Raw genomic sequence first — 72,089 nt, forward strand, 5'->3', positions numbered from 1 at the left:
CTTTCTTAAATTGTATTTATGTTGTTTTAACCTATGCTTTATTAAATTGTATTCATGTTGTTTTAATTATGCTTTACTAAATTATATTCATGTTGTTTTATCTTATGCTTTATTAAATTGTATTTATGTTGTTTTAACATATGCTTTATTAAATTGTATTTATGTTGTTTTGTCCTATGCTTTATTAAATTGTATTTATGTTGTTTATCCTATGTTTCATTAAATTGTATTTATGTTGTTTTATCCTATGCTTTATTAAATTGTATTTATGTTGTTTTGTCCTATGCTTTATTAAATTGTATTTATGTTGTTTATCCTATGTTTCATTAAATTGTATTTATGTTGTTTTATCCTATGCTTTATTAAATTGTATTTATGTTGTTTTATCCTATGCTTTATTAAATTGTATTTATGTTGTTTTATCCTATGCTTTATTAAATTGTATTTATGTTGTTTTAACTTATGCTTTATTAAATTTTATTTATGTTGTTTTATCCTATGCTTTATTAAATTGTATTTATGTTGTTTTATCCTATGCTTTATTAAATTGTATTTATGTTGTTTTAACCTATGCTTTATTAAATTGTATTTATGTTGTTTTATCCTATGCTTTATTAAATTGTAATTATGTAGTTTTAGCCTATGCTTTATTAAATTGTATTTATGTTGTTTTATCCTATGCTTTATTAAATTGTATTTATGTTGTTTTAACCTATGCTTTATTAAATTTTATTTATGTTGTTTTATCCTATGCTTTATTAAATTGTATTTATGTTGTTTTATCCTATGCTTTATTAAATTGTATTTATGTTGTTTTAACCTATGCTTTATTAAATTGTATTTATGTTGTTTTATCCTATGCTTTATTAAATTGTATTTATGTAGTTTTAGCCTATGCTTTATTAAGTTGTATTTATGTTGTTTTATCCTATGCTTTATTAAATTGTATTTATGTTGTTTTATCCTATGCTTTATTAAATTGTATTTATGTTGTTTTATCCTATGCTTTATAAATTGTATTTATGTTGTTTTATCCTATGCTTTATTAAATTGTATTTATTTTGTTTTGTCCGATGCTTTATTAAATTGTATTTATGTTGTTTTAACCTATGCTTTATTAAATTTTATTTATGTTATTTTATCCTATGCTTTATTAAATTGTATTTATGTTGTTTTATCCTATGCTTTATTAAATTGTATTTATGTTGTTTTAACCTATGCTTTATTAAATTGTATTTAATTTGTTTTATCCTATGCTTTATTAAATTGTATTTATGTAGTTTTAGCCTATGCTTTATTAAATTGTATTTATGTTATTTTATCCTATGCTTTATTAAATTGTATTCATGTTATTTTATCCTATGCGTTATTAAATTGTATTTATGTTGTTTTATCCTATGCTTTATAAATTGTATTTATGTTGTTTTATCCTATGCTTCATTAAATTGTATTTATGTTGTTTTGTCCGATGGTTTATTAAATTGTATTTATGTTGTTTTAACCTATGCTTTATTAAATTGCATTTATGTTGTTTTATCCTATGCTTTATTAATATGTATTTATGTAGTTTTGTCCTATGCTTTCTTAAATTGTATTTATGTTGTTTTAACCTATGCTTTATTAAATTGTATTCATGTTGTTTTAATTATGCTTTACTAAATTATATTCATGTTGTTTTATCTTATGCTTTATTAAATTGTATTTATGTTGTTTTAACATATGCTTTATTAAATTGTATTTATGTTGTTTTGTCCTATGCTTTATTAAATTGTATTTATGTTGTTTATCCTATGTTTCATTAAATTGTATTTATGTTGTTTTATCCTATGCTTTATTAAATTGTATTTATGTTGTTTTGTCCTATGCTTTATTAAATTGTATTTATGTTGTTTATCCTATGTTTCATTAAATTGTATTTATGTTGTTTTATCCTATGCTTTATTAAATTGTATGTATGTTGTTTTATCCTATGCTTTATTAAATTGTATTTATGTTGTTTTATCCTATGCTTTATTAAATTGTATTTATGTTGTTTTAACTTATGCTTTATTAAATTTTATTTATGTTGTTTTATCCTATGCTTTATTAAATTGTATTTATGTTGTTTATCCTATGCTTTATTAAATTGTATTTATGTTGTTTTATCCTATGCTTTATTAAATTGTATTTATGTTGTTTTAACCTATGCTTTATTAAATTGTATTTATGTTGTTTTATCCTATGCTTTATTAAATTGTATTTATGTAGTTTTAGCCTATGCTTTATTAAGTTGTATTTATGTTGTTTTATCCTATGCTTTATTAAATTGTATTTATGTTGTTTTATCCTATGCTTTATTAAATTGTATTTATGTTGTTTTATCCTATGCTTTATACATTGTATTTATGTTGTTTTATCCTATGCTTTATTAAATTGTATTTATTTTGTTTTGTCCGATGCTTTATTAAATTGTATTTATGTTGTTTTAACCTATGCTTTATTAAATTTTATTTATGTTGTTTTATCCTATGCTTTATTAAATTGTATTTATGTTGTTTTATCCTATGCTTTATTAAATTGTATTTATGTTGTTTTAACCTATGCTTTATTAAATTGTATTTAATTTGTTTTATCCTATGCTTTATTAAATTGTATTTATGTTGTTTTAGCCTATGCTTTATTAAATTGTATTTATGTTATTTTATCCTATGCTTTATTAAATTGTATTCATGTTATTTTATCCTATGCGTTATTAAATTGTATTTATGTTGTTTTATCCTATGCTTTATAAATTGTATTTATGTTGTTTTATCCTATGCTTCATTAAATTGTATTTATGTTGTTTTGTCCGATGGTTTATTAAATTGTATTTATGTTGTTTTAAAATATGCTTTATTAAATTGCATTTATGTTGTTTTATCCTATGCTTTATTAAAATGTATTTATGTAGTTTTGTCCTATGCTTTCTTAAATTGTATTTATGTTGTTTTAACCTATGCTTTATTAAATTGTATTCATGTTGTTTTAATTATGCTTTACTAAATTATATTCATGTTGTTTTATCTTATGCTTTATTAAATTGTATTTATGTTGTTTTAACATATGCTTTATTAAATTGTATTTATGTTGTTTTGTCCTATGCTTTATTAAATTGTATTTATGTTGTTTATCCTATGTTTCATTAAATTGTTTTTATGTTGTTTTATCCTATGCTTTATTAAATTGTATTTATGTTGTTTTGTCCTATGCTTTATTAAATTGTATTTATGTTGTTTATCCTATGTTTCATTAAATTGTATTTATGTTGTTTTATCCTATGCTTTATAAATTGTATTTATGTTGTTTTCTCCTATGCTTTATTAAATTGTATTTATGTTGTTTTGTCCGATGCTTTATTAAATTGTATTTATGTTGTTTTAACCTATGCTTTATTAAAATGTATTTATGTAGTTTTATCCTATGCTTTCTTAAATTGTATTTATGTTGTTTTAACCTATGCTTTATTAAATTGTATTCATGTTGTTTTAATTATGCTTTACTAAATTATATTCATGTTGTTTTATCTTATGCTTTATTAAATTGTATTTATGTTGTTTTAACATATGCTTTATTAAATTGTATTCATGTTGTTTTGTCCTATGCTTTATTAAATTGTATTTATGTTTGTTTATCCTATGTTTCATTAAATTGTATTTATGTTGTTTTATCCTATGCTTTATTAAATTGTATTTATGTTGTTTTGTCCTATGCTTTATTAAATTGTATTTATGTTGTTTATCCTGTTTCATTAAATTGTATTTATGTTGTTTTTACCTATGCTTTATTAAATTGTATTTATGTTGTTTTGTCATATGCATTATTAAATTGTATTTATGTTGTTTTATCCTATGCTTTATTAAATTGTATTTATGTTGTTTTAAACTATGCTTTATTAAATTGTATTTATGTTGTTTTAAACTATGCTTTATTAAATTGTATTTATGTTGTTTTAAACTATGCTTTATTAAATTGTATTTATGTTGTTTTAACATATGCTTTATTAAATTGTATTTATGTTGTTTTGTCCTATGCTTTATTAAATTGTATTTATGTTGTTTATCCTATGTTTCATTAAATTGTATTTATGTTGTTTTATCCTATGCTTTAATAAATTGTATTTATGTTGTTTTGTCTTATGCTTTATTAAATTGTATTTATGTTGTTTTATCCTATGCTTTATTAAATTTTATTTCTGTGGTTTTATCCTATGCTGTATTAAATTGTATTCATGTTGTTTTAAACTATGCATTATTAAATTGTATTTATGTTGTTTTGTCCTATGCTTTATTAAATTGTATTTATGTTGTTTTATCCTATGCTTTATTAAATTGTATTCATGTTGTTTTATCTTATGCTTTACTAAATTATATTTATGTTGTTTTATCCTATGCTTTATTAAATTGTATTTATGTTGTTTTATCCTATGCTTTATTAAATTGTATTTATGCTGTTTTATCCTATGCTTTATTAAATTGTATTTATGTCGTTTTAACATATGTTTTATTAAATTGTATTTATGTTGTTTTGTCCTATGCTTTATTAAATTGTATTTATGTTGTTTATCATATGTTTCATTAAATTGTATTTATGTTGTTTTATCCTATGCTTTAATAAATTGTATTTATGTTGTTTTGTCCTATGCTTTATTAAATTGTATTTATGTTGTTTTATCCTATGCTTTATTAAATTTTATTTCTGTGGTTTTATCCTATGCTTTATTAAATTGTATTCATGTTGTTTTAAACTATGCTTTATTAAATTGTATTTATGTTGTTTTGTCCTATGCTTTATTTAATTTTATTTATGTTGTTTTAACCTATGCTTTATTAAATTTTATTTATGTTGTTTTATCCTATGCTTTATTAAATTGTATTTATGTTGTTTTATCCTATGCTTTATTAAATTGTATTTATGTTGTTTTATCCTATGCTTTATTAAATTGTATTTATGTTGTTTTATCCTATGCTTAATTAAATTGTATTCATGTTGTTTTATCCTATGCTTTATTAAATTGTATTTATGTTGTTTTATCCTATGCTTTATTAAATTTTATTTGTGTTGTTTTATCCTATGCTTTATTAAATTATATTTATGTTGTTTTATCCTATGCTTTATTAAATTGTATTTATGTTGTTTTAACCTATGCTTTATTAAATTGTATTGATGTTGTTTTATCCTATGCTTTATTAAATTGTATTTATGTTGTTTTATCCTATGCTTTATTAAATTTTATTTATGTTGTTTTATCCTATGCTTTATTAAATTGTATTTACGTTGTTTTATCCTATGCTTTATTAAATTTTATTTTTGTTGTTTTTATCCTATGCTTTATTAAATTTTATTTATGTTGTTTTATCCTGTGCTTTATTAAATTGGATTTATGTTGTTTTATCCTATGCTTTATTAAATTGAATTTATGTTGTTTTGTCCTATGCTTTATTAAATTGTATTTATGTTGTTTATCCTATGTTTCATTAAATTGTATTTATGTTGTTTTATCCTATGCTTTATTAAATTGTATGTATGTTGTTTTATCCTATGCTTTATTAAATTGTATTTATGTTGTTTTATCCTATGCTTTATTAAATTGTATTTATGTTGTTTTAACTTATGCTTTATTAAATTTTATTTATGTTGTTTTATCCTATGCTTTATTAAATTGTATTTATGTTGTTTATCCTATGCTTTATTAAATTGTATTTATGTTGTTTTATCCTATGCTTTATTAAATTGTATTTATGTTGTTTTAACCTATGCTTTATTAAATTGTATTTATGTTGTTTTATCCTATGCTTTATTAAATTGTATTTATGTAGTTTTAGCCTATGCTTTATTAAGTTGTATTTATGTTGTTTTATCCTATGCTTTATTAAATTGTATTTATGTTGTTTTATCCTATGCTTTATTAAATTGTATTTATGTTGTTTTATCCTATGCTTTATACATTGTATTTATGTTGTTTTATCCTATGCTTTATTAAATTGTATTTATTTTGTTTTGTCCGATGCTTTATTAAATTGTATTTATGTTGTTTTAACCTATGCTTTATTAAATTTTATTTATGTTGTTTTATCCTATGCTTTATTAAATTGTATTTATGTTGTTTTATCCTATGCTTTATTAAATTGTATTTATGTTGTTTTAACCTATGCTTTATTAAATTGTATTTAATTTGTTTTATCCTATGCTTTATTAAATTGTATTTATGTTGTTTTAGCCTATGCTTTATTAAATTGTATTTATGTTATTTTATCCTATGCTTTATTAAATTGTATTCATGTTATTTTATCCTATGCGTTATTAAATTGTATTTATGTTGTTTTATCCTATGCTTTATAAATTGTATTTATGTTGTTTTATCCTATGCTTCATTAAATTGTATTTATGTTGTTTTGTCCGATGGTTTATTAAATTGTATTTATGTTGTTTTAAAATATGCTTTATTAAATTGCATTTATGTTGTTTTATCCTATGCTTTATTAAAATGTATTTATGTAGTTTTGTCCTATGCTTTCTTAAATTGTATTTATGTTGTTTTAACCTATGCTTTATTAAATTGTATTCATGTTGTTTTAATTATGCTTTACTAAATTATATTCATGTTGTTTTATCTTATGCTTTATTAAATTGTATTTATGTTGTTTTAACATATGCTTTATTAAATTGTATTTATGTTGTTTTGTCCTATGCTTTATTAAATTGTATTTATGTTGTTTATCCTATGTTTCATTAAATTGTTTTTATGTTGTTTTATCCTATGCTTTATTAAATTGTATTTATGTTGTTTTGTCCTATGCTTTATTAAATTGTATTTATGTTGTTTATCCTATGTTTCATTAAATTGTATTTATGTTGTTTTATCCTATGCTTTATAAATTGTATTTATGTTGTTTTCTCCTATGCTTTATTAAATTGTATTTATGTTGTTTTGTCCGATGCTTTATTAAATTGTATTTATGTTGTTTTAACCTATGCTTTATTAAAATGTATTTATGTAGTTTTATCCTATGCTTTCTTAAATTGTATTTATGTTGTTTTAACCTATGCTTTATTAAATTGTATTCATGTTGTTTTAATTATGCTTTACTAAATTATATTCATGTTGTTTTATCTTATGCTTTATTAAATTGTATTTATGTTGTTTTAACATATGCTTTATTAAATTGTATTCATGTTGTTTTGTCCTATGCTTTATTAAATTGTATTTATGTTTGTTTATCCTATGTTTCATTAAATTGTATTTATGTTGTTTTATCCTATGCTTTATTAAATTGTATTTATGTTGTTTTGTCCTATGCTTTATTAAATTGTATTTATGTTGTTTATCCTGTTTCATTAAATTGTATTTATGTTGTTTTTACCTATGCTTTATTAAATTGTATTTATGTTGTTTTGTCATATGCATTATTAAATTGTATTTATGTTGTTTTATCCTATGCTTTATTAAATTGTATTTATGTTGTTTTAAACTATGCTTTATTAAATTGTATTTATGTTGTTTTAAACTATGCTTTATTAAATTGTATTTATGTTGTTTTAAACTATGCTTTATTAAATTGTATTTATGTTGTTTTAACATATGCTTTATTAAATTGTATTTATGTTGTTTTGTCCTATGCTTTATTAAATTGTATTTATGTTGTTTATCCTATGTTTCATTAAATTGTATTTATGTTGTTTTATCCTATGCTTTAATAAATTGTATTTATGTTGTTTTGTCTTATGCTTTATTAAATTGTATTTATGTTGTTTTATCCTATGCTTTATTAAATTTTATTTCTGTGGTTTTATCCTATGCTGTATTAAATTGTATTCATGTTGTTTTAAACTATGCATTATTAAATTGTATTTATGTTGTTTTGTCCTATGCTTTATTAAATTGTATTTATGTTGTTTTATCCTATGCTTTATTAAATTGTATTCATGTTGTTTTATCTTATGCTTTACTAAATTATATTTATGTTGTTTTATCCTATGCTTTATTAAATTGTATTTATGTTGTTTTATCCTATGCTTTATTAAATTGTATTTATGCTGTTTTATCCTATGCTTTATTAAATTGTATTTATGTCGTTTTAACATATGTTTTATTAAATTGTATTTATGTTGTTTTGTCCTATGCTTTATTAAATTGTATTTATGTTGTTTATCATATGTTTCATTAAATTGTATTTATGTTGTTTTATCCTATGCTTTAATAAATTGTATTTATGTTGTTTTGTCCTATGCTTTATTAAATTGTATTTATGTTGTTTTATCCTATGCTTTATTAAATTTTATTTCTGTGGTTTTATCCTATGCTTTATTAAATTGTATTCATGTTGTTTTAAACTATGCTTTATTAAATTGTATTTATGTTGTTTTGTCCTATGCTTTATTTAATTTTATTTATGTTGTTTTAACCTATGCTTTATTAAATTTTATTTATGTTGTTTTATCCTATGCTTTATTAAATTGTATTTATGTTGTTTTATCCTATGCTTTATTAAATTGTATTTATGTTGTTTTATCCTATGCTTTATTAAATTGTATTTATGTTGTTTTATCCTATGCTTAATTAAATTGTATTCATGTTGTTTTATCCTATGCTTTATTAAATTGTATTTATGTTGTTTTATCCTATGCTTTATTAAATTTTATTTGTGTTGTTTTATCCTATGCTTTATTAAATTATATTTATGTTGTTTTATCCTATGCTTTATTAAATTGTATTTATGTTGTTTTAACCTATGCTTTATTAAATTGTATTGATGTTGTTTTATCCTATGCTTTATTAAATTGTATTTATGTTGTTTTATCCTATGCTTTATTAAATTTTATTTATGTTGTTTTATCCTATGCTTTATTAAATTGTATTTACGTTGTTTTATCCTATGCTTTATTAAATTTTATTTTTGTTGTTTTTATCCTATGCTTTATTAAATTTTATTTATGTTGTTTTATCCTGTGCTTTATTAAATTGGATTTATGTTGTTTTATCCTATGCTTTATTAAATTGAATTTATGTTGTTTTATCCTATGCTTTATTAAATTGTATTTATGTTGTTTTGTCCTATGCTTTATTAAATTGTATTTATGTTGTTTTATCCTATGCTTTATTAAATTGTATTTCTGTGGTTTTATCCTATGCTTTATTAAAATGTATTTATGTAGTTTTATCCTATGCTTTCTTAAATTGTATTTATGTTGTTTTAACCTATGCTTTATTAAATTGTATTCATGTTGTTTTATCCTATGCTTTATTAAATTGTATTTATGTTGTTTTGTCCTATGCTTTATTAAATTGTATTTATGTTGTTTTGTCCTATGCTTTATTAAATTGTATTTATGTTGTTTTAACCTATGCTTTATTAAATTGTATTTAATTTGTTTTATCCTATGCTTTATTAAATTGTATTTATGTTGTTTTAGCCTATGCTTTATTAAATTGTATTTATGTTATTTTATCCTATGCTTTATTAAATTGTATTCATGTTATTTTATCCTATGCGTTATTAAATTGTATTTATGTTGTTTTATCCTATGCTTTATAAATTGTATTTATGTTGTTTTATCCTATGCTTCATTAAATTGTATTTATGTTGTTTTGTCCGATGGTTTATTAAATTGTATTTATGTTGTTTTAACCTATGCTTTATTAAATTGCATTTATGTTGTTTTATCCTATGCTTTATTAAAATGTATTTATGTAGTTTTGTCCTATGCTTTCTTAAATTGTATTTATGTTGTTTTAACCTATGCTTTATTAAATTGTATTCATGTTGTTTTAATTATGCTTTACTAAATTATATTCATGTTGTTTTATCTTATGCTTTATTAAATTGTATTTATGTTGTTTTAACATATGCTTTATTAAATTGTATTTATGTTGTTTTGTCCTATGCTTTATTAAATTGTATTTATGTTGTTTATCCTATGTTTCATTAAATTGTATTTATGTTGTTTTATCCTATGCTTTATTAAATTGTATTTATGTTGTTTTGTCCTATGCTTTATTAAATTGTATTTATGTTGTTTATCCTATGTTTCATTAAATTGTATTTATGTTGTTTTATCCTATGCTTTATAATTTGTATTTATGTTGTTTTGTCCGATGCTTTATTAAATTGTATTTATGTTGTTTTAACCTATGCTTTATTAAAATGTATTTATGTAGTTTTATCCTATGCTTTCTTAAATTGTATTTATGTTGTTTTAACCTATGCTTTATTAAATTGTATTCATGTTGTTTTAATTATGCTTTACTAAATTATATTCATGTTGTTTTATCTTATGCTTTATTAAATTGTATTTATGTTGTTTTAACATATGCTTTATTAAATTGTATTCATGTTGTTTTGTCCTATGCTTTATTAAATTGTATTTATGTTTGTTTATCCTATGTTTCATTAAATTGTATTTATGTTGTTTTATCCTATGCTTTATTAAATTGTATTTATGTTGTTTTGTCCTATGCTTTATTAAATTGTATTTATGTTGTTTATCCTGTTTCATTAAATTGTATTTATGTTGTTTTTACCTATGCTTTATTAAATTGTATTTATGTTGTTTTGTCATATGCATTATTAAATTGTATTTATGTTGTTTTATCCTATGCTTTATTAAATTGTATTTATGTTGTTTTAAACTATGCTTTATTAAATTGTATTTATGTTGTTTTAAACTATGCTTTATTAAATTGTATTTATGTTGTTTTAAACTATGCTTTATTAAATTGTATTTATGTTGTTTTAACATATGCTTTATTAAATTGTATTTATGTTGTTTTGTCCTATGCTTTATTAAATTGTATTTATGTTGTTTATCCTATGTTTCATTAAATTGTATTTATGTTGTTTTATCCTATGCTTTAATAAATTGTATTTATGTTGTTTTGTCTTATGCTTTATTAAATTGTATTTATGTTGTTTTATCCTATGCTTTATTAAATTTTATTTCTGTGGTTTTATCCTATGCTGTATTAAATTGTATTCATGTTGTTTTAAACTATGCTTTATTAAATTGTATTTATGTTGTTTTGTCCTATGCTTTATTAAATTGTATTTATGTTGTTTTATCCTATGCTTTATTAAATTGTATTCATGTTGTTTTATCCTATGCTTTATTAAATTGTATTTATGTTGTTTTATCCTATGCTTTATTAAATTTTATTTGTGTTGTTTTATCCTATGCTTTATTAAATTGTATTTATGTCGTTTTAACATATGTTTTATTAAATTGTATTTATGTTGTTTTAACCTATGCTTTATTAAATTGTATTGATGTTGTTTTATCCTATGCTTTATTAAATTGTATTTATGTTGTTTTATCCTATGCTTTATTAAATTTTATTTATGTTGTTTTATCCTATGCTTTATTAAATTGTATTTACGTTGTTTTATCCTATGCTTTATTAAATTTTATTTTTGTTGTTTTTATCCTATGCTTTATTAAATTTTATTTATGTTGTTTTATCCTGTGCTTTATTAAATTGGATTTATGTTGTTTTATCCTATGCTTTATTAAATTGAATTTATGTTGTTTTATCCTATGCTTTATTAAATTTTATTTATGTTGTTTTAACCTATGCTTTATTAAATTTTATTTATGTTGTTTTATCCTATGCTTTATTAAATTGTATTTATGTTGTTTTATCCTATGCTTTATTAAATTGTATTTATGTTGTTTTATCCTATGCTTTATTAAATTGTATTTATGTTGTTTTATCCTATGCTTTATTAAATTGTATTCATGTTGTTTTATCCTATGCTTTATTAAATTGTATTTATGTTGTTTTATCCTATGCTTTATTAAATTGTATTCATGTTGTTTTATCCTATGCTTTATTAAATTGTATTTATGTTGTTTTATCCTATGCTTTATTAAATTGTATTTATGTTGTTTTATCCTATGCTTTATTAAATTGTATTTATGTTGTTTTAACCTATGCTTTATTAAATTTTATTTATGTTGTTTTATCCTATGCTTTATTAAATTGTATTTATGTTGTTTTATCCTATGCTTTATTAAATTGTATTTATGTTGTTTTAACCTATGCTTTATTAAATTGTATTTATGTTGTTTTATCCTATGCTTTATTAAATTGTATTTATGTAGTTTTAGCCTATGCTTTATTAAGTTGTATTTATGTTGTTTTATCCTATGCTTTATTAAATTGTATTTATGTTGTTTTATCCTATGCTTTATTAAATTGTATTTATGTTGTTTTATCCTATGCTTTATAAATTGTATTTATGTTGTTTTATCCTATGCTTAATTAAATTGTATTTATTTTGTTTTGTCCGATGCTTTATTAAATTGTATTTATGTTGTTTTAACCTATGCTTTATTAAATTTTATTTATGTTGTTTTATCCTATGCTTTATTAAATTGTATTTATGTTGTTTTATCCTATGCTTTATTAAATTGTATTTATGTTGTTTTAACCTATGCTTTATTAAATTGTATTTAATTTGTTTTATCCTATGCTTTATTAAATTGTATTTATGTAGTTTTAGCCTATGCTTTATTAAATTGTATTTATGTTATTTTATCCTATGCTTTATTAATTTGTATTCATGTTATTTTATCCTAAGCGTTATTAAATTGTATTTATGTTGTTTTATCCTATGCTTTATAAATTGTATTTATGTTGTTTTATCCTATGCTTCATTAAATTGTATTTATGTTGTTTTGTCCGATGGTTTATTAAATTGTATTTATGTTGTTTTAACCTATGCTTTATTAAATTGCATTTATGTTGTTTTATCCTATGCTTTATTAAAATGTATTTATGTAGTTTTGTCCTATGCTTTCTTAAATTGTATTTATGTTGTTTTAACCTATGCTTTATTAAATTGTATTCATGTTGTTTTAATTATGCTTTACTAAATTATATTCATATTGTTTTATCTTATGCTTTATTAAATTGTATTTATGTTGTTTTAACATATGCTTTATTAAATTGTATTTATGTAGTTTTGTCCTATGCTTTATTAAATTGTATTTATGTTGTTTATCCTATGTTTCATTAAATTGTATTTATGTTGTTTTATCCTATGCTTTATTAAATTGTATTTATGTTGTTTTGTCCTATGCTTTATTAAATTGTATTTATGTTGTTTTATCCTATGCTTTATTAAATTGTATTTCTGTGGTTTTATCCTATGCTTTATTAAAATGTATTTATGTAGTTTTATCCTATGCTTTCTTAAATTGTATTTATGTTGTTTTAACCTATGCTTTATTAAATTGTATTCATGTTGTTTTATCCTATGCTTTATTAAATTGTATTTATGTGGTTTTATCCTATGCTTTATTAAAATGTATTTATGTAGTTTTATCCTATGCTTTCTTAAATTGTATTTATGTTGTTTTAACCTATGCTTTATTAAATTGTATTCATGTTGTTTTATCTTATGCTTTACTAAATTATACTCATGTTGTTTTATCTTATGCTTTATTAAATTGTATTTATGTTGTTTTAACATATGCTTTATTCAATTGTATTTATGTTGTTTTGTCCTATGCTTTATTAAATTGTATTTATGTTGTTTATCCTATGTTTCATTAAATTGTATTTATGTTGTTTTATCCTATGCTTTATTAAATTGTATTTATGTTTTTTTGTCCTATGCATTATTAAATTGTATTTATGTTGTTTATCCTATGTTTCATTAAATTGTATTTATGTTGTATTATCCTATGCTTTATTAAATTGTATTTATGTTGTTTTGTCCTATGCTTTATTAAATTGTATTTATGTTGTTTATCCTATGTTTCATTAAATTGTATTTATGTTGTTTTATCCTATGCGTTATTACATTGTATTTATGTTGTTTTGTCCTATGCTTTATTAAATTGTATTTATGTTGTTTTATCCTATGCTTTATTAAATTGTATTTCTGTGGTTTTATCCTATGCTTTATTAAATTGTATTTATGTTGTTTTAAACTATGCTTTATTAAATTGTATTTATGTTGTTTTGTCCTATGCTTTATTAAATTGTATTTATGTTCTTTTAACCTATGCTTTATTCAATTTTATTTATGTTGTTTTATCCTATGCTTTATTAAATTGTATTTATGTTGTTTTATCCTATGCTTTATTAAATTGTATTTATGTTGTTTTATCCTATGCTTTATTAAATTGTATTTATGTTGTTTTATCCTATGCTTTATTAAATTGTATTTATGTTGTTTTATCCTATGCTTTATTAAATTGTATTTATGTTGTTTTATCCTATGCTTTATTAAATTGTATTTATGTTGTTTTATCCTATGCTTTATTAAATTTTATTTATATTGTTTTATCCTATGCTTTATTAAATTGTATTTATGTTGTTTTATCCTATGCTTTATTAAATTGCATTTATGTTGTTTTAACCTATGCTTTATTAAATTGTATTTATGTTGTTTTATCCTATGCTTTATTAAATTGTATTTATGTTGTTTTATCCTATGCTTTATTAAATTTTATTTATGTTGTTTTATCCTATGCTTTATTAAATTGTATTTACGTTGTTTTATCCTATGCTTTATTAAATTTTATTTATGTTGTTTTATCCTATGCTTTATTAAATTGTATTTATGTTGTTTTATCCTATGCTTTATTAAATTGAATTTATGTTGTTTTATCCTATGCTTTATTAAATTGTATTTATGTTGTTTTAACCTATGCTTTATTAAATTGTATTTATGTTGTTTTATCCTATGCTTTATAAAATTGTATTTATGTTGTTTTAACCTATGCTTTATTAAATTGTATTTATGTTGTTTTATCCTATGCTTTATTTAATTGTATTTATGTTGTTTTAACGTATGCTTTATTAAATTGTATTTATGTTGTTTTATCCTATGCTTTATTAAATTGTATTTATGTTGTTTTATCCTATGCTTTATTAAATTGTATTTATGTTGTTTTATCCTGTGCTTTATTATATTGTATTTATGTGGTTTTATCCTATGCTTTATTAAAAAGTATTTATGTTGTTTTATCCTATGCTTTATTAAATTGTATTTATGTTGTTTTATCCTATGCTTTATTAAATTGTATTTATGTTGTTTTAACCTATGCTTTAATAAATTTTATTTATGTTGTTTTATCCTATGCTTTATTAAATTGTATTTATGTTGTTTTATCCTATGCTTTATTAAATTGTATTTATGTTGTTTTAACCTATGCTTTATTAAATTTTATTTATGTTGTTTTATCCTATGCTTTATTAAATTGTATTTATGTTGTTTTAACCTATGCTTTATTAAATTGCATTCATGTTGTTTTATCTTATGCTTTATTAAAATGTATTTATGTTGTTTTATCCTATGCTTTATTAAATTGTATTTATGTTGTTTTATCCTATCTTTATTAAATTGAATTTATGTTGTTTTATCCTATGCTTTATTAAATTGTATTTAATTTGTTTTATCCTATGCTTTATTAAAGTGTATTTATGTTGTTTTAGCCTATGCTTTATTAAATTGTATTTATGTTGTTTTATCCTATGCTTTATTAAATTGTATTTATGTTGTTTTATCCTATGCTTTATTAAATTGTATTTATGTTGTTTTATCCTATGCTTTATAAATTGTTTTTATGTTGTTTTATCCTATGCTTTATTAAATTGTATTTATGTTGTTTTGTCCTATGCTTTTTTAAATTGTATTTATGTTGTTTTAACCTATGCTTTATTAAATTGTATTTATGTTGTTTTAAACTATGCTTTATTAAATTGTATTTATGTTGTTTTAAACTATGCTTTATTAAATTGTATTTATGTCGTTTTAACATATGTTTTATTAAATTGTATTTATGTTGTTTTGTCCTATGCTTTATTAAATTGTATTTATGTTGTTTATCCTATGTTTCATTAAATTGTATTTATGTTGTTTTATCCTATGCTTTAATAAATTGTATTTATGTTGTTTTGTCCTATGCTTTATTAAATTGTATTTATGTTGTTTTATCCTATGCTTTATTAAATTTTATTTCTGTGGTTTTATCCTATGCTTTATTAAATTGTATTCATGTTGTTTTAAACTATGCTTTATTAAATTGTATTTATGTTGTTTTGTCCTATGCTTTATTAAATTGTATTTATGTTGTTTTATCCTATGCTTTATTAAATTGTATTTATGTTGTTTTATCCTATGCTTTATTAAATTGTATTCATGTTGTTTTATCCTATGCTTTATTAAATTGTATTTATGTTGTTTTATCCTATGCTTTATTAAATTTTATTTATGTTGTTTTATCCTGTGCTTTATTAAATTGTATTTATGTTGTTTTATCCTATGCTTTATTAAATTGAATTTATGTTGTTTTATCCTATGCTTTATTAAATTGTATTTATGTTGTTTTAACCTATGCTTTATTAAATTGTATTTATGTTGTTTTATCCTATGCTTTATTAAATTGTATTTATGTTGTTTTATCCTATGCTTTATTAAATTTTATTTATGTTGTTTTATCCTATGCTTTATTAAATTGTATTTACGTTGTTTTATCCTATGCTTTATTAAATTTTATTTATGTTGTTTTATCCTATGCTTTATTAAATTTTATTTATGTTGTTTTATCCTGTGCTTTATTAAATTGTATTTATGTTGTTTTATCCTATGCTTTATTAAATTGAATTTATGTTGTTTTATCCTATGCTTTATTAAATTGTATTTATGTTGTTTTAATCTATGCTTTATTAAATTGTATTTATGTTGTTTTATCCTATGCTTTATAAAATTGTATTTATGGTGTTTTAACCTATGCTTTATTAAATTGTATTTATGTTGTTTTATCCTATGCTTTATTTAATTGTATTTATGTTGTTTTAACGTATGCTTTATTAAATTGTATTTATGTTGTTTTATCCTATGCTTTATTAAGTTGTATTTATGTTGTTTTATCCTATGCTTTATTAAATTGTATTTATGTTGTTTTATCCTATGCTTTATTAAATTGTATTTATGTTGTTTTATCCTGTGCTTTATTAAATTGTATTTATGTGGTTTTATCCTATGCTTTATTAAAAAGTATTTATGTTGTTTTATCCTATGCTTTATTAAATTGTATTTATGTTGTTTTATCCTATGCTTTATTAAATTGTATTTATGTTGTTTTAACCTATGCTTTATTAAATTTTATTTATGTTGTTTTATCCTATGCTTTATTAAATTGTATTTATGTTATTTTATCCTATGCTTTATTAAATTGTATTTATGTTGTTTTAACCTATGCTTTATTAAATTGTATTCATGTTGTTTTATCTTATGCTTTACTAAATTATATTCATATTGTTTTATCTTATGCTTTATTAAATTGTATTTATGTTGTTTTAACATATGCTTCATTAAATTGTATTTATGTAGTTTTGTCCTATGCTTTATTAAATTGTATTTATGTTGTTTATCCTATGTTTCATTAAATTGTATTTATGTTGTTTTATCCTATGCTTTATTAAATTGTATTTATGTTGTTTTGTCCTATGCTTTATTAAATTGTATTTATGCTGTTTTATCCTATGCTTTATTAAATTGTATTTCTGTGGTTTTATCCTATGCTTTATTAAATTGTATTTATGTTGTTTTAAACTATGCTTTATTAAATTGTATTTATGTTGTTTTGTCCTATGCTTTATTAAATTGTATTTATGTTGTTTTAACCTATGCTTTATTAAATTGTATTCATGTTGTTTTATCCTATGCTTTATTAAATTGTATTTATGTGGTTTTATCCTATGCTTTATTAAAATGTATTTATGTAGTTTTATCCTATGCTTTCTTAAATTGTATTTATGTTGTTTTAACCTATGCTTTATTAAATTGTATTCATGTTGTTTTATCTTATGCTTTACTAAATTATATTCATGTTGTTTTATCTTATGCTTTATTAAATTGTATTTATGTTGTTTTAACATATGCTTTATTAAATTGTATTTATGTTGTTTTGTCCTATGCTTTATTAAATTGTATTTATGTTGTTTTATCCTATGCTTTATTAAATTGTATTTACGTTGTTTTATCCTATGCTTTATTAAATTTTATTTATGTTGTTTTATCCTATGCTTTATTAAATTGTATTTATGTTGTTTTATCCTATGCTTTATTAAATTGAATTTATGTTGTTTTATCCTATGCTTTATTAAATTGTATTTATGTTGTTTTAACCTATGCTTTATTAAATTGTATTTATGTTGTTTTATCCTATGCTTTATAAAATTGTATTTATGTTGTTTTAACCTATGCTTTATTAAATTGTATTTATGTTGTTTTATCCTATGCTTTATTTAATTGTATTTATGTTGTTTTAACGTATGCTTTATTAAATTGTATTTATGTTGTTTTATACTATGCTTTATTAAATTGTATTTATGTTGTTTTATCCTATGCTTTATTAAATTGTATTTATGTTGTTTTATCCTATGCTTTATTAAATTGTATTTATGTTGTTTTATCCTGTGCTTTATTATATTGTATTTATGTGGTTTTATCCTATGCTTTATTAAAAAGTATTTATGTTGTTTTATCCTATGCTTTATTAAATTGTATTTATGTTGTTTTATCCTATGCTTTATTAAATTGTATTTATGTTGTTTTAACCTATGCTTTAATAAATTTTATTTATGTTGTTTTATCCTATGCTTTATTAAATTGTATTTATGTTGTTTTATCCTATGCTTTATTAAATTGTATTTATGTTGTTTTAACCTATGCTTTATTAAATTTTATTTATGTTGTTTTATCCTATGCTTTATTAAATTGTATTTATGTTGTTTTAACCTATGCTTTATTAAATTGCATTCATGTTGTTTTATCTTATGCTTTATTAAAATGTATTTATGTTGTTTTATCCTATGCTTTATTAAATTGTATTTATGTTGTTTTATCCTATCTTTATTAAATTGAATTTATGTTGTTTTATCCTATGCTTTATTAAATTGTATTTAATTTGTTTTATCCTATGCTTTATTAAAGTGTATTTATGTTGTTTTAGCCTATGCTTTATTAAATTGTATTTATGTTGTTTTATCCTATGCTTTATTAAATTGTATTTATGTTGTTTTATCCTATGCTTTATTAAATTGTATTTATGTTGTTTTAACCTATGCTTTATTAAATTGTATTTATGTTGTTTTAACCTATGCTTTATTAAATTGTATTTATGTTGTTTTAAACTATGCTTTATTAAATTGTATTTATGTTGTTTTAAACTATGCTTTATTAAATTGTATTTATGTCGTTTTAACATATGTTTTATTAAATTGTATTTATGTTGTTTTGTCCTATGCTTTATTAAATTGTATTTATGTTGTTTATCCTATGTTTCATTAAATTGTATTAATGTTGTTTTATCCTATGCTTTAATAAATTGTATTTATGTTGTTTTGTCCTATGCTTTATTAAATTGTATTTATGTTGTTTTATCCTATGCTTTATTAAATTTTATTTCTGTGGTTTTATCCTATGCTTTATTAAATTGTATTCATGTTGTTTTAAACTATGCTTTATTAAATTGTATTTATGTTGTTTTGTCCTATGCTTTATTAAATTGTATTTATGTTGTTTTATCCTATGCTTTATTAAATTGTATTTATGTTGTTTTATCCTATGCTTTATTAAATTGTATTCATGTTGTTTTATCCTATGCTTTATTAAATTGTATTTATGTTGTTTTATACTATGCTTTATTAAATTTTATTTATGTTGTTTTATCCTATGCTTTATTAAATTGTATTCATGTTGTTTTATCTTATGCTTTACTAAATTATATTCATGTTGTTTTATCTTATGCTTTATTAAATTGTATTTATGTTGTTTTAACATATGCTTTATTAAATTGTATTTATGTTGTTTTATCCTATGCTTTATTAAATTGTATTTACGTTGTTTTATCCTATGCTTTATTAAATTGTATTTATGTTGTTTTATCCTATGCTTTATTAAATTTTATTTATGTTGTTTTATCCTGTGCTTTATTAAATTGTATTTATGTTGTTTTATCCTATGCTTTATTAAATTGAATTTATGTTGTTTTATCCTTTGCTTTATTAAATTGTATTTATGTTGTTTTAACCTATGCTTTATTAAATTGTATTCATGTTGTTTTATCCTATGCTTTATTAAATTGTATTTACGTTGTTTTATCCTATGCTTTATTAAATTTTATTTATGTTGTTTTATCCTATGCTTTATTAAATTTTATTTATGTTGTTTTATCCTGTGCTTTATTAAATTGTATTTATGTTGTTTTATCCTATGCTTTATTAAATTGAATTTATGTTGTTTTATCCTATGCTTTATTAAATTGCATTTATGTTGTTTTAATCTATGCTTTATTAAATTGTATTTATGTTGTTTTATCCTATGCTTTATAAAATTGTATTTATGTTGTTTTAACCTATGCTTTATTAAATTGTATTCAGGTTGTTTTATCTTATGCTTTACTAAATTATATTCATATTGTTTTATCTTATGCTTTATTAAATTGTATTTATGTTGTTTTAACATATGCTTCATTAAATTGCATTTATGTAGTTTTGTCCTATGCTTTATTAAATTGTATTTATGTTGTTTATCCTATGTTTCATTAAATTGTATTTATGTTGTTTTATCCTATGCTTTATTAAATTGTATTTATGTTGTTTTGTCCTATGCTTTATTAAATTGTATTTATGTTGTTTTATCCTATGCTTTATTAAATTGTATTTCTGTGGTTTTATCCTATGCTTTATTAAATTGTATTTATGTTGTTTTAAACTATGCTTTATTAAATTGTATTTATGTGGTTTTATCCTATGCTTTATTAAAATGTATTTATGTAGTTTTATCCTATGCTTTCTTAAATTGTATTTATGTTGTTTTAACCTATGCTTTATTAAATTGTATTCATGTTGTTTTATCTTATGCTTTACTAAATTATATTCATGTTGTTTTATCTTATGCTTTATTAAATTGTATTTATGTTGTTTTAACATATGCTTTATTAAATTGTATTTATGTTGTTTTGTCCTATGCTTTATTAAATTGTATTTATGTTGTTTTATCCTATGCTTTATTAAATTGTATTTATGTTGTTTTATCCTATGCTTTATTAAATTGTATTCATGTTGTTTTATCCTATGCTTTATTAAATTGTATTTATGTTGTTTTATCCTATGCTTTATTAAATTGTATTTATGTTGTTTTATCCTATGCTTTATTAAATTGTATTCATGTTGTTTTATCCTATGCTTTATTAAATTGTATTTATGTTGTTTTATCCTATGCTTTATTAAATTTTATTTATGTTGTTTTATCCTATGCTTTATTAAATTGTATTCATGTTGTTTTATCTTATGCTTTACTAAATTATATTCATGTTGTTTTATCTTATGCTTTATTAAATTGTATTTATGTTGTTTTAACATATGCTTTATTAAATTGTATTTATGTTGTTTTATCCTATGCTTTATTAAATTGTATTGACGTTGTTTTATCCTATGCTTTATTAAATTGTATTTATGTTGTTTTATCCTATGCTTTATTAAATTTTATTTATGTTGTTTTATCCTGTGCTTTATTAAATTGTATTTATGTTGTTTTATCCTATGCTTTATTAAATTGAATTTATGTTGTTTTATCCTATGCTTTATTAAATTGTATTTATGTTGTTTTAACCTATGCTTTATTAAATTGTATTTATGTTGTTTTATCCTATGCTTTATTAAATTGTATTTATGTTGTTTTATCCTATGCTTTATTAAATTTTATTTATGTTGTTTTATCCTATGCTTTATTAAATTGTATTTACGTTGTTTTATCCTATGCTTTATTAAATTTTATTTATGTTGTTTTATCCTATGCTTTATTAAATTTTATTTATGTTGTTTTATCCTGTGCTTTATTAAATTGTATTTATGTTGTTTTATCCTATGCTTTATTAAATTGAATTTATGTTGTTTTATCCTATGCTTTATTAAATTGTATTTATGTTGTTTTAATCTATGCTTTATTAAATTGTATTTATGTTGTTTTATCCTATGCTTTATAAAATTGTATTTATGTTGTTTTAACCTATGCTTTATTAAATTGTATTTATGTTGTTTTATCCTATGCTTTATTTAATTGTATTTATGTTGTTTTAACGTATGCTTTATTAAATTGTATTTATGTTGTTTTATCCTATGCTTTATTAAGTTGTATTTATGTTGTTTTATCCTATGCTTTATTAAATTGTATTTATGTTGTTTTATCCTATGCTTTATTAAATTGTATTAATGTTGTTTTATCCTGTGCTTTATTAAATTGTATTTATGTGGTTTTATCCTATGCTTTATTAAAAAGTATTTATGTTGTTTTATCCTATGCTTTATTAAATTGTATTTATGTTGTTTTATCCTATGCTTTATTAAATTGTATTTATGTTGTTTTAACCTATGCTTTATTAAATTTTATTTATGTTGTTTTATCCTATGCTTTATTAAATTGTATTTATGTTGTTTTATCCTATGCTTTATTAAATTGTATTTATGTTGTTTTAACCTATGCTTTATTAAATTGTATTCATGTTGTTTTATCTTATGCTTTACTAAATTATATTCATATTGTTTTATCTTATGCTTTATTAAATTGTATTTATGTTGTTTTAACATATGCTTTATTAAATTGTATTTATGTAGTTTTGTCCTATGCTTTATTAAATTGTATTTATGTTGTTTATCCTATGTTTCATTAAATTGTATTTATGTTGTTTTATCCTATGCTTTATTAAATTGTATTCATGTTGTTTTGTCCTATGCTTTATTAAATTGTATTTATGTTGTTTTATCCTATGCTTTATTAAATTGTATTTCTGTGGTTTTATCCTATGCTTTATTAAATTGTATTTATGTTGTTTTAAACTATGCTTTATTAAATTGTATTTATGTTGTTTTGTCCTATGCTTTATTAAATTGTATTTATGTTGTTTTAACCTATGCTTTATTAAATTGTATTCATGTTGTTTTATCCTATGCTTTATTAAATTGTATTTATGTGGTTTTATCCTATGCTTTATTAAAATGTATTTATGTAGTTTTATCCTATGCTTTCTTAAATTGTATTTATGTTGTTTTAACCTATGCTTTATTAAATTGTATTCATGTTGTTTTATCTTATGCTTTACTAAATTATATTCATGTTGTTTTATCTTATGCTTTATTAAATTGTATTTATGTTGTTTTAACATATGCTTTATTAAATTGTATTTATGTTGTTTTGTCCTATGCTTTATTAAATTGTATTTATGTTGTTTATCCTATGTTTCATTAAATTGTATTTATGTTGTTTTATCCTATGCTTTATTAAATTGTATTTATGTTGTTTTGTCCTATGCATTATTAAATTGTATTTATGTTGTTTATCCTATGTTTCATTAAATTGTATTTATGTTGTATTATCCTATGCTTTATTAAATTGTATTTATGTTGTTTTGTCCTATGCTTTATTAAATTGTATTTATGTTGTTTATCCTATGTTTCATTAAATTGTATTTATGTTGTTTTATCCTATGCGTTATTAAATTGTATTTATGTTGTTTTGTCCTATGCTTTATTAAATTGTATTTATGTTGTTTTATCCTATGCTTTATTAAATTGTATTTCTGTGGTTTTATCCTATGCTTTATTAAATTGTATTTATGTTGTTTTAAACTATGCTTTATTAAATTGTATTTATGTTGTTTTGTCCTATGCTTTATTAAATTGTATTTATGTTGTTTTAACCTATGCTTTATTCAATTTTATTTATGTTGTTTTATCCTATGCTTTATTAAATTGTATTTATGTTGTTTTATCCTATGCTTTATTAAATTGTATTTATGTTGTTTTATCCTATGCTTTATTAAATTGTATTTATGTTGTTTTATCCTATGCTTTATTAAATTGTATTTATGTTGTTTTATCCTATGCTTTATTAAATTGTATTTATGTTGTTTTATCCTATGCTTTATTAAATTTTATTTATGTTGTTTTATCCTATGCTTTATTAAATTGTATTTATGTTGTTTTATCCTATGCTTTATTAAATTGCATTTATGTTGTTTTAACCTATGCTTTATTAAATTGTATTTATGTTGTTTTATCCTATGCTTTATTAAATTGTATTTATGTTGTTTTATCCTATGCTTTATTAAATTTTATTTATGTTGTTTTATCCTATGCTTTATTAAATTGTATTTACGTTGTTTTATCCTATGCTTTATTAAATTTTATTTATGTTGTTTTATCCTATGCTTTATTAAATTGTATTTATGTTGTTTTATCCTATGCTTTATTAAATTGAATTTATGTTGTTTTATCCTATGCTTTATTAAATTGTATTTATGTTGTTTTAACCTATGCTTTATTAAATTGTATTTATGTTGTTTTATCCTATGCTTTATAAAATTGTATTTATGTTGTTTTATCCTATGCTTTATTTAATTGTATTTATGTTGTTTTAACGTATGCTTTATTAAATTGTATTTATGTTGTTTTATACTATGCTTTATTAAATTGTATTTATGTTGTTTTATCCTATGCTTTATTAAATTGTATTTATGTTGTTTTATCCTATGCTTTATTAAATTGTATTTATGTTGTTTTATCCTGTGCTTTATTATATTGTATTTATGTGGTTTTATCCTATGCTTTATTAAAAAGTATTTATGTTGTTTTATCCTATGCTTTATTAAATTGTATTTATGTTGTTTTATCCTATGCTTTATTAAATTGTATTTATGTTGTTTTAACCTATGCTTTAATAAATTTTATTTATCTTGTTTTATCCTATGCTTTATTAAATTGTATTTATGTTGTTTTATCCTATGCTTTATTAAATTGTATTTATGTTGTTTTAACCTATGCTTTATTAAATTGTATTTATGTTGTTTTGTCATATGCTTTATTAAATTGTATTCATGTTGTTTTATCTTATGCTTTACTAAATTATATTCATGTTGTTTTATCTAATGCTTTATTAAATTGTATTTATGTTGTTTTAAACTATGCTTTATTAAATTGTATTTATGTTGTTTTAAACTATGCTTTATTAAATTGTATTTATGTTGTTTTATCCTATGCTTTATTAAATTGTATTTCTGTGGTTTTATCCTATGCTTTATTAAATTGTATTTATGTTGTTTTAAACTATGCTTTATTAAATTGTATTTATGTTGTTTTGTCCTATGCTTTATTAAATTGTATTTATGTTGTTTTAACCTATGCTTTATTAAATTGTATTCATGTTGTTTTATCCTATGCTTTATTAAATTGTATTTATGTGGTTTTATCCTATGCTTTATTAAAATGTATTTATGTAGTTTTATCCTATGCTTTCTTAAATTGTATTTATGTTGTTTTAACCTATGCTTTATTAAATTGTATTCATGTTGTTTTATCTTATGCTTTACTAAATTATATTCATGTTGTTTTATCTTATGCTTTATTAAATTGTATTTATGTTGTTTTAACATATGCTTTATTAAATTGTATTTATGTTGTTTTGTCCTATGCTTTATTAAATTGTATTTATGTTGTTTATCCTATGTTTCATTAAATTGTATTTATGTTGTTTTATCCTATGCTTTATTAAATTGTATTTATGTTTTTTTGTCCTATGCATTATTAAATTGTATTTATGTTGTTTATCCTATGTTTCATTAAATTGTATTTATGTTGTATTATCCTATGCTTTATTAAATTGTATTTATGTTGTTTTGTCCTATGCTTTATTAAATTGTATTTATGTTGTTTATCCTATGTTTCATTAAATTGTATTTATGTTGTTTTATCCTATGCGTTATTAAATTGTATTTATGTTGTTTTGTCCTATGCTTTATTAAATTGTATTTATGTTGTTTTATCCTATGCTTTATTAAATTGTATTTCTGTGGTTTTATCCTATGCTTTATTAAATTGTATTTATGTTGTTTTAAACTATGCTTTATTAAATTGTATTTATGTTGTTTTGTCCTATGCTTTATTAAATTGTATTTATGTTGTTTTAACCTATGCTTTATTCAATTTTATTTATGTTGTTTTATCCTATGCTTTATTAAATTGTATTTATGTTGTTTTATCCTATGCTTTATTAAATTGTATTTATGTTGTTTTATCCTATGCTTTATTAAATTGTATTTATGTTGTTTTATCCTATGCTTTATTAAATTGTATTTATGTTGTTTTATCCTATGCTTTATTAAATTGTATTTATGTTGTTTTATCCTATGCTTTATTAAATTTTATTTATGTTGTTTTATCCTATGCTTTATTAAATTGTATTTATGTTGTTTTATCCTATGCTTTATTAAATTGCATTTATGTTGTTTTAACCTATGCTTTATTAAATTGTATTTATGTTGTTTTATCCTATGCTTTATTAAATTGTATTTATGTTGTTTTATCCTATGCTTTATTAAATTTTATTTATGTTGTTTTATCCTATGCTTTATTAAATTGTATTTACGTTGTTTTATCCTATGCTTTATTAAATTTTATTTATGTTGTTTTATCCTATGCTTTATTAAATTGTATTTATGTTGTTTTATCCTATGCTTTATTAAATTGAATTTATGTTGTTTTATCCTATGCTTTATTAAATTGTATTTATGTTGTTTTAACCTATGCTTTATTAAATTGTATTTATGTTGTTTTATCCTATGCTTTATAAAATTGTATTTATGTTGTTTTAACCTATGCTTTATTAAATTGTATTTATGTTGTTTTATCCTATGCTTTATTTAATTGTATTTATGTTGTTTTAACGTATGCTTTATTAAATTGTATTTATGTTGTTTTATACTATGCTTTATTAAATTGTATTTATGTTGTTTTATCCTATGCTTTATTAAATTGTATTTATGTTGTTTTATCCTATGCTTTATTAAATTGTATTTATGTTGTTTTATCCTGTGCTTTATTATATTGTATTTATGTGGTTTTATCCTATGCTTTATTAAAAAGTATTTATGTTGTTTTATCCTATGCTTTATTAAATTGTATTTATGTTGTTTTATCCTATGCTTTATTAAATTGTATTTATGTTGTTTTAACCTATGCTTTAATAAATTTTATTTATCTTGTTTTATCCTATGCTTTATTAAATTGTATTTATGTTGTTTTATCCTATGCTTTATTAAATTGTATTTATGTTGTTTTAACCTATGCTTTATTAAATTTTATTTATGTTGTTTTATCCTATGCTTTATTAAATTGTATTTATGTTGTTTTAACCTATGCTTTATTAAATTGCATTCATGTTGTTTTATCTTATGCTTTATTAAAATGTATTTATGTTGTTTTATCCTATGCTTTATTAAATTGTATTTATGTTGTTTTATCCTATCTTTATTAAATTGAATTTATGTTGTTTTATCCTATGCTTTATTAAATTGTATTTAATTTGTTTTTTCCTATGCTTTATTAAAGTGTATTTATGTTGTTTTAGCCTATGCTTTATTAAATTGTATTTATGTTGTTTTATCCTATGCTTTATTAAATTGTATTTATGTTGTTTTATCCTATGCTTTATTAAATTGTATTTATGTTGTTTTATCCTATGCTTTATAAATTGTATTTATGTTGTTTTATCCTATGCTTTATTAAATTGTATTTATGTTGTTTTGTCTTATGCTTTTTTAAATTGTATTTATGTTGTTTTAACCTATGCTTTATTAAATTGTATTTATGTTGTTTTATCCTATGCTTTATTAAAATGTATTTATGTAGTTTTATCCTATGCTTTCTTAAATTGTATTTATGTTGTTTTAACCTATGCTTTATTAAATTGTATTCATGTTGTTTTATCTTATGCTTTACTAAATTATATTCATGTTGTTTTATCTTATGCTTTATTAAATTGTATTTATGTTGTTTTAACATATGCTTTATTAAATTGTATTTATGTTGTTTTGTCATATGCTTTATTAAATTGTATTTATGTTGTTTATCCTATGTTTCATTAAATTGTATTTATGTTGTTTTATCCTATGCTTTATTAAATTGTATTTATGTTGTTTTGTCCTATGCTTTATTAAATTGTATTTATGTTGTTTATCCTATGTTTCATTAAATTGTATTTATGTTGTTTTGTCATATGCTTTATTAAATTGCATTTATGTTGTTTTGTCATATGCTTTATTAAATTGTATTCATGTTGTTTTATCTTATGCTTTACTAAATTATATTCATGTTGTTTTATCTAATGCTTTATTAAATTGTATTTATGTTGTTTTAAACTATGCTTTATTAAATTGTATTTATGTTGTTTTAAACTATGCTTTATTAAATTGTATTTATGTTGTTTTAAACTATGCTTTATTAAATTGTATTTATGTTGTTTTAAACTATGCTTTATTAAATTGTATTTATGTCGTTTTAACATATGTTTTATTAAATTGTATTTATGTTGTTTTGTCCTATGCTTTATTAAATTGTATTTACGTTGTTTTATCCCATGCTTTATTAAATTGTATTTATGTTGTTTTAAACTATGCTTTATTAAATTGTATTTATGTTGTTTTAACGTATGCTTTATTAAATTGTATTTATGTTGTTTTATACTATGCTTTATTAAATTGTATTTATGTTGTTTTATCCTATGCTTTATTAAATTGTATTTATGTTGTTTTATCCTATGCTTTATTAAATTGTATTTATGTTGTTTTATCCTGTGCTTTATTATATTGTATTTATGTGGTTTTATCCTATGCTTTATTAAAAAGTATTTATGTTGTTTTATCCTATGCTTTATTAAATTGTATTTATGTTGTTTTATCCTATGCTTTATTAAATTGTATTTATGTTGTTTTAACCTATGCTTTAATAAATTTTATTTATCTTGTTTTATCCTATGCTTTATTAAATTGTATTTATGTTGTTTTATCCTATGCTTTATTAAATTGTATTTATGTTGTTTTAACCTATGCTTTATTAAATTGTATTTATGTTGTTTTGTCATATGCTTTATTAAATTGTATTCATGTTGTTTTATCTTATGCTTTACTAAATTATATTCATGTTGTTTTATCTAATGCTTTATTAAATTGTATTTATGTTGTTTTAAACTATGCTTTATTAAATTGTATTTATGTTGTTTTAAACTATGCTTTATTAAATTGTATTTATGTTGTTTTATCCTATGCTTTATTAAATTGTATTTCTGTGGTTTTATCCTATGCTTTATTAAATTGTATTTATGTTGTTTTAAACTATGCTTTATTAAATTGTATTTATGTTGTTTTGTCCTATGCTTTATTAAATTGTATTTATGTTGTTTTAACCTATGCTTTATTAAATTGTATTCATGTTGTTTTATCCTATGCTTTATTAAATTGTATTTATGTGGTTTTATCCTATGCTTTATTAAAATGTATTTATGTAGTTTTATCCTATGCTTTCTTAAATTGTATTTATGTTGTTTTAACCTATGCTTTATTAAATTGTATTCATGTTGTTTTATCTTATGCTTTACTAAATTATATTCATGTTGTTTTATCTTATGCTTTATTAAATTGTATTTATGTTGTTTTAACATATGCTTTATTAAATTGTATTTATGTTGTTTTGTCCTATGCTTTATTAAATTGTATTTATGTTGTTTATCCTATGTTTCATTAAATTGTATTTATGTTGTTTTATCCTATGCTTTATTAAATTGTATTTATGTTTTTTTGTCCTATGCATTATTAAATTGTATTTATGTTGTTTATCCTATGTTTCATTAAATTGTATTTATGTTGTATTATCCTATGCTTTATTAAATTGTATTTATGTTGTTTTGTCCTATGCTTTATTAAATTGTATTTATGTTGTTTATCCTATGTTTCATTAAATTGTATTTATGTTGTTTTATCCTATGCGTTATTAAATTGTATTTATGTTGTTTTGTCCTATGCTTTATTAAATTGTATTTATGTTGTTTTATCCTATGCTTTATTAAATTGTATTTCTGTGGTTTTATCCTATGCTTTATTAAATTGTATTTATGTTGTTTTAAACTATGCTTTATTAAATTGTATTTATGTTGTTTTGTCCTATGCTTTATTAAATTGTATTTATGTTGTTTTAACCTATGCTTTATTCAATTTTATTTATGTTGTTTTATCCTATGCTTTATTAAATTGTATTTCTGTTGTTTTATCCTATGCTTTATTAAATTGTATTTATGTTGTTTTATCCTATGCTTTATTAAATTGTATTTATGTTGTTTTATCCTATGCTTTATTAAATTGTATTTATGTTGTTTTATCCTATGCTTTATTAAAGTGTATTTATGTTGTTTTATCCTATGCTTTATTAAATTTTATTTATGTTGTTTTATCCTATGCTTTATTAAATTGTATTTATGTTGTTTTATCCTATGCTTTATTAAATTGCATTTATGTTGTTTTAACCTATGCTTTATTAAATTGTATTTATGTTGTTTTATCCTATGCTTTATTAAATTGTATTTATGTTGTTTTATCCTATGCTTTATTAAATTTTATTTATGTTGTTTTATCCTATGCTTTATTAAATTGTATTTACGTTGTTTTATCCTATGCTTTATTAAATTTTATTTATGTTGTTTTATCCTATGCTTTATTAAATTGTATTTATGTTGTTTTATCCTATGCTTTATTAAATTGAATTTATGTTGTTTTATCCTATGCTTTATTAAATTGTATTTATGTTGTTTTAACCTATGCTTTATTAAATTGTATTTATGTTGTTTTATCCTATGCTTTATAAAATTGTATTTATGTTGTTTTAACCTATGCTTTATTAAATTGTATTTATGTTGTTTTATCCTATGCTTTATTTAATTGTATTTATGTTGTTTTAACGTATGCTTTATTAAATTGTATTTATGTTGTTTTATACTATGCTTTATTAAATTGTATTTATGTTGTTTTATCCTATGCTTTATTAAATTGTATTTATGTTGTTTTATCCTATGCTTTATTAAATTGTATTTATGTTGTTTTATCCTGTGCTTTATTATATTGTATTTATGTGGTTTTATCCTATGCTTTATTAAAAAGTATTTATGTTGTTTTATCCTATGCTTTATTAAATTGTATTTATGTTGTTTTATCCTATGCTTTATTAAATTGTATTTATGTTGTTTTAACCTATGCTTTAATAAATTTTATTTATCTTGTTTTATCCTATGCTTTATTAAATTGTATTTATGTTGTTTTATCCTATGCTTTATTAAATTGTATTTATGTTGTTTTAACCTATGCTTTATTAAATTTTATTTATGTTGTTTTATCCTATGCTTTATTAAATTGTATTTATGTTGTTTTAACCTATGCTTTATTAAATTGCATTCATGTTGTTTTATCTTATGCTTTATTAAAATGTATTTATGTTGTTTTATCCTATGCTTTATTAAATTGTATTTATGTTGTTTTATCCTATCTTTATTAAATTGAATTTATGTTGTTTTATCCTATGCTTTATTAAATTGTATTTAATTTGTTTTATCCTATGCTTTATTAAAGTGTATTTATGTTGTTTTAGCCTATGCTTTATTAAATTGTATTTATGTTGTTTTATCCTATGCTTTATTAAATTGTATTTATGTTGTTTTATCCTATGCTTTATTAAATTGTATTTATGTTGTTTTATCCTATGCTTTATAAATTGTATTTATGTTGTTTTATCCTATGCTTTATTAAATTGTATTTATGTTGTTTTGTCTTATGCTTTTTTAAATTGTATTTATGTTGTTTTAACCTATGCTTTATTAAATTGTATTTATGTTGTTTTATCCTATGCTTTATTAAAATGTATTTATGTAGTTTTATCCTATGCTTTCTTAAATTGTATTTATGTTGTTTTAACCTATGCTTTATTAAATTGTATTCATGTTGTTTTATCTTATGCTTTACTAAATTATATTCATGTTGTTTTATCTTATGCTTTATTAAATTGTATTTATGTTGTTTTAACATATGCTTTATTAAATTGTATTTATGTTGTTTTGTCATATGCTTTATTAAATTGTATTTATGTTGTTTATCCTATGTTTCATTAAATTGTATTTATGTTGTTTTATCCTATGCTTTATTAAATTGTATTTATGTTGTTTTGTCCTATGCTTTATTAAATTGTATTTATGTTGTTTATCCTATGTTTCATTAAATTGTATTTATGTTGTTTTGTCATATGCTTTATTAAATTGTATTTATGTTGTTTTGTCATATGCTTTATTAAATTGTATTCATGTTGTTTTATCTTATGCTTTACTAAATTATATTCATGTTGTTTTATCTAATGCTTTATTAAATTGTATTTATGTTGTTTTAAACTATGCTTTATTAAATTGTATTTATGTTGTTTTAAACTATGCTTTATTAAATTGTATTTATGTTGTTTTAAACTATGCTTTATTAAATTGTATTTATGTTGTTTTAAACTATGCTTTATTAAATTGTATTTATGTTGTTTTAAACTATGCTTTATTAAATTGTATTTATGTCGTTTTAACATATGTTTTATTAAATTGTATTTATGTTGTTTTGTCCTATGCTTTATTAAATTGTATTTACGTTGTTTTATCCCATGCTTTATTAAATTGTATTTATGTTGTTTTATCCTATGCTTTATTAAATTTTATTTATGTTGTTTTATCCTGTGCTTTATTAAATTGTATTTATGTTGTTTTATCCTATGCTTTATTAAATTGAATTTATGTTGTTTTATCCTATGCTTTATTAAATTGTATTTATGTTGTTTTAACCTATGCTTTATTAAATTGTATTTATGTTGTTTTATCCTATGCTTTATTAAATTGTATTTATGTTGTTTTATCCTATGCTTTATTAAATTTTATTTATGTTGTTTTATCCTATGCTTTATTAAATTGTATTTACGTTGTTTTATCCTATGCTTTATTAAATTTTATTTATGTTGTTTTATCCTATGCTTTATTAAATTTTATTTATGTTGTTTTATCCTGTGCTTTATTAAATTGTATTTATGTTGTTTTATCCTATGCTTTATTAAATTGAATTTATGTTGTTTTATCCTATGCTTTATTAAATTGTATTTATGTTGTTTTAATCTATGCTTTATTAAATTGTATTTATGTTGTTTTATCCTATGCTTTATTAAATTGTATTTATGTTGTTTTATCCTGTGCTTTATTATATTGTATTTATGTGGTTTTATCCTATGCTTTATTAAAAAGTATTTATGTTGTTTTATCCTATGCTTTATTAAATTGTATTTATGTTGTTTTATCCTATGCTTTATTAAATTGTATTTATGTTGTTTTAACCTATGCTTTAATAAATTTTATTTATCTTGTTTTATCCTATGCTTTATTAAATTGTATTTATGTTGTTTTATCCTATGCTTTATTAAATTGTATTTATGTTGTTTTAACCTATGCTTTATTAAATTGTATTTATGTTGTTTTGTCATATGCTTTATTAAATTGTATTCATGTTGTTTTATCTTATGCTTTACTAAATTATATTCATGTTGTTTTATCTAATGCTTTATTAAATTGTATTTATGTTGTTTTAAACTATGCTTTATTAAACTGTATTTATGTTGTTTTAAACTATGCTTTATTAAATTGTATTTATATTGTTTTATCCTATGCTTTATTAAATTGTATTTCTGTGGTTTTATCCTATGCTTTATTAAATTGTATTTATGTTGTTTTAAACTATGCTTTATTAAATTGTATTTATGTTGTTTTGTCCTATGCTTTATTAAATTGTATTTATGTTGTTTTAACCTATGCTTTATTAAATTGTATTCATGTTGTTTTATCCTATGCTTTATTAAATTGTATTTATGTGGTTTTATCCTATGCTTTATTAAAATGTATTTATGTAGTTTTATCCTATGCTTTCTTAAATTGTATTTATGTTGTTTTAACCTATGCTTTATTAAATTGTATTCATGTTGTTTTATCTTATGCTTTACTAAATTATATTCATGTTGTTTTATCTTATGCTTTATTAAATTGTATTTATGTTGTTTTAACATATGCTTTATTAAATTGTATTTATGTTGTTTTGTCCTATGCTTTATTAAATTGTATTTATGTTGTTTATCCTATGTTTCATTAAATTGTATTTATGTTGTTTTATCCTATGCTTTATTAAATTGTATTTATGTTTTTTTGTCCTATGCATTATTAAATTGTATTTATGTTGTTTATCCTATGTTTCATTAAATTGTATTTATGTTGTATTATCCTATGCTTTATTAAATTGTATTTATGTTGTTTTGTCCTATGCTTTATTAAATTGTATTTATGTTGTTTATCCTATGTTTCATTAAATTGTATTTATGTTGTTTTATCCTATGCGTTATTAAATTGTATTTATGTTGTTTTGTCCTATGCTTTATTAAATTGTATTTATGTTGTTTTATCCTATGCTTTATTAAATTGTATTTCTGTGGTTTTATCCTATGCTTTATTAAATTGTATTTATGTTGTTTTAAACTATGCTTTATTAAATTGTATTTATGTTGTTTTGTCCTATGCTTTATTAAATTGTATTTATGTTGTTTTAACCTATGCTTTATTCAATTTTATTTATGTTGTTTTATCCTATGCTTTATTAAATTGTATTTCTGTTGTTTTATCCTATGCTTTATTAAATTGTATTTATGTTGTTTTATCCTATGCTTTATTAAATTGTATTTATGTTGTTTTATCCTATGCTTTATTAAATTGTATTTATGTTGTTTTATCCTATGCTTTATTAAATTGTATTTATGTTGTTTTATCCTATGCTTTATTAAATTTTATTTATGTTGTTTTATCCTATGCTTTATTAAATTGTATTTATGTTGTTTTATCCTATGCTTTATTAAATTGCATTTATGTTGTTTTAACCTATGCTTTATTAAATTGTATTTATGTTGTTTTATCATATGCTTTATTAAATTGTATTTATGTTGTTTTATCCTATGCTTTATTAAATTTTATTTATGTTGTTTTATCCTATGCTTTATTAAATTGTATTTACGTTGTTTTATCCTATGCTTTATTAAATTGTATTTATGTTGTTTTATCCTATGCTTTATTAAATTGAATTTATGTTGTTTTATCCTATGCTTTATTAAATTGTATTTATGTTGTTTTAACCTATGCTTTATTAAATTGTATTTATGTTGTTTTATCCTATGCTTTATAAAATTGTATTTATGTTGTTTTAACCTATGCTTTATTAAATTGTATTTATGTTGTTTTATCCTATGCTTTATTTAATTGTATTTATGTTGTTTTAACGTATGCTTTATTAAATTGTATTTATGTTGTTTTATACTATGCTTTATTAAATTGTATTTATGTTGTTTTATCCTATGCTTTATTAAATTGTATTTATGTTGTTTTATCCTATGCTTTATTAAATTGTATTTATGTTGTTTTATCCTGTGCTTTATTATATTGTATTTATGTGGTTTTATCCTATGCTTTATTAAAAAGTATTTATGTTGTTTTATCCTATGCTTTATTAAATTGTATTTATGTTGTTTTATCCTATGCTTTATTAAATTGTATTTATGTTGTTTTAACCTATGCTTTAATAAATTTTATTTATCTTGTTTTATCCTATGCTTTATTAAATTGTATTTATGTTGTTTTATCCTATGCTTTATTAAATTGTATTTATGTTGTTTTAACCTATGCTTTATTAAATTTTATTTATGTTGTTTTATCCTATGCTTTATTAAATTGTATTTATGTTGTTTTAACCTATGCTTTATTAAATTGCATTCATGTTGTTTTATCTTATGCTTTATTAAAATGTATTTATGTTGTTTTATCCTATGCTTTATTAAATTGTATTTATGTTGTTTTATCCTATCTTTATTAAATTGAATTTATGTTGTTTTATCCTATGCTTTATTAAATTGTATTTAATTTGTTTTATCCTATGCTTTATTAAAGTGTATTTATGTTGTTTTAGCCTATGCTTTATTAAATTGTATTTATGTTGTTTTATCCTATGCTTTATTAAATTGTATTTATGTTGTTTTATCCTATGCTTTATTAAATTGTATTTATGTTGTTTTATCCTATGCTTTATAAATTGTATTTATGTTGTTTTATCCTATGCTTTATTAAATTGTATTTATGTTGTTTTGTCTTATGCTTTTTTAAATTGTATTTATGTTGTTTTAACCTATGCTTTATTAAATTGTATTTATGTTGTTTTATCCTATGCTTTATTAAAATGTATTTATGTAGTTTTATCCTATGCTTTCTTAAATTGTATTTATGTTGTTTTAACCTATGCTTTATTAAATTGTATTCATGTTGTTTTATCTTATGCTTTACTAAATTATATTCATGTTGTTTTATCTTATGCTTTATTAAATTGTATTTATGTTGTTTTAACATATGCTTTATTAAATTGTATTTATGTTGTTTTGTCATATGCTTTATTAAATTGTATTTATGTTGTTTATCCTATGTTTCATTAAATTGTATTTATGTTGTTTTATCCTATGCTTTATTAAATTGTATTTATGTTGTTTTGTCCTATGCTTTATTAAATTGTATTTATGTTGTTTATCCTATGTTTCATTAAATTGTATTTATGTTGTTTTGTCATATGCTTTATTAAATTGTATTTATGTTGTTTTGTCATATGCTTTATTAAATTGTATTCATGTTGTTTTATCTTATGCTTTACTAAATTATATTCATGTTGTTTTATCTAATGCTTTATTAAATTGTATTTATGTTGTTTTAAACTATGCTTTATTAAATTGTATTTATGTTGTTTTAAACTATGCTTTATTAAATTGTATTTATGTTGTTTTAAACTATGCTTTATTAAATTGTATTTATGTTGTTTTAAACTATGCTTTATTAAATTGTATTTATGTTGTTTTAAACTATGCTTTATTAAATTGTATTTATGTCGTTTTAACATATGTTTTATTAAATTGTATTTATGTTGTTTTGTCCTATGCTTTATTAAATTGTATTTACGTTGTTTTATCCCATGCTTTATTAAATTGTATTTATGTTGTTTTATCCTATGCTTTATTAAATTTTATTTATGTTGTTTTATCCTGTGCTTTATTAAATTGTATTTATGTTGTTTTATCCTATGCTTTATTAAATTGAATTTATGTTGTTTTATCCTATGCTTTATTAAATTGTATTTATGTTGTTTTAACCTATGCTTTATTAAATTGTATTTATGTTGTTTTATCCTATGCTTTATTAAATTGTATTTATGTTGTTTTATCCTATGCTTTATTAAATTTTATTTATGTTGTTTTATCCTATGCTTTATTAAATTGTATTTACGTTGTTTTATCCTATGCTTTATTAAATTTTATTTATGTTGTTTTATCCTATGCTTTATTAAATTTTATTTATGTTGTTTTATCCTGTGCTTTATTAAATTGTATTTATGTTGTTTTATCCTATGCTTTATTAAATTGAATTTATGTTGTTTTATCCTATGCTTTATTAAATTGTATTTATGTTGTTTTAATCTATGCTTTATTAAATTGTATTTATGTTGTTTTATCCTATGCTTTATAAAATTGTATTTATGTTGTTTTAACCTATGCTTTATTAAATTGTATTTATGTTGTTTTATCCTATGCTTTATTTAATTGTATTTATGTTGTTTTAACGTATGCTTTATTAAATTGTATTTATGTTGTTTTATCCTATGCTTTATTAAGTTGTATTTATGTTGTTTTATCCTATGCTTTATTAAATCGTATTTATGTTGTTTTATCCTATGCTTTATTAAATTGTATTTATGTTGTTTTATCCTATGCTTTATTAAATTGTATTTATGTTGTTTTATCCTGTGCTTTATTAAATTGTATTTATGTGGTTTTATCCTATGCTTTATTAAAAAATATTATGTTGTTTTATCCTATGCTTTATTAAATTGTATTTATGTTGTTTTATCCTATGCTTTATTAAATTGTATTTATGTTGTTTTAACCTATGCTTTATTAAATTTCATTTATGTTGTTTTATCCTATGCTTTATTAAATTGTATTTATGTTGTTTTATCCTATGCTTTATTAAATTGTATTTATGTTGTTTTAACCTATGCTTTATTAAATTGTATTTATGTTGTTTTATCCTATGCTTTATTAAATTGTATTTATGTAGTTTTAGCCTATGCTTTATTAAATTGTATTTATGTTGTTTATCCTATGTTTCATTAAATTTTATTTATCTTGTTTTATCCTATGCTTTATTAAATTGTATTTATGTTGTTTTATCCTATGCTTTATTAAATTGTATTTATGTTGTTTTAACCTATGCTTTATTAAATTTTATTTATGTTGTTTTATCCTATGCTTTATTAAATTGTATTTATGTTGTTTTAACCTATGCTTTATTAAATTGCATTCATGTTGTTTTATCTTATGCTTTATTAAAATGTATTTATGTTGTTTTATCCTATGCTTTATTAAATTGTATTTATGTTGTTTTATCCTATCTTTATTAAATTGAATTTATGTTGTTTTATCCTATGCTTTATTAAATTGTATTTAATTTGTTTTTTCCTATGCTTTATTAAAGTGTATTTATGTTGTTTTAGCCTATGCTTTATTAAATTGTATTTATGTTGTTTTATCCTATGCTTTATTAAATTGTATTTATGTTGTTTTATCCTATGCTTTATTAAATTGTATTTATGTTGTTTTATCCTATGCTTTATAAATTGTATTTATGTTGTTTTATCCTATGCTTTATTAAATTGTATTTATGTTGTTTTGTCTTATGCTTTTTTAAATTGTATTTATGTTGTTTTAACCTATGCTTTATTAAATTGTATTTATGTTGTTTTATCCTATGCTTTATTAAAATGTATTTATGTAGTTTTATCCTATGCTTTCTTAAATTGTATTTATGTTGTTTTAACCTATGCTTTATTAAATTGTATTCATGTTGTTTTATCTTATGCTTTACTAAATTATATTCATGTTGTTTTATCTTATGCTTTATTAAATTGTATTTATGTTGTTTTAACATATGCTTTATTAAATTGTATTTATGTTGTTTTGTCATATGCTTTATTAAATTGTATTTATGTTGTTTATCCTATGTTTCATTAAATTGTATTTATGTTGTTTTATCCTATGCTTTATTAAATTGTATTTATGTTGTTTTGTCCTATGCTTTATTAAATTGTATTTATGTTGTTTATCCTATGTTTCATTAAATTGTATTTATGTTGTTTTGTCATATGCTTTATTAAATTGTATTTATGTTGTTTTGTCATATGCTTTATTAAATTGTATTCATGTTGTTTTATCTTATGCTTTACTAAATTATATTCATGTTGTTTTATCTAATGCTTTATTAAATTGTATTTATGTTGTTTTAAACTATGCTTTATTAAATTGTATTTATGTTGTTTTAAACTATGCTTTATTAAATTGTATTTATGTTGTTTTAAACTATGCTTTATTAAATTGTATTTATGTTGTTTTAAACTATGCTTTATTAAATTGTATTTATGTCGTTTTAACATATGTTTTATTAAATTGTATTTATGTTGTTTTGTCCTATGCTTTATTAAATTGTATTTACGTTGTTTTATCCCATGCTTTATTAAATTGTATTTATGTTGTTTTAAACTATGCTTTATTAAATTGTATTTATGTTGTTTTAACGTATGCTTTATTAAATTGTATTTATGTTGTTTTATACTATGCTTTATTAAATTGTATTTATGTTGTTTTATCCTATGCTTTATTAAATTGTATTTATGTTGTTTTATCCTATGCTTTATTAAATTGTATTTATGTTGTTTTATCCTGTGCTTTATTATATTGTATTTATGTGGTTTTATCCTATGCTTTATTAAAAAGTATTTATGTTGTTTTATCCTATGCTTTATTAAATTGTATTTATGTTGTTTTATCCTATGCTTTATTAAATTGTATTTATGTTGTTTTAACCTATGCTTTAATAAATTTTATTTATCTTGTTTTATCCTATGCTTTATTAAATTGTATTTATGTTGTTTTATCCTATGCTTTATTAAATTGTATTTATGTTGTTTTAACCTATGCTTTATTAAATTGTATTTATGTTGTTTTGTCATATGCTTTATTAAATTGTATTCATGTTGTTTTATCTTATGCTTTACTAAATTATATTCATGTTGTTTTATCTAATGCTTTATTAAATTGTATTTATGTTGTTTTAAACTATGCTTTATTAAATTGTATTTATGTTGTTTTAAACTATGCTTTATTAAATTGTATTTATGTTGTTTTATCCTATGCTTTATTAAATTGTATTTCTGTGGTTTTATCCTATGCTTTATTAAATTGTATTTATGTTGTTTTAAACTATGCTTTATTAAAATGTATTTATGTAGTTTTATCCTATGCTTTCTTAAATTGTATTTATGTTGTTTTAACCTATGCTTTATTAAATTGTATTCATGTTGTTTTATCTTATGCTTTACTAAATTATATTCATGTTGTTTTATCTTATGCTTTATTAAATTGTATTTATGTTGTTTTAACATATGCTTTATTAAATTGTATTTATGTTGTTTTGTCCTATGCTTTATTAAATTGTATTTATGTTGTTTATCCTATGTTTCATTAAATTGTATTTATGTTGTTTTATCCTATGCTTTATTAAATTGTATTTATGTTTTTTTGTCCTATGCATTATTAAATTGTATTTATGTTGTTTATCCTATGTTTCATTAAATTGTATTTATGTTGTATTATCCTATGCTTTATTAAATTGTATTTATGTTGTTTTGTCCTATGCTTTATTAAATTGTATTTATGTTGTTTATCCTATGTTTCATTAAATTGTATTTATGTTGTTTTATCCTATGCGTTATTAAATTGTATTTATGTTGTTTTGTCCTATGCTTTATTAAATTGTATTTATGTTGTTTTATCCTATGCTTTATTAAATTGTATTTCTGTGGTTTTATCCTATGCTTTATTAAATTGTATTTATGTTGTTTTAAACTATGCTTTATTAAATTGTATTTATGTTGTTTTGTCCTATGCTTTATTAAATTGTATTTATGTTGTTTTAACCTATGCTTTATTCAATTTTATTTATGTTGTTTTATCCTATGCTTTATTAAATTGTATTTCTGTTGTTTTATCCTATGCTTTATTAAATTGTATTTATGTTGTTTTATCCTATGCTTTATTAAATTGTATTTATGTTGTTTTATCCTATGCTTTATTAAATTGTATTTATGTTGTTTTATCCTATGCTTTATTAAATTGTATTTATGTTGTTTTATCCTATGCTTTATTAAATTTTATTTATGTTGTTTTATCCTATGCTTTATTAAATTGTATTTATGTTGTTTTATCCTATGCTTTATTAAATTGCATTTATGTTGTTTTAACCTATGCTTTATTAAATTGTATTTATGTTGTTTTATCCTATGCTTTATTAAATTGTATTTATGTTGTTTTATCCTATGCTTTATTAAATTTTATTTATGTTGTTTTATCCTATGCTTTATTAAATTGTATTTACGTTGTTTTATCCTATGCTTTATTAAATTTTATTTATGTTGTTTTATCCTATGCTTTATTAAATTGTATTTATGTTGTTTTATCCTATGCTTTATTAAATTGAATTTATGTTGTTTTATCCTATGCTTTATTAAATTGTATTTATGTTGTTTTAACCTATGCTTTATTAAATTGTATTTATGTTGTTTTATCCTATGCTTTATAAAATTGTATTTATGTTGTTTTAACCTATGCTTTATTAAATTGTATTTATGTTGTTTTATCCTATGCTTTATTTAATTGTATTTATGTTGTTTTAACGTATGCTTTATTAAATTGTATTTATGTTGTTTTATACTATGCTTTATTAAATTGTATTTATGTTGTTTTATCCTATGCTTTATTAAATTGTATTTATGTTGTTTTATCCTATGCTTTATTAAATTGTATTTATGTTGTTTTATCCTGTGCTTTATTATATTGTATTTATGTGGTTTTATCCTATGCTTTATTAAAAAGTATTTATGTTGTTTTATCCTATGCTTTATTAAATTGTATTTATGTTGTTTTATCCTATGCTTTATTAAATTGTATTTATGTTGTTTTAACCTATGCTTTAATAAATTTTATTTATCTTGTTTTATCCTATGCTTTATTAAATTGTATTTATGTTGTTTTATCCTATGCTTTATTAAATTGCATTTATGTTGTTTTAACCTATGCTTTATTAAATTGTATTTATGTTGTTTTATCCTATGCTTTATTAAATTGTATTTATGTTGTTTTATCCTATGCTTTATTAAATTTTATTTATGTTGTTTTATCCTATGCTTTATTAAATTGTATTTACGTTGTTTTATCCTATGCTTTATTAAATTTTATTTATGTTGTTTTATCCTATGCTTTATTAAATTGTATTTATGTTGTTTTATCCTATGCTTTATTAAATTGAATTTATGTTGTTTTATCCTATGCTTTATTAAATTGTATTTATGTTGTTTTAACCTATGCTTTATTAAATTGTATTTATGTTGTTTTATCCTATGCTTTATAAAATTGTATTTATGTTGTTTTAACCTATGCTTTATTAAATTGTATTTATGTTGTTTTATCCTATGCTTTATTTAATTGTATTTATGTTGTTTTAACGTATGCTTTATTAAATTGTATTTATGTTGTTTTATACTATGCTTTATTAAATTGTATTTATGTTGTTTTATCCTATGCTTTATTAAATTGTATTTATGTTGTTTTATCCTATGCTTTATTAAATTGTATTTATGTTGTTTTATCCTGTGCTTTATTATATTGTATTTATGTGGTTTTATCCTATGCTTTATTAAAAAGTATTTATGTTGTTTTATCCTATGCTTTATTAAATTGTATTTATGTTGTTTTATCCTATGCTTTATTAAATTGTATTTATGTTGTTTTAACCTATGCTTTAATAAATTTTATTTATCTTGTTTTATCCTATGCTTTATTAAATTGTATTTATGTTGTTTTATCCTATGCTTTATTAAATTGTATTTATGTTGTTTTAACCTATGCTTTATTAAATTTTATTTATGTTGTTTTATCCTATGCTTTATTAAATTGTATTTATGTTGTTTTAACCTATGCTTTATTAAATTGCATTCATGTTGTTTTATCTTATGCTTTATTAAAATGTATTTATGTTGTTTTATCCTATGCTTTATTAAATTGTATTTATGTTGTTTTATCCTATCTTTATTAAATTGAATTTATGTTGTTTTATCCTATGCTTTATTAAATTGTATTTAATTTGTTTTATCCTATGCTTTATTAAAGTGTATTTATGTTGTTTTAGCCTATGCTTTATTAAATTGTATTTATGTTGTTTTATCCTATGCTTTATTAAATTGTATTTATGTTGTTTTATCCTATGCTTTATTAAATTGTATTTATGTTGTTTTATCCTATGCTTTATAAATTGTATTTATGTTGTTTTATCCTATGCTTTATTAAATTGTATTTATGTTGTTTTGTCTTATGCTTTTTTAAATTGTATTTATGTTGTTTTAACCTATGCTTTATTAAATTGTATTTATGTTGTTTTATCCTATGCTTTATTAAAATGTATTTATGTAGTTTTATCCTATGCTTTCTTAAATTGTATTTATGTTGTTTTAACCTATGCTTTATTAAATTGTATTCATGTTGTTTTATCTTATGCTTTACTAAATTATATTCATGTTGTTTTATCTTATGCTTTATTAAATTGTATTTATGTTGTTTTAACATATGCTTTATTAAATTGTATTTATGTTGTTTTGTCATATGCTTTATTAAATTGTATTTATGTTGTTTATCCTATGTTTCATTAAATTGTATTTATGTTGTTTTATCCTATGCTTTATTAAATTGTATTTATGTTGTTTTGTCCTATGCTTTATTAAATTGTATTTATGTTGTTTATCCTATGTTTCATTAAATTGTATTTATGTTGTTTTGTCATATGCTTTATTAAATTGTATTTATGTTGTTTTGTCATATGCTTTATTAAATTGTATTCATGTTGTTTTATCTTATGCTTTACTAAATTATATTCATGTTGTTTTATCTAATGCTTTATTAAATTGTATTTATGTTGTTTTAAACTATGCTTTATTAAATTGTATTTATGTTGTTTTAAACTATGCTTTATTAAATTGTATTTATGTTGTTTTAAACTATGCTTTATTAAATTGTATTTATGTTGTTTTAAACTATGCTCTATTAAATTGTATTTATGTTGTTTTAAACTATGCTTTATTAAATTGTATTTATGTCGTTTTAACATATGTTTTATTAAATTGTATTTATGTTGTTTTGTCCTATGCTTTATTAAATTGTATTTACGTTGTTTTATCCCATGCTTTATTAAATTGTATTTATGTTGTTTTATCCTATGCTTTATTAAATTTTATTTATGTTGTTTTATCCTGTGCTTTATTAAATTGTATTTATGTTGTTTTATCCTATGCTTTATTAAATTGAATTTATGTTGTTTTATCCTATGCTTTATTAAATTGTATTTATGTTGTTTTAACCTATGCTTTATTAAATTGTATTTATGTTGTTTTATCCTATGCTTTATTAAATTGTATTTATGTTGTTTTATCCTATGCTTTATTAAATTTTATTTATGTTGTTTTATCCTATGCTTTATTAAATTGTATTTACGTTGTTTTATCCTATGCTTTATTAAATTTTATTTATGTTGTTTTATCCTATGCTTTATTAAATTTTATTTATGTTGTTTTATCCTGTGCTTTATTAAATTGTATTTATGTTGTTTTATCCTATGCTTTATTAAATTGAATTTATGTTGTTTTATCCTATGCTTTATTAAATTGTATTTATGTTGTTTTAATCTATGCTTTATTAAATTGTATTTATGTTGTTTTATCCTATGCTTTATAAAATTGTATTTATGTTGTTTTAACCTATGCTTTATTAAATTGTATTTATGTTGTTTTATCCTATGCTTTATTTAATTGTATTTATGTTGTTTTAACGTATGCTTTATTAAATTGTATTTATGTTGTTTTATCCTATGCTTTATTAAGTTGTATTTATGTTGTTTTATCCTATGCTTTATTAAATCGTATTTATGTTGTTTTATCCTATGCTTTATTAAATTGTATTTATGTTGTTTTATCCTATGCTTTATTAAATTGTATTTATGTTGTTTTATCCTGTGCTTTATTAAATTGTATTTATGTGGTTTTATCCTATGCTTTATTAAAAAATATTATGTTGTTTTATCCTATGCTTTATTAAATTGTATTTATGTTGTTTTATCCTATGCTTTATTAAATTGTATTTATGTTGTTTTAACCTATGCTTTATTAAATTTCATTTATGTTGTTTTATCCTATGCTTTATTAAATTGTATTTATGTTGTTTTATCCTATGCTTTATTAAATTGTATTTATGTTGTTTTAACCTATGCTTTATTAAATTGTATTTATGTTGTTTTATCCTATGCTTTATTAAATTGTATTTATGTAGTTTTAGCCTATGCTTTATTAAATTGTATTTATGTTGTTTATCCTATGTTTCATTAAATTGTATTTATGTTGTTTTATCCTATGCTTTATTAAATTGTATTTATGTAGTTTTGTCCTATGCTTTATTAAATTGTATTTATGTTGTTTATCCTATGTTTCATTAAATTGTATTTATGTTGTTTTATCCTATGCTTTATTAAATTGTATTTATGTTGTTTTGTCCTATGCTTTATTAAATTGTATTTATGTTGTTTTATCCTATGCTTTATTAAATTGTATTTCTGTGGTTTTATCCTATGCTTTATTAAATTGTATTTATGTGGTTTTATCCTATGCTTTATTAAAATGTATTTATGTAGTTTTATCCTATGCTTTCTTAAATTGTATTTATGCTGTTTTAACCTATGCTTTATTAAATTGTATTCATGTTGTTTTATCTTATGCTTTACTAAATTATATTCATGTTGTTTTATCTTATGCTTTATTAAATTGTATTTATGTTGTTTTAACATATGCTTTATTAAATTGTATTTATGTTGTTTTGTCCTATGCTTTATTAAACTGTATTTATGTTGTTTATCCTATGTTTCATTAAATTGTATTTATGTTGTTTTATCCTATGCTTTATTAAATTGTATTTATGTTTTTTTGTCCTATGCATTATTAAATTGTATTTATCTTGTTTATCCTATGTTTCAATAAATTGTATTTATGTTGTATTATCCTATGCTTTATTAAATTGTATTTATGTTGTTTTGTCCTATGCTTTATTAAATTGTATTTATGTTGTTTATCCTATGTTTCATTAAATTGTATTTATGTTGTTTTATCCTATGCGTTATTAAATTGTATTTATGTTATTTTGTCCTATGCTTTATTAAATTGTATTTATGTTGTTTTATCCTATGCTTTATTAAATTGTATTTCTGTGGTTTTATCCTATGCTTTATTAAATTGTATTTATGTTGTTTTAAACTATGCTTTATTAAATTGTATTTATGTTGTTTTGTCCTATGCTTTATTAAATTGTATTTATGTTGTTTTAACCTATGCTTTATTCAATTTTATTTATGTTGTTTTATCCTATTCTTTATTAAATTGTATTTATGTTGTTTTATCCTATGCTTTATTAAATTGTATTTATGTTGTTTTATCCTATGCTTTATTAAATTGTATTTATGTTGTTTTATCCTATGCTTTATTAAATTGTATTTATGTTGTTTTATCCTATGCTTTATTAAATTGTATTTATGTTGTTTTATCCTATGCTTTATTAAATTTTATTTATGTTGTTTTATCCTATGCTTTATTAAATTGTATTTATGTTGTTTTATCCTATGCTTTATTAAATTGCATTTATGTTGTTTTAACCTATGCTTTATTAAATTGTATTTATGTTGTTTTATCCTATGCTTTATTAAATTGTATTTATGTTGTTTTATCCTATGCTTTATTAAATTTTATTTATGTTGTTTTATCCTATGCTTTATTAAATTGTATTTACGTTGTTTTATCCTATGCTTTATTAAATTTTATTTATGTTGTTTTATCCTATGCTTTATTAAATTGTATTTATGTTGTTTTATCCTATGCTTTATTAAATTGAATTTATGTTGTTTTATGCTATGCTTTATTAAATTGTATTTATGTTGTTTTAACCTATGCTTTATTAAATTGTATTTATGTTGTTTTATCCTATGCTTTATAAAATTGTATTTATGTTGTTTTAACCTATGCTTTATTAAATTGTATTTATGTTGTTTTATCCTATGCTTTATTTAATTGTATTTATGTTGTTTTAACGTATGCTTTATTAAATTGTATTTATGTTGTTTTAACCTATGCTTTATTAAATTGTATTCATGTTGTTTTATCCTATGCTTTATTAAATTGTATTTATGTGGTTTTATCCTATGCTTTATTAAAATGTATTTATGTAGTTTTATCCTATGCTTTCTTAAATTGTATTTATGCTGTTTTAACCTATGCTTTATTAAATTGTATTCATGTTGTTTTATCTTATGCTTTACTAAATTATATTCATGTTGTTTTATCTTATGCTTTATTAAATTGTATTTATGTTGTTTTAACATATGCTTTATTAAATTGTATTTATGTTGTTTTGTCCTATGCTTTATTAAACTGTATTTATGTTGTTTATCCTATGTTTCATTAAATTGTATTTATGTTGTTTTATCCTATGCTTTATTAAATTGTATTTATGTTTTTTTGTCCTATGCATTATTAAATTGTATTTATGTTGTTTATCCTATGTTTCATTAAATTGTATTTATGTTGTATTATCCTATGCTTTATTAAATTGTATTTATGTTGTTTTGTCCTATGCTTTATTAAATTGTATTTATGTTGTTTATCCTATGTTTCATTAAATTGTATTTATGTTGTTTTATCCTATGCGTTATTAAATTGTATTTATGTTATTTTGTCCTATGCTTTATTAAATTGTATTTATGTTGTTTTATCCTATGCTTTATTGAATTGTATTTCTGTGGTTTTATCCTATGCTTTATTAAATTGTATTTATGTTGTTTTAAACTATGCTTTATTAAATTGTATTTATGTTGTTTTGTCCTATGCTTTATTAAATTGTATTTATGTTGTTTTAACCTATGCTTTATTCAATTTTATTTATGTTGTTTTATCATATTCTTTATTAAATTGTATTTATGTTGTTTTATCCTATGCTTTATTAAATTGTATTTATGTTGTTTTATCCTATGCTTTATTAAATTGTATTTATGTTGTTTTATCCTATGCTTTATTAAATTGTATTTATGTTGTTTTATCCTATGCTTTATTAAATTGTATTTATGTTGTTTTATCCTATGCTTTATTAAATTTTATTTATGTTGTTTTATCCTATGCTTTATTAAATTGTATTTATGTTGTTTTATCCTATGCTTTATTAAATTGCATTTATGTTGTTTTAACCTATGCTTTATTAAATTGTATTTATGTTGTTTTATCCTATGCTTCATTAAATTGTATTTATGTTGTTTTATCCTATGCTTTATTAAATTTTATTTATGTTGTTTTATCCTATGCTTTATTAAATTGTATTTACGTTGTTTTATCCTATGCTTTATTAAATTTTATTTATGTTGTTTTATCCTATGCTTTATTAAATTGTATTTATGTTGTTTTATCCTATGCTTTATTAAATTGAATTTATGTTGTTTTATCCTATGCTTTATTAAATTGTATTTATGTTGTTTTAACCTATGCTTTATTAAATTGTATTTATGTTGTTTTATCCTATGCTTTATAAAATTGTATTTATGTTGTTTTAACCTATGCTTTATTAAATTGTATTTATGTTGTTTTATCCTATGCTTTATTTAATTGTATTTATGTTGTTTTAACGTATGCTTTATTAAATTGTATTTATGTTGTTTTATACTATGCTTTATTAAATTGTATTTATGTTGTTTTATCCTATGCTTTATTAAATTGTATTTATGTTGTTTTATCCTATGCTTTATTAAATTGTATTTATGTTGTTTTATCCTGTGCTTTATTATATTGTATTTATGTGGTTTTATCCTATGCTTTATTAAAAAGTATTTATGTTGTTTTATCCTATGCTTTATTAAATTGTCTTTATGTTGTTTTATCCTATGCTTTATTAAATTGTATTTATGTTGTTTTAACCTATGCTTTAATAAATTTTATTTATGTTGTTTTATCCTATGCTTTATTAAATTGTATTTATGTTGTTTTATCCTATGCTTTATTAAATTGTATTTATGTTGTTTTAACCTATGCTTTATTAAATTTTATTTATGTTGTTTTATCCTATGCTTTATTAAATTGTATTTATGTTGTTTTAACCTATGCTTTATTAAATTGCATTCATGTTGTTTTATCTTATGCTTTACTAAAATGTATTTATGTTGTTTTATCCTATGCTTTATTAAATTGTATTTATGTTGTTTTATCCTATCTTTATTAAATTGAATTTATGTTGTTTTATCCTATGCTTTATTAAATTGTATTTAATTTGTTTTATCCTATGCTTTATTAAAGTGTATTTATGTTGTTTTAGCCTATGCTTTATTAAATTGTATTTATGTTGTTTTATCCTATGCTTTATTAAATTGTATTTATGTTGTTTTATCCTATGCTTTATTAAATTGTATTTATGTTGTTTTATCCTATGCTTTATAAATTGTATTTATGTTGTTTTATCCAATGCTTTATTAAATTGTATTTATGTTGTTTTGTCCTATGCTTTTTTAAATTGTATTTATGTTGTTTTATCCTATCCTTTATTAAATTACATTTATGTTGTTTTAACCTATGCTTTATTAAATTGTATTTATGTTGTTTTATCCTATGCTTTATTAAATTGTATTTATGTTGTTTTATCCTATGCTTTATTAAATTTTATTTATGTTGTTTTATCCTATGCTTTATTAAATTGTATTTACGTTGTTTTATCCTATGCTTTATTAAATTTTATTTATGTTGTTTTATCCTATGCTTTATTAAATTGTATTTATGTTGTTTTATCCTATGCTTTATTAAATTGAATTTATGTTGTTTTATGCTATGCTTTATTAAATTGTATTTATGTTGTTTTAACCTATGCTTTATTAAATTGTATTTATGTTGTTTTATCCTATGCTTTATAAAATTGTATTTATGTTGTTTTAACCTATGCTTTATTAAATTGTATTTATGTTGTTTTATCCTATGCTTTATTTAATTGTATTTATGTTGTTTTAACGTATGCTTTATTAAATTGTATTTATGTTGTTTTAACCTATGCTTTATTAAATTGTATTCATGTTGTTTTATCCTATGCTTTATTAAATTGTATTTATGTGGTTTTATCCTATGCTTTATTAAAATGTATTTATGTAGTTTTATCCTATGCTTTCTTAAATTGTATTTATGCTGTTTTAACCTATGCTTTATTAAATTGTATTCATGTTGTTTTATCTTATGCTTTACTAAATTATATTCATGTTGTTTTATCTTATGCTTTATTAAATTGTATTTATGTTGTTTTAACATATGCTTTATTAAATTGTATTTATGTTGTTTTGTCCTATGCTTTATTAAACTGTATTTATGTTGTTTATCCTATGTTTCATTAAATTGTATTTATGTTGTTTTATCCTATGCTTTATTAAATTGTATTTATGTTTTTTTGTCCTATGCATTATTAAATTGTATTTATGTTGTTTATCCTATGTTTCATTAAATTGTATTTATGTTGTATTATCCTATGCTTTATTAAATTGTATTTATGTTGTTTTGTCCTATGCTTTATTAAATTGTATTTATGTTGTTTATCCTATGTTTCATTAAATTGTATTTATGTTGTTTTATCCTATGCGTTATTAAATTGTATTTATGTTATTTTGTCCTATGCTTTATTAAATTGTATTTATGTTGTTTTATCCTATGCTTTATTGAATTGTATTTCTGTGGTTTTATCCTATGCTTTATTAAATTGTATTTATGTTGTTTTAAACTATGCTTTATTAAATTGTATTTATGTTGTTTTGTCCTATGCTTTATTAAATTGTATTTATGTTGTTTTAACCTATGCTTTATTCAATTTTATTTATGTTGTTTTATCATATTCTTTATTAAATTGTATTTATGTTGTTTTATCCTATGCTTTATTAAATTGTATTTATGTTGTTTTATCCTATGCTTTATTAAATTGTATTTATGTTGTTTTATCCTATGCTTTATTAAATTGTATTTATGTTGTTTTATCCTATGCTTTATTAAATTGTATTTATGTTGTTTTATCCTATGCTTTATTAAATTTTATTTATGTTGTTTTATCCTATGCTTTATTAAATTGTATTTATGTTGTTTTATCCTATGCTTTATTAAATTGCATTTATGTTGTTTTAACCTATGCTTTATTAAATTGTATTTATGTTGTTTTATCCTATGCTTCATTAAATTGTATTTATGTTGTTTTATCCTATGCTTTATTAAATTTTATTTATGTTGTTTTATCCTATGCTTTATTAAATTGTATTTACGTTGTTTTATCCTATGCTTTATTAAATTTTATTTATGTTGTTTTATCCTATGCTTTATTAAATTGTATTTATGTTGTTTTATCCTATGCTTTATTAAATTGAATTTATGTTGTTTTATCCTATGCTTTATTAAATTGTATTTATGTTGTTTTAACCTATGCTTTATTAAATTGTATTTATGTTGTTTTATCCTATGCTTTATAAAATTGTATTTATGTTGTTTTAACCTATGCTTTATTAAATTGTATTTATGTTGTTTTATCCTATGCTTTATTTAATTGTATTTATGTTGTTTTAACGTATGCTTTATTAAATTGTATTTATGTTGTTTTATACTATGCTTTATTAAATTGTATTTATGTTGTTTTATCCTATGCTTTATTAAATTGTATTTATGTTGTTTTATCCTATGCTTTATTAAATTGTATTTATGTTGTTTTATCCTGTGCTTTATTATATTGTATTTATGTGGTTTTATCCTATGCTTTATTAAAAAGTATTTATGTTGTTTTATCCTATGCTTTATTAAATTGTCTTTATGTTGTTTTATCCTATGCTTTATTAAATTGTATTTATGTTGTTTTAACCTATGCTTTAATAAATTTTATTTATGTTGTTTTATCCTATGCTTTATTAAATTGTATTTATGTTGTTTTATCCTATGCTTTATTAAATTGTATTTATGTTGTTTTAACCTATGCTTTATTAAATTTTATTTATGTTGTTTTATCCTATGCTTTATTAAATTGTATTTATGTTGTTTTAACCTATGCTTTATTAAATTGCATTCATGTTGTTTTATCTTATGCTTTACTAAAATGTATTTATGTTGTTTTATCCTATGCTTTATTAAATTGTATTTATGTTGTTTTATCCTATCTTTATTAAATTGAATTTATGTTGTTTTATCCTATGCTTTATTAAATTGTATTTAATTTGTTTTATCCTATGCTTTATTAAAGTGTATTTATGTTGTTTTAGCCTATGCTTTATTAAATTGTATTTATGTTGTTTTATCCTATGCTTTATTAAATTGTATTTATGTTGTTTTATCCTATGCTTTATTAAATTGTATTTATGTTGTTTTATCCTATGCTTTATAAATTGTATTTATGTTGTTTTATCCAATGCTTTATTAAATTGTATTTATGTTGTTTTGTCCTATGCTTTTTTAAATTGTATTTATGTTGTTTTAACCTATGCTTTATTAAATTGTATTTATGTTGTTTTATCCTATGCTTTATTAAAATGTATTTATGTAGTTTTATCCTATGCTTTCTTAAATTGTATTTATGTTGTTTTAACCTATGCTTTATTAAATTGTATTCATGTTGTTTTATCTTATGCTTTACTAAATTATATTCATGTTGTTTTATCTTATGCTTTATTAAATTGTATTTATGTTGTTTTAACATATGCTTTATTAAATTGTATTTATGTTGTTTTGTCATATGCTTTATTAAATTGTATTTATGTTGTTTTGTCATATGCTTTATTAAATTGTATTCATGTTGTTTTATCTTATGCTTTACTAAATTATATTCATGTTGTTTTATCTAATGCTTTATTAAATTGTATTTATGTTGTTTTAAACTATGCTTTATTAAATTGTATTTATGTTGTTTTAAACTATGCTTTATTAAATTGTATTTATGTTGTTTTAAACTATGCTTTATTAAATTGTATTTATGTTGTTTTAAACTATGCTTTATTAAATTGTATTTATGTTGTTTTAAACTATGCTTTATTAAATTGTATTTATGTCGTTTTAACATATGTTTTATTAAATTGTATTTATGTTGTTTTGTCCTATGCTTTATTAAATTGTATTTATGTTGTTTATCCTATGTTTCATTAAATTGTATTTATGTTGTTTTATCCTATGTTTTAATAAATTGTATTTATGTTGTTTTGTCCTATGCTTTATTAAATTGTATTTATGTGGTTTTATCCTATGCTTTATTAAATTTTATTTCTGTGGTTTTATCCTATGCTTTATTAAATTGTATTCATGTTGTTTTAAACTATGCTTTATTAAATTGTATTTATGTTGTTTTGTCCTATGCTTTATTAAATTGTATTTATGTTGTTTTATCCTATGCTTTATTAAATTGTATTTATGTTGTTTTATCCTATGCTTTATTAAATTGTATTCATGTTGTTTTATCCTATGCTTTATTAAATTGTATTTATGTTGTTTTATCCTATGCTTTATTAAATTTTATTTATGTTGTTTTATCCTATACTTTATTAAATTGTATTCATGTTGTTTTATCTTATGCTTTACTAAATTATATTCATGTTGTTTTATGTTATGCTTTATTGAATTGTATTTATGTTGTTTTAACATATGCTTTATTAAATTGTATTTATGTTGTTTTATCCTATGCTTTATTAAATTGTATTTACGTTGTTTTATCCTATGCTTTATTAAATTGTATTTATGTTGTTTTATCCTATGCTTTATTAAATTTTATTTATGTTGTTTTATCCTGTGCTTTATTAAATTGTATTTATGTTGTTTTATCCTATGCTTTATTAAATTGAATTTATGTTGTTTTATCCTATGCTTTATTAAATTGTATTTATGTTGTTTTAATCTATGCTTTATTAAATTGTATTTATGTTGTTTTATCCTATGCTTTATAAAATTGTATTTATGTTGTTTTAACCTATGCTTTATTAAATTGTATTTATGTTGTTTTATCCTATGCTTTATTTAATTGTATTTATGTTGTTTTAACGTATGCTTTATTAAATTGTATTTATGTTGTTTTATCCTATGCTTTATTAAGTTGTATTTATGTTGTTTTATCCTATGCTTTATTAAATTGTATTTATGTTGTTTTATCCTATGCTTTATTAAATTGTATTTATGTTGTTTTATCCTATGCTTTATTAAATTGTATTTATGTTGTTTTATCCTGTGCTTTATTAAATTGTATTTATGTGGTTTTATCCTATGCTTTATTAAAAAATATTTATGTTGTTTTATCCTATGCTTTATTAAATTGTATTTATGTTGTTTTATCCTATGCTTTATTAAATTGTATTTATGTTGTTTTAACCTATGCTTTATTAAATTTTATTTATGTTGTTTTATCCTATGCTTTATTGAATTGTATTTATGTTGTTTTAACCTATGCTTTATTAAATTGTATTTATGTTGTTTTATCCTATGCTTTATTGAATTGTATTTATGTTGTTTTAACCTATGCTTTATTAAATTGTATTTATGTTGTTTTGTCCGATGCTTTATTAAATTGTATTTATGTTGTTTTAACCTATGCTTTATTAAATTTTATTTATGTTGTTTTATCCTATGCTTTATTAAATTGTATTTATGTTGTTTTATCCTTTGCTTTATTAAATTGTATTTATGTTGTTTTAACCTATGCTTTATTAAATTGTATTTAATTTGTTTTATCCTATGCTTTATTAAATTGTATTTATGTAGTTTTAGCCTATGCTTTATTAAATTGTATTTATGTTATTTTATCCTATGCTTTATTAAATTGTATTCATGTTGTTTTATCCTATGCTTTATTAAATTGTATTTATGTTGTTTTATCCTATGCTTTATAAATTGTAATTATGTTGTTTTATCCTATGCTTTATTAAATTGTATTTATGTTGTTTTGTCCGATGCTTTATTAAATTGTATTTATGTTGTTTTAACCTATGCTTTATTAAATTGCATTTATGTTGTTTTATCCTATGCTTTATTAAAATTTATTTATGTAGTTTTATCCTATGCTTTCTTAAATTGTATGTATGTTGTTTTAACCTATGCTTTATTAAATTGTATTCATGTTGTTTTATCTTATGCTTTACTAAATTATATTCATGTTGTTTTGTCCTATGCTTTATTAAATTGTATTTATGTTGTTTTGTCCTATGCTTTATTAAAAAGTATTTATGTTGTTTTATCCTATGCTTTATTAAAAAGTATTTATGTTGTTTTATCAAATGCTTTATTAAATTGTATTTATGTTGTTTTATCCTATGCTTTATTAAATTGTATTTATGTTGTTTTAACCTATGCTTTATTAAATTGTATTTATGTTGTTTTATCCTATGCTTTATTGAATTGTATTTATGTTGTTTTAACCTATGCTTTATTAAATTGTATTTATGTTGTTTTGTCCGATGCTTTATTAAATTGTATTTATGTTGTTTTAACCTATGCTTTATTAAATTTTATTTATGTTGTTTTATCCTATGCTTTATTAAATTGTATTTATGTTGTTTTATCCTTTGCTTTATTAAATTGTATTTATGTTGTTTTAACCTATGCTTTATTAAATTGTATTTAATTTGTTTTATCCTATGCTTTATTAAATTGTATTTATGTAGTTTTAGCCTATGCTTTATTAAATTGTATTTATGTTGTTTTATCCTATGCTTTATTAAATTGTATTTCCCTGGTTTTATCCTATGCTTTATTAAATTGTATTTATGTTGTTTTAAACTATGCTTTATTACATTGTATTTATGTTGTTTTGTCCTACGCTTTATTAAATTGTATTTATGTTGTTTTAACCTATGCTTTATTAAATTTTATTTATGTTGTTTTATCCTATGCTTTATTAAATTGTATTTATGTGGTTTTATCCTATGCTTTATTAAAATGTATTTATGTAGTTTTATCCTATGCTTTATTAAATTGTATTTATGTTGTTTATCCTATGTTTCATTAAATTGTATTTATGTTGTTTTATCCTATGCTTTATTAAATTGTATTTATGTTGTTTTGTCCTATGCTTTATTAAATTGTATTTATGTTGTTTTATCCTATGCTTTATTAAATTGTATTTCTGTGGTTTTATCCTATGCTTTATTAATTTGTATTTATGTTGTTTTAAACTATGCTTTATTAAATTGTATTTATGTTGTTTTGTCCTATGCTTTATTAAATTGTATTTATGTTGTTTTAACCTATGCTTTATTAAATTGTATTCATGTTGTTTTATCCTATGCTTTATTAAATTGTATTTATGTGGTTTTATCCTATGCTTTATTAAAATGTATTTATGTAGTTTTATCCTATGCTTTCTTAAATTGTATTTATGTTGTTTTAACCTATGCTTTATTAAATTGTATTCATGTTGATTTATCTTATGCTTTACTAAATTATATTCATGTTGTTTTATCTTATGCTTTATTAAATTGTATTTATGTTGTTTTAACATATGCTTTATTAAATTGTATTTATGTTGTTTTGTCCTATGCTTTATTAAATTGTATTTATGTTGTTTATCCTATGTTTCATTAAATTGTATTTATGTTGTTTTATCCTATGCTTTATTAAATTGTATTTATGTTTTTTTGTCCTATGCATTATTAAATTGTATTTATGTTGTTTATCCTATGTTTCATTAAATTGTATTTATGTTGTATTATCCTATGCTTTATTAAATTGTATTTATGTTGTTTTGTCGTATGCTTTATTAAATTGTATTTATGTTGTTTATCCTATGTTTCATTAAATTGTATTTATGTTGTTTTATCCTATGCTTTATTAAATTGTATTTATGTTTTTTTGTCCTATGCATTATTAAATTGTATTTATGTTGTTTATCCTATGTTTCATTAAATTGTATTTATGTTGTATTATCCTATGCTTTATTAAATTGTATTTATGTTGTTTTGTCCTATGCTTTATTAAATTGTATTTATGTTGTTTTATCCTATGCTTTATTAAATTGTATTTCTGTGGTTTTATCCTATGCTTTATTAAATTGTATTTATGTTGTTTTAAACTAAGCTTTATTAAATTGTATTTATGTTGTTTTGTCCTATGCTTTATTAAATTGTATTTATGTTGTTTTAACCTATGCTTTATTAAATTTTATTTATGTTGTTTTATCCTATGCTTTATTAAATTGTATTTATGTTGTTTTATCCTATGCTTTATTAAATTTTATTTATGTTGTTTTATCCTATGCTTTATTAAATTGTATTTATGTTGTTTTATCCTGTGCTTTATTAAATTGTATTTATGTGGTTTTATCCTATGCTTTATTAAAAAGTATTTATGTTGTTTTATCCTATGCTTTATTAAAAAGTATTTATGTTGTTTTATCCTATGCTTTATTAAAAAGTATTTATGTTGTTTTATCAAATGCTTTATTAAATTGTATTTATGTTGTTTTATCCTATGCTTTATTAAATTGTATTTATGTTGTTTTAACCTATGCTTTATTAAATTTTATTTATGTTGTTTTATCCTATGCTTTATTAAATTGTATTTATGTGGTTTTATCCTATGCTTTATTAAAAAGTATTTATGTTGTTTTATCCTATGTTTTATTAAATTGTATTCATGTTGTTTTATCTTATGCTTTATTAAATAGTATTTATGTTGTTTTATCCTATGCTTTATTAAATTGTATTTATGTTGTTTTATCCTATGCTTTATTAAATTGTATTTAATTTGTTTTATCCTATGCTTTATTAAAGTGTATTTATGTTGTTTTAGCCTATGCTTTATTAAATTGTATTTATGTTGTTTTATCCTATGCTTTATTAAATTGTATTTATGTTGTTTTATCCTATGCTTTATTAAATTGTATTTAAGTTGTTTTATCCTATGCTTTATAAATTGTATTTATGTTGTTTTATCCTATGCTTTATTAAATTGTATTTATGTTGTTTTGTCCTATGCTTTCTTAAATTGTATTTATGTTGTTTTAACCTATGCTTTATTAAATTGTATTTATGTTGTTTTATCCTATGCTTCATTAAAATGTATTTATGTAGTTTTATCCGATGCTTTCTTAAATTGTATTTATGTTGTTTTAACCTATGCTTTATTAAATTGTATTCATGTTGTTTTATCTTATGCTTTACTAAATTATATTCATGTTGTTTTATCGTATGCTTTATTAAATTGTATTCATGTTGTTTTAACATATGCTTTATTAAATTGTTTTTATGTTGTTTTGTCCTATGCTTTATTAAATTGTATTTATTTTGTTTATCCTATGTTTCATTAAATTGTATTTATGTTGTTTTATCCTATGCTTTATTAAATTGTATTTATGTTGTTTTGTCCTATGCTTTATTAAATTGTATTTATGTTGTTTATCCTATGTTTCATTAAATTGTATTTATGTTGTTTTATCCTATGCTTTATTAAATTGTATTTATGTTGTTTTGTCCTATGCTTTATTAAATTGTATTTATGTTGTTTTATCCTATGCTTTATTAAATTGTATTTCTGTGGTTTTATCCTATGCTTTATTAAATTGTATTTATGTTGTTTTAACCTATGCTTTATTAAATTTTATTTATGTTGTTTTATCCTATGCTTTATTAAATTGTATTTATGTTGTTTATCGTATGTTTCATTAAATTGTATTTATGTTGTTTTATCCTATGCTTTATTAAATTGTATTTATGTTGTTTTAACCTATGCTTTATTAAATTTTATTTATGTTGTTTTATCCTATGCTTTATTAAATTGTATTTATGTTGTTTTAACATATGCTTTATTAAATTGTTTTTATGTTGTTTTGCCCTATGCTTTATTAAATTGTATTTATGTTGTATATCCTATGTTTCATTAAATTGTATTTATGTTGTTTTATCCTATGCTTTATTAAATTGTATTTATGTTGTTTTTTCCTATGCTTTATTAAATTGTATTTATGTTGTTTATCGTATGTTTCATTAAATTGTATTTATGTTGTTTTGTCCTATGCTTTATTAAATTGTATTTATGTTGTTTTATCCTATGCTTTATTAAATTGTATTTCTGTGGTTTTATCCTATGCTTTATTAAATTGTATTTATGTTGTTTTAAACTATGCTTTATTAAATTGTATTTATGTTGTTTTAAACTATGCTTTATTAAATTGGATTTATGTTGTTTTAACCTATGCTTTATTAAATTTTAATTATGTTGTTTTATCCTATGCTTTATTAAATTGTATTCATGTTGTTTTATCTTATGCTTTACTAAATTATATTCATGTTGTTTTATCTAATGCTTTATTAAATTGTATTTATGTTGTTTTAAACTATGCTTTATTAAATTGTATTTATGTTGTTTTAAACTATGCTTTATTAAATTGTATTTATGTTGTTTTAAACTATGCTTTATTAAATTGTATTTATGTTGTTTTAACATATGCTTTATTAAATTGTATTTATGTTGTTTTGTCCTATGCTTTATTAAATTGTATTTATGTTGTTTATCCTATGTTTCATTAAATTGTATTTATGTTGTTTTATCCTATGCGTTATTAAATTGTATTTATGTTGTTTTGTCCTATGCTTTATTAAATTGTATTTATGTTGTTTTATCCTATGCTTTATTAAATTGTATTTCTGTTGTTTTAACCTATGCTTTATTAAATTGTATTTATGTTGTTTTATCCTATGCTTTATTAAAATGTATTTATGTAGTTTTATCCTATGCTTTCTTAAATTGTATTTATGTTGTTTTAAACTATGCTTTATTAAATTGTATTCATGTTGTTTTATCTTATGCTTTACTAAATTATATTCATGTTGTTTTATCTTATGCTTTATTAAATTGTATTTATGTTGTTTTAAACTATGCTTTATTAAATTGTATTTATGTTGTTTTAAACTATGCTTTATTAAATTGTATTTATGTTGTTTTATCCTATGCTTTATAAAATTGTATTTATGTTTTTTTAACCTATGCTTTATTAAATTGTATTTATGTTGTTTTATCCTATGCTTTATTTAATTGTATTTATGTTGTTTTAACGTATGCTTTATTAAATTGTATTTATGTTGTTTTATCCTATGCTTTATTAAGTTGTATTTATGTTGTTTTATCCTATGCTTTATTAAATTGTATTTATGTTGTTTTATCCTATGCTTTATTAAATTGTATTTATGTTGTTTTATCCTATGCTTTATTAAATTGTATTTATGTTGTTTTATCCTGTGCTTTATTAAATTGTATTTATGTGGTTTTATCCTATGCTTTATTAAAAAATATTTATGTTGTTTTATCCTATGCTTTATTAAATTGTATTTATGTTGTTTTATCCTATGCTTTATTAAATTGTATTTATGTTGTTTTAACCTATGCTTTATTAAATTTTATTTATGTTGTTTTATCCTATGCTTTATTAAATTGTATTTATGTTGTTTTATCCTATGCTTTATTGAATTGTATTTATGTTGTTTTAACCTATGCTTTATTAAATTGTATTTATGTTGTTTTATCCTATGCTTTATTGAATTGTATTTATGTTGTTTTAACCTATGCTTTATTAAATTGTATTTATGTTGTTTTGTCCGATGCTTTATTAAATTGTATTTATGTTGTTTTAACCTATGCTTTATTAAATTTTATTTATGTTGTTTTATCCTATGCTTTATTAAATTGTATTTATGTTGTTTTATCCTTTGCTTTATTAAATTGTATTTATGTTGTTTTAACCTATGCTTTATTAAATTGTATTTAATTTGTTTTATCCTATGCTTTATTAAATTGTATTTATGTAGTTTTAGCCTATGCTTTATTAAATTGTATTTATGTTATTTTATCCTATGCTTTATTAAATTGTATTCATGTTGTTTTATCCTATGCTTTATTAAATTGTATTTATGTTGTTTTATCCTATGCTTTATAAATTTTATTTATGTTGTTTTATCCTATGCTTTATTAAATTGTATTTATGTTGTTTTGTCCGATGCTTTATTAAATTGTATTTATGTTGTTTTAACCTATGCTTTATTAAATTGCATTTATGTTGTTTTATCCTATGCTTTATTAAAATGTATTTATGTAGTTTTATCCTATGCTTTCTTAAATTGTATGTATGTTGTTTTAACCTATGCTTTATTAAATTGTATTCATGTTGTTTTATCTTATGCTTTACTAAATTATATTCATGTTGTTTTGTCCTATGCTTTATTAAATTGTATTTATGTTGTTTTGTCCTATGCTTTATTAAATTGTATTTATGTTGTTTTATCCTATGCTTTATTAAATTGTATTTCCCTGGTTTTATCCTATGCTTTATTAAATTGTATTTATGTTGTTTTAAACTATGCTTTATTACATTGTATTTATGTTGTTTTGTCCTACGCTTTATTAAATTGTATTTATGTTGTTTTAACCTATGCTTTATTAAATTTTATTTATGTTGTTTTATCCTATGCTTTATTAAATTGTATTTATGTGGTTTTATCCTATGCTTTATTAAAATGTATTTATGTAGCTTTATCCTATGCTTTATTAAATTGTATTTATGTTGTTTATCCTATGTTTCATTAAATTGTATTTATGTTGTTTTATCCTATGCTTTATTAAATTGTATTTATGTTGTTTTGTCCTATGCTTTATTAAATTGTATTTATGTTGTTTTATCCTATGCTTTATTAAATTGTATTTCTGTGGTTTTATCCTATGCTTTATTAAATTGTATTTATGTTGTTTTAAACTATGCTTTATTAAATTGTATTTATGTTGTTTTGTCCTATGCTTTATTAAATTGTATTTATGTTGTTTTAACCTATGCTTTATTAAATTGTATTCATGTTGTTTTATCCTATGCTTTATTAAATTGTATTTATGTGGTTTTATCCTATGCTTTATTAAAATGTATTTATGTAGTTTTATCCTATGCTTTCTTAAATTGTATTTATGTTGTTTTAACCTATGCTTTATTAAATTGTATTCATGTTGATTTATCTTATGCTTTACTAAATTATATTCATGTTGTTTTATCTTATGCTTTATTAAATTGTATTTATGTTGTTTTAACATATGCTTTATTAAATTGTATTTATGTTGTTTTGTCCTATGCTTTATTAAATTGTATTTATGTTGTTTATCCTATGTTTCATTAAATTGTATTTATGTTGTTTTATCCTATGCTTTATTAAATTGTATTTATGTTTTTTTGTCCTATGCATTATTAAATTGTACTTATGTTGTTTATCCTATGTTTCATTAAATTTTATTTATGTTGTATTATCCTATGCTTTATTAAATTGTATTTATGTTGTTTTGTCCTATGCTTTATTAAATTGTATTTATGTTGTTTATCCTATGTTTCATTAAATTGTATTTATGTTGTTTTATCCTATGCTTTATTAAATTGTATTTATGTTTTTTTGTCCTATGCATTATTAAATTGTATTTATGTTGTTTATCCTATGTTTCATTAAATTGTATTTATGTTGTATTATCCTATGCTTTATTAAATTGTATTTATGTTGTTTTGTCCTATGCTTTATTAAATTGTATTTATGTTGTATTATCCTATGCTTTATTATATTGTATTTCTGTGGTTGTATCCTATGCTTTATTAAATTGTATTTATGTTGTTTTAAACTAAGCTTTATTAAATTGTATTTATGTTGTTTTAAACTATGCTTTATTAAATTGTATTTATGTTGTTTTATCCTATGCTTTATTAAATTGTATTTAAGTTGTTTTATCCTATGCTTTATAAATTGTATTTATGTTGTTTTATCCTATGCTTTATTAAATTGTATTTATGTTGTTTTGTCCTATGCTTTCTTAAATTGTATTTATGTTGTTTTAACCTATGCTTTATTAAATTGTATTTATGTTGTTTTATCCTATGCTTCATTAAAATGTATTTATGTAGTTTTATCCGATGCTTTCTTAAATTGTATTTATGTTGTTTTAACCTATGCTTTATTAAATTGTATTCATGTTGTTTTATCTTATGCTTTACTAAATTATATTCATGTTGTTTTATCGTATGCTTTATTAAATTGTATTCATGTTGTTTTAACATATGCTTTATTAAATTGTTTTTATGTTGTTTTGTCCTATGCTTTATTAAATTGTATTTATTTTGTTTATCCTATGTTTCATTAAATTGTATTTATGTTGTTTTATCCTATGCTTTATTAAATTGTATTTATGTTGTTTTGTCCTATGCTTTATTAAATTGTATTTATGTTGTTTATCCTATGTTTCATTAAATTGTATTTATGTTGTTTTATCCTATGCTTTATTAAATTGTATTTATGTTGTTTTGTCCTATGCTTTATTAAATTGTATTTATGTTGTTTTATCCTATGCTTTATTAAATTGTATTTCTGTGGTTTTATCCTATGCTTTATTAAATTGTATTTATGTTGTTTTAACCTATGCTTTATTAAATTTTATTTATGTTGTTTTATCCTATGCTTTATTAAATTGTATTTATGTTGTTTATCGTATGTTTCATTAAATTGTATTTATGTTGTTTTATCCTATGCTTTATTAAATTGTATTTATGTTGTTTTAACCTATGCTTTATTAAATTTTATTTATGTTGTTTTATCCTATGCTTTATTAAATTGTATTTATGTTGTTTTAACATATGCTTTATTAAATTGTTTTTATGTTGTTTTGCCCTATGCTTTATTAAATTGTATTTATGTTGTATATCCTATGTTTCATTAAATTGTATTTATGTTGTTTTATCCTATGCTTTATTAAATTGTATTTATGTTGTTTTTTCCTATGCTTTATTAAATTGTATTTATGTTGTTTATCGTATGTTTCATTAAATTGTATTTATGTTGTTTTGTCCTATGCTTTATTAAATTGTATTTATGTTGTTTTATCCTATGCTTTATTAAATTGTATTTCTGTGGTTTTATCCTATGCTTTATTAAATTGTATTTATGTTGTTTTAAACTATGCTTTATTAAATTGTATTTATGTTGTTTTAAACTATGCTTTATTAAATTGGATTTATGTTGTTTTAACCTATGCTTTATTAAATTTTAATTATGTTGTTTTATCCTATGCTTTATTAAATTGTATTCATGTTGTTTTATCTTATGCTTTACTAAATTATATTCATGTTGTTTTATCTAATGCTTTATTAAATTGTATTTATGTTGTTTTAAACTATGCTTTATTAAATTGTATTTATGTTGTTTTAAACTATGCTTTATTAAATTGTATTTATGTTGTTTTAAACTATGCTTTATTAAATTGTATTTATGTTGTTTTAACATATGCTTTATTAAATTGTATTTATGTTGTTTTGTCCTATGCTTTATTAAATTGTATTTATGTTGTTTATCCTATGTTTCATTAAATTGTATTTATGTTGTTTTATCCTATGCGTTATTAAATTGTATTTATGTTGTTTTGTCCTATGCTTTATTAAATTGTATTTATGTTGTTTTATCCTATGCTTTATTAAATTGTATTTCTGTTGTTTTAACCTATGCTTTATTAAATTGTATTTATGTTGTTTTATCCTATGCTTTATTAAAATGTATTTATGTAGTTTTATCCTATGCTTTCTTAAATTGTATTTATGTTGTTTTAAACTATGCTTTATTAAATTGTATTCATGTTGTTTTATCTTATGCTTTACTAAATTATATTCATGTTGTTTTATCTTATGCTTTATTAAATTGTATTTATGTTGTTTTAAACTATGCTTTATTAAATTGTATTTATGTTGTTTTAAACTATGCTTTATTAAATTGTATTTATGTTGTTTTATCCTATGCTTTATAAAATTGTATTTATGTTTTTTTAACCTATGCTTTATTAAATTGTATTTATGTTGTTTTATCCTATGCTTTATTTAATTGTATTTATGTTGTTTTAACGTATGCTTTATTAAATTGTATTTATGTTGTTTTATCCTATGCTTTATTAAGTTGTATTTATGTTGTTTTATCCTATGCTTTATTAAATTGTATTTATGTTGTTTTATCCTATGCTTTATTAAATTGTATTTATGTTGTTTTATCCTATGCTTTATTAAATTGTATTTATGTTGTTTTATCCTGTGCTTTATTAAATTGTATTTATGTGGTTTTATCCTATGCTTTATTAAAAAATATTTATGTTGTTTTATCCTATGCTTTATTAAATTGTATTTATGTTGTTTTATCCTATGCTTTATTAAATTGTATTTATGTTGTTTTAACCTATGCTTTATTAAATTTTATTTATGTTGTTTTATCCTATGCTTTATTAAATTGTATTTATGTTGTTTTATCCTATGCTTTATTGAATTGTATTTATGTTGTTTTAACCTATGCTTTATTAAATTGTATTTATGTTGTTTTATCCTATGCTTTATTGAATTGTATTTATGTTGTTTTAACCTATGCTTTATTAAATTGTATTTATGTTGTTTTGTCCGATGCTTTATTAAATTGTATTTATGTTGTTTTAACCTATGCTTTATTAAATTTTATTTATGTTGTTTTATCCTATGCTTTATTAAATTGTATTTATGTTGTTTTATCCTTTGCTTTATTAAATTGTATTTATGTTGTTTTAACCTATGCTTTATTAAATTGTATTTAATTTGTTTTATCCTATGCTTTATTAAATTGTATTTATGTAGTTTTAGCCTATGCTTTATTAAATTGTATTTATGTTATTTTATCCTATGCTTTATTAAATTGTATTCATGTTGTTTTATCCTATGCTTTATTAAATTGTATTTATGTTGTTTTATCCTATGCTTTATAAATTTTATTTATGTTGTTTTATCCTATGCTTTATTAAATTGTATTTATGTTGTTTTGTCCGATGCTTTATTAAATTGTATTTATGTTGTTTTAACCTATGCTTTATTAAATTGCATTTATGTTGTTTTATCCTATGCTTTATTAAAATGTATTTATGTAGTTTTATCCTATGCTTTCTTAAATTGTATGTATGTTGTTTTAACCTATGCTTTATTAAATTGTATTCATGTTGTTTTATCTTATGCTTTACTAAATTATATTCATGTTGTTTTGTCCTATGCTTTATTAAATTGTATTTATGTTGTTTTGTCCTATGCTTTATTAAATTGTATTTATGTTGTTTTATCCTATGCTTTATTAAATTGTATTTCCCTGGTTTTATCCTATGCTTTATTAAATTGTATTTATGTTGTTTTAAACTATGCTTTATTACATTGTATTTATGTTGTTTTGTCCTACGCTTTATTAAATTGTATTTATGTTGTTTTAACCTATGCTTTATTAAATTTTATTTATGTTGTTTTATCCTATGCTTTATTAAATTGTATTTATGTGGTTTTATCCTATGCTTTATTAAAATGTATTTATGTAGCTTTATCCTATGCTTTATTAAATTGTATTTATGTTGTTTATCCTATGTTTCATTAAATTGTATTTATGTTGTTTTATCCTATGCTTTATTAAATTGTATTTATGTTGTTTTGTCCTATGCTTTATTAAATTGTATTTATGTTGTTTTATCCTATGCTTTATTAAATTGTATTTCTGTGGTTTTATCCTATGCTTTATTAAATTGTATTTATGTTGTTTTAAACTATGCTTTATTAAATTGTATTTATGTTGTTTTGTCCTATGCTTTATTAAATTGTATTTATGTTGTTTTAACCTATGCTTTATTAAATTGTATTCATGTTGTTTTATCCTATGCTTTATTAAATTGTATTTATGTGGTTTTATCCTATGCTTTATTAAAATGTATTTATGTAGTTTTATCCTATGCTTTCTTAAATTGTATTTATGTTGTTTTAACCTATGCTTTATTAAATTGTATTCATGTTGATTTATCTTATGCTTTACTAAATTATATTCATGTTGTTTTATCTTATGCTTTATTAAATTGTATTTATGTTGTTTTAACATATGCTTTATTAAATTGTATTTATGTTGTTTTGTCCTATGCTTTATTAAATTGTATTTATGTTGTTTATCCTATGTTTCATTAAATTGTATTTATGTTGTTTTATCCTATGCTTTATTAAATTGTATTTATGTTTTTTTGTCCTATGCATTATTAAATTGTACTTATGTTGTTTATCCTATGTTTCATTAAATTTTATTTATGTTGTATTATCCTATGCTTTATTAAATTGTATTTATGTTGTTTTGTCCTATGCTTTATTAAATTGTATTTATGTTGTTTATCCTATGTTTCATTAAATTGTATTTATGTTGTTTTATCCTATGCTTTATTAAATTGTATTTATGTTTTTTTGTCCTATGCATTATTAAATTGTATTTATGTTGTTTATCCTATGTTTCATTAAATTGTATTTATGTTGTATTATCCTATGCTTTATTAAATTGTATTTATGTTGTTTTGTCCTATGCTTTATTAAATTGTATTTATGTTGTATTATCCTATGCTTTATTATATTGTATTTCTGTGGTTGTATCCTATGCTTTATTAAATTGTATTTATGTTGTTTTAAACTAAGCTTTATTAAATTGTATTTATGTTGTTTTAAACTATGCTTTATTAAATTGTATTTATGTTGTTTTAACCTATGCTTTATTAAATTTTATTTATGTTGTTTTATCCTATGCTTTATTAAATTGTATTCATGTTGTTTTATCTTATGCTTTACTAAATTATATTCATGTTGTTTTATCTAATGCTTTATTAAATTGTATTTATGTTGTTTTAAACTATGCTTTATTAAATTATATTTATGTTGTTTTAAACTATGCTTTATTAAATTGTATTTATGTTGTTTTAAACTATGCTTTATTAAATTGTATTTATGTTGTTTTATCCTATGCTTTATTAAATTGTATTTCTGTGGTTTTATCCTATGCTTTATTAAATTGTATTTATGTTGTTTTAAACTATGCTTTATTAAATTGTATTTATGTTGTTTTGTCCTATGCTTTATTAAATTGTATTTATGTTGTTTTAACCTATGCTTTATTAAATTTTATTTATGTTGTTTTATCCTATGCTTTATTAAATTGTATTTATGTTGTTTTATCCTATGCTTTATTAAATTTTATTTATGTTGTTTTATCCTATGCTTTATTAAATTGTATTTATGTTGTTTTATCCTGTGCTTTATTAAATTGTATTTATGTGGTTTTATCCTATGCTTTATTAAAAAGTATTTATGTTGTTTTATCCTATGCTTTATTAAAAAGTATTTATGTTGTTTTATCCTATGCTTTATTAAAAAGTATTTATGTTGTTTTATCAAATGCTTTATTAAATTGTATTTATGTTGTTTTATCCTATGCTTTATTAAATTGTATTTATGTTGTTTTAACCTATGCTTTATAAAAATTTTTTTATGTTGTTTTATCCTATGCTTTATTAAATTGTATTTATGTGGTTTTATCCTATGCTTTATTAAAAAGTATTTATGTTGTTTTATCCTATGTTTTATTAAATTGTATTCATGTTGTTTTATCTTATGCTTTATTAAATAGTATTTATGTTGTTTTATCCTATGCTTTATTAAATTGTATTTATGTTGTTTTATCCTATGCTTTATTAAATTGTATTTAATTTGTTTTATCCTATGCTTTATTAAAGTGTATTTATGTTGTTTTAGCCTATGCTTTATTAAATTGTATTTATGTTGTTTTATCCTATGCTTTATTAAATTGTATTTATGTTGTTTTATCCTATGCTTTATTAAATTGTATTTAAGTTGTTTTATCCTATGATTTATAAATTGTATTTATGTTGTTTTATCCTATGCTTTATTAAATTGTATTTATGTTGTTTTGTCCTATGCTTTATTAAATTGTATTTATGTTGTTTTAACCTATGCTTTATTAAATTGTATTTATGTTGTTTTATCCTATGCTTCATTAAAATGTATTTATGTAGTTTTATCCGATGCTTTCTTAAATTGTATTTATGTTGTTTTAACCTATGCTTTATTAAATTGTATTCATGTTGTTTTATCTTATGCTTTACTAAATTATATTCATGTTGTTTTATCGTATGCTTTATTAAATTGTATTCATGTTGTTTTAACATATGCTTTATAAAATTGTATTTATGTTGTTTTGTCCTATGCTTTATTAAATTGTATTTATTTTGTTTATCCTATGTTTCATTAAATTGTATTTATGTTGTTTTATCCTATGCTTTATTAAATTGTATTTATGTTGTTTTGTCCTATGCTTTATTAAATTGTATTTATGTTGTTTTACTATGCTTTATTAAATTGTATTTCTGTGGTTTTATCCTATGCTTTATTAAATTGTATTTATGTTGTTTTAAACTATGCTTTATTAAATTGTATTTATGTTGTTTTAACCTATGCTTTATTAAATTTTATTTATGTTGTTTTATCCTATGCTTTATTAAATTGTATTCATGTTGTTTTATCTTATGCTTTACTAAATTATATTCATGTTGTTTTATCTAATGCTTTATTAAATTGTATTTATGTTGTTTTAAACTATGCTTTATTAAATTATATTTATGTTGTTTTAAACTATGCTTTATTAAATTGTATTTATGTTGTTTTAAACTATGCTTTATTAAATTGTATTTATGTTGTTTTATCCTATGCTTTATTAAATTGTATTTCTGTGGTTTTATCCTATGCTTTATTAAATTGTATTTATGTTGTTTTAAACTATGCTTTATTAAATTGTATTTATGTTGTTTTGTCCTATGCTTTATTAAATTGTATTTATGTTGTTTTAACCTATGCTTTATTAAGTTTTATTTATGTTGTTTTATCCTATGCTTTATTAAATTGTATTTATGTTGTTTTATCCTATGCTTTATTAAATTTTATTTATGTTGTTTTATCCTATGCTTTATTAAATTGTATTTATGTTGTTTTATCCTGTGCTTTATTAAATTGTATTTATGTGGTTTTATCCTATGCTTTATTAAAAAGTATTTATGTTGTTTTATCCTATGCTTTATTAAAAAGTATTTATGTTGTTTTATCCTATGCTTTATTAAAAAGTATTTATGTTGTTTTATCAAATGCTTTATTAAATTGTATTTATGTTGTTTTATCCTATGCTTTATTAAATTGTATTTATGTTGTTTTAACCTATGCTTTATTAAATTTTATTTATGTTGTTTTATCCTATGCTTTATTAAATTGTATTTATGTGGTTTTATCCTATGCTTTATTAAAAAGTATTTATGTTGTTTTATCCTATGTTTTATTAAATTGTATTCATGTTGTTTTATCTTATGCTTTATTAAATAGTATTTATGTTGTTTTATCCTATGCTTTATTAAATTGTATTTATGTTGTTTTATCCTATGCTTTATTAAATTGTATTTAATTTGTTTTATCCTATGCTTTATTAAAGTGTATTTATGTTGTTTTAGCCTATGCTTTATTAAATTGTATTTATGTTGTTTTATCCTATGCTTTATTAAATTGTATTTATGTTGTTTTATCCTATGCTTTATTAAATTGTATTTAAGTTGTTTTATCCTATGCTTTATAAATTGTATTTATGTTGTTTTATCCTATGCTTTATTAAATTGTATTTATGTTGTTTTGTCCTATGCTTTATTAAATTGTATTTATGTTGTTTTAACCTATGCTTTATTAAATTGTATTTATGTTGTTTTATCCTATGCTTCATTAAAATGTATTTATGTAGTTTTATCCGATGCTTTCTTAAATTGTATTTATGTTGTTTTAACCTATGCTTTATTAAATTGTATTCATGTTGTTTTATCTTATGCTTTACTAAATTATATTCATGTTGTTTTATCGTATGCTTTATTAAATTGTATTCATGTTGTTTTAACATATGCTTTATTAAATTGTATTTATGTTGTTTTGTCCTATGCTTTATTAAATTGTATTTATTTTGTTTATCCTATGTTTCATTAAATTGTATTTATGTTGTTTTATCCTATGCTTTATTAAATTGTATTTATGTTGTTTTGTCCTATGCTTTATTAAATTGTATTTATGTTGTTTTACTATGCTTTATTAAATTGTATTTCTGTGGTTTTATCCTATGCTTTATTAAATTGTATTTATGTTGTTTTAAACTATGCTTTATTAAATTGTATTTATGTTGTTTTAACCTATGCTTTATTAAATTTTATTTATGTTGTTTTATCCTATGCTTTATTAAATTGTATTCATGTTGTTTTATCTTATGCTTTACTAAATTATATTCATGTTGTTTTATCTAATGCTTTATTAAATTGTATTTATGTTGTTTTAAACTATGCTTTATTAAATTATATTTATGTTGTTTTAAACTATGCTTTATTAAATTGTATTTATGTTGTTTTAAACTATGCTTTATTAAATTGTATTTATGTTGTTTTATCCTATGCTTTATTAAATTGTATTTCTGTGGTTTTATCCTATGCTTTATTAAATTGTATTTATGTTGTTTTAAACTATGCTTTATTAAATTGTATTTATGTTGTTTTGTCCTATGCTTTATTAAATTGTATTTATGTTGTTTTAACCTATGCTTTATTAAGTTTTATTTATGTTGTTTTATCCTATGCTTTATTAAATTGTATTTATGTTGTTTTATCCTATGCTTTATTAAATTGTATTTATGTGGTTTTATCCTATGCTTTATTAAAAAGTATTTATGTTGTTTTATCCTATGCTTTATTAAAAAGTATTTATGTTGTTTTATCCTATGCTTTATTAAAAAGTATTTATGTTGTTTTATCAAATGCTTTATTAAATTGTATTTATGTTGTTTTATCCTATGCTTTATTAAATTGTATTTATGTTGTTTTAACCTATGCTTTATTAAATTTTATTTATGTTGTTTTATCCTATGCTTTATTAAATTGTATTTATGTGGTTTTATCCTATGCTTTATTAAAAAGTATTTATGTTGTTTTATCCTATGTTTTATTAAATTGTATTCATGTTG

The sequence above is a fragment of the Phyllobates terribilis genome, unplaced genomic scaffold (genome assembly GCF_046119375.1).
Source record: "Phyllobates terribilis strain yellow unplaced genomic scaffold, ASM4611937v1 Scaffold_8__6_contigs__length_399053987, whole genome shotgun sequence".
Lineage (NCBI taxonomy): Eukaryota > Metazoa > Chordata > Amphibia > Anura > Dendrobatidae > Phyllobates > Phyllobates terribilis.